The sequence below is a fragment of the Cottoperca gobio genome, chromosome 22, assembly GCF_900634415.1.
Source record: "Cottoperca gobio chromosome 22, fCotGob3.1, whole genome shotgun sequence".
Lineage (NCBI taxonomy): Eukaryota > Metazoa > Chordata > Actinopteri > Perciformes > Bovichtidae > Cottoperca > Cottoperca gobio.
The window spans coordinates 9,355,695-9,416,642 of record NC_041376.1 but is presented as its reverse complement, the minus strand read 5'-3'; the positions used below and the strand labels follow the sequence as shown (position 1 = coordinate 9,416,642).

The window sequence follows — 60,948 nt, the reverse complement described above, 5'->3', positions numbered from 1 at the left end:
CTGTGATACACCAGTGATTGTTAAATAAAGTAATTTGTCCATCCCTCGCTGGCAGATATGCACATACACATACTGTATATACTCACACAATATGCGCTGAGTCATTCTTCACATGCAGTCAAATTGACTGGGATTGTAAATCAGGTTCACTAAAATGTATTAGTTTACAGAACAATGCAGAAGGTTTTGATATTAACTCGTTTAAGACAAGAAGTGCAATTAGAGCAGAGCGTTGGTGTGATGCACAATAACAGGTTCTATTACCGAGGGGACTGCAAGCACTAACAATGTACGCAAGTGTAAGAAACTAAAGGAGGTGTGCGAATGCTGCAACAGCACAGACTGTTGATGAGAAAACATAAGCCTTATAAACAAGGACATTCCTTGGAGACACACACACACACACACACACACTTTACTATGTAATGAAAAATATGAATGATCATGCATAAGCAGGTAATTTTCCTTTACAGTCTTGTTTTTCCAGGTTCAGGAGTATTGAGGCACTTTGTCTATCTGAAATTCCAGTGTTTGTATTAGACTTGTACATAATAAAGGCTTTAAACAACAACAACAAGCAAGTAAAATGTATTGTTAACAACAATAATTGACACAAAACAAGGCCATTCCACTAAAGCTGGCCTTGCTACTATTGCAACTCTATGGCTAAAAATGTCTGATAAAACATGATGCTTAGAAACCACCACAACAATTATTCTTAGCACAGCATGCAACTGCACACATGTTGGTTTTGCAGTAGTGAGCATCTTATCAGGCAGTTATAACATTGTTAACACCTTAACATATTGATTTGATTGAAACTAAAATGTAAACAATGACCCAAAATAATTAGTCATGCAATCGAGAGTAATTCAAGGGCACATATCAGCCAGCTTTGCAATTCCACTAGTTGTTTAATGCCTTACTGCAGCTCATTTAATGATCCAGATAGCTGATCTCATGTATTATGTAGTGGAGCTCCACTCCCTCCCTCCCCTGCTCAGACCTACATAGCTGGATGTCTGCCAGGGTACCTGAAGCGCTTACTGTTCGGTGCTCTACCGCCTCTGTACTTCATTCTTCTTTGTCTCATGGAGCCGAAATGTAGTTCTCTGGGCGTCTTGCTTTGTTTAACTTTCCCGTAGTTTATCTGATCAATATTATGCTTGACATTTTCATTTTGTAATGAGCATCCTCAAGACTGAGCTGATGCTCTTCATGATAATCAATAGTAAAGAGTACAGAGGTCACAGAGCCGAGATAATGTCCATGAGAGAGATGTTTTAAAAATAACTATGAGGAAAAGAGTGCAGCCAGGAAAGGCCTATATGTTGAGCGATATGCATTTATTGTCGAGGACTCACAAGCATTCATAAACCTCACATTGTAACCTCTCTTCTGGCATTGTACTTACTTAATTTTATAAAAATTCTAATGTTGCAGGGAGTACTCCCTGCCCTGATGAACAAAATTGGAAGAATTCAAAGTCAGATGAGTTGTCATTGGTGTGTGAGTGCTGCCCTCTATTGGCTACTGTGCATTATTGCAAACTTCAAATACAACATAACTTGATGATCTTACGTTTCAAAGTATGATCACAACTAGAGAGGAATAATGTAGAGTTTATGGTTTAAAAATGCATCGTAGTAAAAGTTTAAACCTATAAAATGTACAGTTTCATGAATTATAATTATGGTATAAAATTCATCTGGACTATTTTGAAATATGTCCAACACAAGTTTTATTGAGAAAACACAATATATGTATTTACTAAATTGTATCAATTATAATAATAATAATAATAATAATAATAATAATAATAATAATAATAATAATAATAATAATAATAATAATAAAATTATATTATAAGTAGGGCTCTGGTAGAAAACAATACTGCAAACCACTAGGTGGTGCTGATAGATAGTTAAGAATAAAAGGCTGCTGCCGGTTGAACATCCAGAGGCTATTGCGTAACAACTCCGTAGCTATCTGATTGATATTTTTTAATTTTCTTACACAAAATGTAAGTCTTACATTGTCCTGTCTTTACAGCAACTTCATGTTCATACCTTGCCAAGTAACATACTTTTGTTATTGCCACTTCAAGCCCAATATCAAAAAACACAAATTTGCCTCAAGGGGCTTTAAACAAATTCATGATGCAGTGCAATCAATATTATACAGGAAAAGGTAACATCCTTCCCTATATTCTTGTGTTTCTGTTCCTTATTCTGTCCTTCAAGCTGAGTCAAACTAAAAACACAATGTATATGTGGAATATAATCAGGAATATGTAGTTTCATTTTGACAACAAAAAAAATACCAGCACTGTAAATGTAGATGCAGGCCTCTTTCACTTTGAACAACCATCCCTGGCCATATTGTAGTCGTATCCTCAAATGAATCCAGCAGGGCGGATGCCCCCCGACACATGGCCCTTACATCACACTTTTCTCCTTCATGTGTGGAATGCTATAAATGTGAGAGGGGAGGGGAGTGACCGCATGCATTGTGTTCAGTTCAAATCCAATTTGCTTTGAAGACTGTAACTCAAGACCCCCCTCACATTTACAAAGTGGCATTGGCTGATGGAATTCCCCTCCTCCATACGATAGGTTGAAATAGATGGTTATAGCGGAGGGCTGGGCCGCCATCTCTCCACCCACATTTTCACCATTTTTTATTGTTGTCAAAGAAACTGTGATATCAAGATAGTTAACGTCCTACTCTACCGTAATAGTATCCATTGTTTCCTTTGTGGGTGGCATACATATATGTATATCCGACGAGGAGACATACAAGATGTATGCCAACAAGGAAGACTCAATTTCTCTTTTCATGTAAAACCCATAGACTGTATATAAAGAGTGTATGATAAAAAGAAACCCGGCACGGATATGGAGACAAGACATACCACGCATGCTCACAACAAAAACGCCCGCCAAGTTCTCTAGACGCCTTTTGAAACGAGAAATGTAGTATTCTTTTTAATTATGTATGTTTTAATAGGGTAGGCTACTAATAGCTAAAACATCACCCATTTCGCTTATTTAAAAACAAATGTATGTGCTACAGCGATAGAAATGTGTGGCACTCTCGCCGACTCCTAGCTAAAAAATACGACGTCCTGTGTTCCTTGGCCGTTTGGACCATCCATGGTTAGGACGGAAGAGAAAGTGGTCAAGCAGTGAATATCTATCTCGTCGGGATTTTGTACTCTTTGTTGGATGTGTGCTGTGGATGACAACCGTCCAGCCCGTCGCAACAACAGCAGCAGCAGCGGCGCGGCAGCAGTGTATTTATCATCGCAGCAACCGAGGGGAGTGAAGTGAACCGGAGGAAGGAGAGAGAAAGGATTTACGGACACCGACCGAGCATGGCTACCCAAACGACAGCATCATGCACTGGATCCACTCTGTTGCAGCCAATCAGCGAAATTATCAATCTCCCTGTTGACCAGGTATGTTTTTGGATGGAGAAAATATCATTACATGAGCCGTTTTAGTTTATGATACATTTTTTTAACACCACATCCATCGTAGTTAGCTAGCATGAGTGCATATAACGTTAGCAGAGGCTGATGATGCGCAGCGCTATTCTCCCCAAAACGTTAGTTTAGCCTTTATACATTGCGGATTCACGGAAAACGAGTGCACAAAATCACTGTTGGTGATTCACTAGCACCATTAGCTAGCCCCCATGTCAAGCTACAATACAGCTAATGCCTTTTGTCTTTTCCCATCGATGCCCAGAGCCTAATCGAGTGTTTCTCAAACTGGGGTCCGAAAACCCCCGGAGAGCCTTTGATCTGCCTGCCATCGGATCACCACTATAATCTGGATTAACTAGTTAAATCTCACCTCACATTTACTTTTAGTGAGACCTAGAATGGTGTGTATGTAGGCCGCAATGAACAATCTGCTATATTGTAACAGTTTTTTCACAGCTAAGAAACGGACAACACAAATCTAAAATGAAATCAGACGTTGGATTTGGCATGATACTAATATGGTTAATATGGTCCTTCAGTTCAGAGCCACCTGAAGGAAGCACTATTTGAAAGAAGCCATGCCGTTCATATGTTATTATGAGGCAAAGCCTACATTTTAGAAGACTACAGATGTAGGAATTGCAGTTTGTGTAGTTTTTACATTTGCAAACCTAAACCAGGTCAAACCGAGTTAAAAACCAATGTGTGGTTCAGGGTTACAGATTATTTTGCTGTTCATCAAGGCTCATCTCCTTACAGAGGGCACCACACCTTCTATGTCAGTCTGTTCACATTCTGAAGCATTGCAGAAATGAGTTGGGTAACCACTGAGAGATTAGTCTGGTTCTATGGGATTAAATTAGCTAGTGATAGTTTTCTCAAAAGGAATCCATTGCAAATATGTGGGCACATGTTTGCATTGCAAATACTTGCACTTTCACATTCATAGGCACCACACCTACACTATCACACAGATATGATTGCAAATTATATTTCCATATCAATGATTTCATAGCTCCTCAGAGTCTATGGTGATGTGTGGGTGCGTCCAGTCATGTCGGCAGGGATCAGGTCATGTTAGACAGGCTTCTGTGGAAAAATAACAATTTGAAGTGCTACTGTAGCTTGTGTGAGGACATTTAGAAATATCCATGTTAACTACAGTGGTTTCCTCCCATGTTGTTTTAATATGGTGGAGTCTTACATTTTCCTCCTCAGTTATTACCCTGATACATACTGTGTTAGCCACATTGTAACAAATCTTGTTTTGTACTCAAAATGCATTGCGATCTGGAACCAAACTTTATTTATATGTTCCACTGGCATGTCCCTTAATTGCCAACATCCCTATCATTCCTTGTCTAGAGCAACATTGGATTTTGTTTTCTCACAAATAGACTTATTTTTTCTTCTTATGCTGGCATCGTTCTGCTCTGTTTTTTCTTCTTATATCTTATATCTTTCCTTATCAGCATGAGGTCACGTACAGATGAGCCTATTTCCTTCTATTGCTAAGCACTCTTAACATGCAAGCCTCATGACTCACTCTTCTTTTCCCACTGGCCCCCGGCAAAGCCTTGTTGTACACACCAGAGATCATAAAGGTGCGTTCGGTGGGATGTTTGTGTTCTGTAACTGATAGTTAAAGTTTGCACGTTAAAAAAAATAAATAAATCATATGTGTGACGAGATGACATTTATTGCAATGTAATGTTAAAAAATCATGAGTTTTAATAATTTTCCAATGTAAATGTGAGCTCATGTGAACTTGGCTGCTTTATCAGCACACAATGTAAACAGTGACCAACCGCCTAACTCCTCGTCTTGTTGTTGACCATACAACAAACCCGTCCAATCAACTTTAATCTTTCATTCCTACCTGCATGTGCAGACGGGAATGTTTGATTATGTCTCTCCACCCTAAAGCGCTCCAGGCTGTGTTAGGAATGTTGCTCTGTGAAGACTCACTGTTTAAAGTGATCTGTTCTGCATCATAAACCCATTCTCTGAATTTTGAAAGGAGTCCAAATGTGTCCTTCACTATGCCTCTCTAATAAGAGAAACAACAAGTATACTGTGAATCAATAACACTTGTACAGTGTCCTCTACTTTTTGTATTTGTATTATAATAAATAAGTATTAGAATTATCAGAATGATCATAGCTTATTATTTGTAGCAGGTTGAACATGAACCTTATTAAAAGTACTCACTAAAAAGGACATGCAGCCAAAGCTTATGAAAGATCAATCTTGTGTTTTCATTAAGCTGCTGTGTTTCTAGAGCTTTCTATCTCAGCATGATGGCAGCTAACAGCATTAGCATTAGCTACCCTATAGTTTTACATCACTGAGATCGCTAACGGTTTAGTCATTCGCTACATTGCTAATTCTGATCATTTGCTTGACCCTGGGGCCACAATTATCAATCATCAACAGCATTTCTTTTTACACTTTATATAGTTTATTTCACGAGGCCTATGTCTTGCCATTTGTTTTCATGCCCTGTAACTTTGTAGTCAGGAAGTCGAGCAATGAGCATGCAGGAAATGCATCCACTGTGCCTTGAAGTTTCTCTCTTGGCTATGCTTAGTTGTTTCTCTTTATTTGAATAATACCAACTGAGTAAGACATAATGGTACAAATGGGACATATAATCATGGGCCACACTGCTTTGTTGGACAGGTGTCACACTTGTGACAATGTGGTTTGTGAGCTCACTGCCAACTGGGTGCCCTACTGTGCCAGGGGCCACTGTCAACACCATCAATACAAATCAATACAAGCACTCGGATACAGTGCGATCTGTGTGGCCCACCGACATTGACACTCATTTGAATGAAGCTGCTATAGCGTGGCACCTTTACTACTGTATGTTTTGAGCACTGTATGCATCCCATGGGGAGACACAGGCATGTGTACTGGCCTGTGCCAGAGCTATAATAGGAGCTTTGAAATTTGAACTGACATTCTGTTTCTCCCTCTCTCTCCTCCTCCTCCTCCCTTTCTTTCTCTCTTTATCACACACAGCTTGTCCCTTCTCAGTAACATGCTGTTACTACTTTGATTAAGTCCTCCTGCATTTGTGTGCTCCCACACAAACACTATGTTCACCCACTCTAGTTCAAGAGTTCTGGTAAAAACAAAAAGGTGATTTATAGGCTCAAATTACACCTCCTGATCCCAAGCTGTGTCTGCCCCAGATTTGGTTGTATTGAGTAGTTTTTATCTGCTTGTCATAGTGGAGTGAAGGCCATATACAGTATGAAGTGCTGCTCTTTGTCTTAAAGACATTGACCTGGCAGTGTTCATCAAGAACATCTTTGACATTTTAATGCATCTCATCTGTTCAGGAATGGGATTTCTCTTTAAGATCACCAAGTGGCACACATAGTCTTGTACCGCTGTTTTTGTTTTTTTTAAACTGCAGATGCTTGGTACTGATCTATCTCAATCCATTTAGGACTTAGCATAGCATTATTACACATTCACACAATCAAGCAGAGCTGCCTTGCAGATTAGCTTGGCATTTTCCGGGTTCAGCTTGTGACTGAATCAGGTGGTCCAATATCACGGGTGGAACATTTGCTGTCAATGATGCATGTTAATGTCACACCGCCATCATTTGTGCTTGTGCAGCAAGCCAGCTTTGATTTCAGGTCCAGTTTTGTTTCCACCGAAAATAATGCGTCCAACAGGCCATGGCATCATAAAGCTTAATATTGAGTTTCAGACTGAAAGCGGTTGACTCACACAGCCTCGTGCCTTTAAGGTCATCTAGTGTCGGCTGGTTCCAAACATTGTGCCGTTTGCGACCCTCTGAAATGTAAGACTTCCTGCCAGAAACCGGCGTGCTTTATTTATTTAATCGTAATAAGGTTTGAAGACTACGTTAAGAACATTTTTCAACATCAGCATTCAGCTATTTTATTTATTATTGCTCTTGAAAGGTTTATTTCCTCTGAGAAGGGACTTTTGTAACTCATTAGGTTGTAGCATCAGCTGTTCAGTGCTGCTACAGCTGCAGCTGTTTCAATATGCAGCAGCTGGGCTCCTGATGAACCCCTCCTCTGCCTTTTTCACACATATACAATGGACCATAACAACTTGCGGTTTGTTTGTGTAGCTCTTCATTGTCTAATAGTGACTGATGCATGCCCTTCTACGTATATTGTCTATTGAGATGGTACACCGTTTGTTTAAACTATCGAATGCTCTAGTCTAGATAAAGATGGGTTCGCTTGATGGTTTACTGAGGTTTGCAGCCAGGAGGTCTCTCAGTTGCTGGGCAGTGTGCAAATGTCAACCTGCACTGTGTTGGTTGTGTTTGCTAGACAATCTGCATCCCTATAAAGTGACATTAATGATGTTTTAACCTTAAAACATAGCATTTATTTCTTTCACATACTTATAAATGGTAAATATTTATTATTTGGATCAGTAGAGATTTTTGGATGATGTAATGTTTTCAGTGTCAGCAATGACCTTTATAAAAAACCAACAACAAAAAACCAACTACAACATGTCAGCTGATTATTGTTGACAAGAGTGAGGTGGTACTTTAGAGGAAACTGGCTTCATTTGACAAATGCATGTCTACCTGTTGACTCTGAGAAATGATGTCCGGAGGCTGACATGACACATTGCTCCTGCTCGTCTTCCATGATTTAAAAGACGAAACTAAATAAAACATTAAACAGCAGAACTTCTATTGAGGAATTTGACTTCAGAATTCTGGGTTTTGTAGCTTATGCAACATTTCAATGTACCAACAACGTCCGAAATAAAGATGCAGCTTTATAGGTACCAGCTGGCAGCGTACAGGCGGAGCTGCCGTGTGTCCTGTGGTCACAAAAGGCTTGCTGTACAATTGGTCTTCTGTTTATGTGACATATTGGATCGCAGTTTGTCACAGTCAACGGCCACATCTTTTATCATGATAACAAGCCCCCTTTTGTTGTTGCTGCTGCATTTTCCGCCAGGCTATTGTACTGTAGGCCTCTGAGCCCACACAGTGCAGAGGGTTTGACTCCCTGCTTTCCTTTTATCCACTGACAATTCCCTGCTATCGGCGACGCACGTCTAACACTGTAACATACCGAATGGCTCGGTTAAAATGAGTTTAACTGAAGTTTGAAATAAGCAGAGAAAACGCGTGATGGCGACTGGGCCCCTTACTGTCAACATCAAGATGCTAATATCTCTGGATCTTTGTAAAAACAATCAGAATATTTATCTCATTAGTGCTAATGTTAACGTTTTCCTTCAATGCCTGGATATTTTAAAGTAGTGGTAAGCTTTGCCTGAAGAATCCCAACTTGGCTTCCCTTTAAGCTGCTGAATGAGTCCCCAAAGCCCCTGGCTCGGGACCGCTGGTCTTACTTCTAAGCCCTCAGGTCTCGTCAGAGTTTCTCTACCTCCCCTTTGTCTTTAATTGTTCCTCTTTGGGGAGTCTTATGCCTCCAATTGATTTCTTTCCCCTCGGCTCTCTTTAATGGACCGCTGCTGGCTGCTGCCGTTATTATGGTACACAATCTACGCAAGCATGTGTGATTCCTCCTGGGGAATATGGAAAGACTTCGATGTGTTGTTAACATTACTGGGTGGTTGACAACAGGCAACACAGTAATGGTTGCAAACATGCAGATCTTCATAAAGGTGGCTTAGACTTTATGATCATGTGTTTAATGAGGCTTTTCTGTGTGGCATTTAATCCAGAGAAAGAGACAAATTGAGCGTAGAAGAAGAAGAAGAAGAAGAGCCAGTGATGCTGTCAGACCTATCCACATGTTTTATATTTCTCTTGGATGAAGAGAAATATTCTGAATTGACTGATTATGGTTCATTACATAATATTAGAGTGGATAAGTTTGTTCCAGTGACCCCTTAAAGCTTCTGATCTTGTTTTATTTGTATTTATTTTTACAAAGTCCTTACGTCACATCCTTTGTTCTGCTAAGCTTCTGGGACTCAATGCAATCTCTTAATCATTTCTTTCATTGGTCATTCTTTTCCAGGTATATTTTCTAATCTTTCCTGTCTAAACACTCGGGTCGTGTCTAGAAGGTAACCCTGCTGCTGCCTGACGACCTATGCTAACCTAAACCATTCGAGGTCAATGCCCTATCTCAACCATTTCGCTTCGTAAATCTTGGGTTACCTTCTAGACACGACCAAAAACACCGCAATATTCATAACATTTGAGTAAAAAGGTTTTTGCTTACTCTCCTCTTGTCCTTGCTCTGTATTGTTAGGGTTAAAGCATGATGATGGATGCCATGGGTGTGGGTTCATTTCCTACAAGCAGTAAACACAGTCATGGTATTGCAAAGCCATTATACTAAAAGCATCAATAAAATATTAAACGAGGCCTGTTTTATGTTATTAACATTATGGAAGAAGAATATTGGTTTCTGTATGATCTGCAGTGCTTGGATCGAACAAAACACATAGGCGTCATACTGTAGATATAGACAGGCAGGGAAATCTGTGCCTCTGTCATTCCGCTTCCTTCTGAAATGCTCTGCGTCGCCTCAAAAGTGGATGTCCACATGACTCAGCTTACTAACTCATTAGTGGTGCTGGTAATGGTGTGGTGTTATGAGGGTGGATTTGGTTTCTGTGCTAAAAAAGCCTGCAATCTCGGCTTAGAGTACCAGTTTAATGTTTGCATGGCACAGCACATAGTTTGCATAGAGAACATATTTTCAGGAATCATTTTAGCATTTCCATATTAGAGGCCGAGCAATATCTGATGTTGTAGATAAACGCTAACATGTAAGCCCGGCCTTGAAGATTTGCCTCTGGGTGTAATAGAGCCGTCACAGTTCATATGCATGTATTCTTACTATGATAGTTGTTAGGCATTTTTACAATCTCAAATCTTTTAGCTTTTATGTTCAATTTCAGGGCAGGCCACCAGTGTGTGTTGTCAGGTAAATTAATCCTGATTTGTATTAATCCACACTGGAAAGACTATCACATGTATTTGTCCTACCTCAATCAATATGTATTATGACACTACGAATATGTTTCTGCACTACTATGTATTTTCTGCACAATTATGTATTTTATGCACTGAATGTATTACAAACATAATAGGGGCACTTCCCCTTTAAGAGTAACAGGTCAACAAACCATCACTTCCTGACTGCTGACGGAGGAGCGTGTAGGCGCCAAACTGGGACCAATGAGGAGAAGGTCAATGCCTACTCCATGTATTAGATGCGATTTTTCAAATGTTTGGGCACACTTGGAGCGGGACCGTCAGACAGTTAACTGGGGTTTTTAGAGCGTTCAGTCTGTGGAAACGGCGAAGTGAAAAGTGTCCTCAGCTGAGAATATTTTCTTTGTTTGACTTATCACGTTAAATAAATATATCGATTGCACCAGGAGATTGCTGTTTTGATTCGACATTCAAGCTCCGAGTTCTTCAGCTTTTTCCTACCCTTTAGTGTCTATGCGAACTTGGGACTGAGGCCTATAATTTCTCTACTAAACTCTTATGTGAAACAGCTGCTCCTTTCTGGTTCAGTCAATGTGCTTGGCCAGGAGTCCAATGGGATGAAGGAGATGCATCCAATATAAATGAGAGGACATGAATATTTATTAGTGTGACATTGCACTGTCACTTGTAATTCCATTGAGGTAAGTCAGTAAAGGCTGATTCACCTTCACAGGAACAGATAGACTCTGTCACCTTACTTTTCTGTAGCTCTACGCTCCAATAAATAGTCAATCTATTATTGATCATCCCTAACTACAAGTTGCGCTGTCATCTGAAAAGTTCGGCCACTAAATGCGGAATTGATTCACGATGTTTACTCCTCAGGGCCTTCTGCCATTGATTCCCTTGAACCTGTTCACCTGTGCCACAAAATGCTATATAATCCGTGCTTAAAGGGGTATACCACTCAATTTAATGTTTTAAGATCATCAAAAAATGCAGGGCAAGTTTACCTATTGCACCTTTTTCAACAGAGAGAATGTATGGTGGTTTACATAAGACAACACAACATTTAAAAACCACACAAATAAAAGGGAAAATAAATTAAAATAGAAAAAGGGGCATATTTTGGAGCGTTCTGAGTGAAGACTTGATCAGATGCCTATTTAAAAACAGAACTGATTAAAGTCAAGATGGTTGAGATGGTAAAAATCAGGAGTATGCTTATTTGGCAGGGTATTGTCACCACTCTACTGTCGATCCCAGCTGCTGTGTTGCTGTTAATTCTGTCTGTATTAAACATGCTTATTAAATATGATTCTTTTCAAAATACAATGCTGCTGATTGTGTCCAGTCAATAAGGTTTCAGCAGTTTCCGTCACCAGTGTGTGCAGCACTGCTACTTCAGCTATGTTAAATATAGAAATAATAGCGATTCCGCTCTGTAGGTGTGTGCGCACGTGTGTGTGTGTGTGTGTGTGTGTGTCAGGTGCAAAGCCCCGCCCTTCGCAAAACGGAGCGAAGGAGAGAATGTGAATGCGCAAAGTAGACGGTACAAACTGAAACTGAAAGAGCACCTGTCGATGTGAAAAGTGAGTTGTGAATTAAAAAAAATTTGAGAAAAAAAGAAACACCTTGAATTTCAGGGGGGTCGCGGGGCTCCGTTGGCAGGGCGCAGCGCCCCTCCAAGACAATGGTAGGGGAAACACTGGCGAGACAGATCTAAAACGTACTCTCCATGATTTGGAACAAGCATCCACAAACAACTGCATCTTGTAATATGATATTACCCCCCATGGCGTTACCTTCTTTCCCCCAGCTGTATATGACATGCATACAATGAGACGCAGCTTCAGACGAAACATCTTCCTCTGGCTGGTGGGGAAGTCGATGCTGTCACTGGTGACATATCTGAGCTGTACCATAGTGGAACAACCGCTGGACATTCACCCAGCCAGCAAATGTCAGTTGCTTAACATGCTTATGTAACATTAGCATAGCATTTACAGTCTTTTGTAACATCACAGCAAAACCTGCCTTTTGTGCTTTCTTCAGTTCTGATTTTGAGGGAATCTTTACTGTGAATTGTAAAGATCTACTCTTACAATTACTTGAAGTACATTACAGTACTTGACTGCAGATTCTTGCCAGAGTGCAAAGTCATTTGTGTAGATCTGCTGTTTTTAAAGGTTGTTTCCTCACTCTTAGCACACCATTGAGGACTTTTGCATATTCTGTGTTGTATCATAGCAACTGACTGCTTTTAAAAAAAAATCCAGGCACTGGTTGCCAATGCTGGGAATATTCTGAGTTTCTTGTCTGGAATCAAAGCCATTTCCCCTCTACACACAAACTACTGTTTTAAACAACACTGATCCAAACTTGTTTGTCTTGCATGTTGAGGACGGGCGTCTTCAGATATTGTGTTTTTGTCAAAGTATCTTCTTGTGTCTCATGACTTGCACGTTTTCTCTAAAAGGGACAAGCAGGCAGTTGTTTGAGAGCTACTAATGTGCTGCTCTGCCAAATCTGTCGAGCTCTTGTGGATGAAAATGAATGAACTATAATATTTCCCAAGGGGGCTCAGTATTCATTAATGATGCTTTATATTTTTGTTGAGAGTTCTTGCCTCTCGGTTTCAGACTACAGAGCGACAGGAATGAAGCCCACTAGAACGGGGACAAATTGTTCTGTAATGATTGACTTTATATTTTTATGTAAGAAGTTGAAAGTAGGCAGTTTGACTTCTTCACCCTACACTTCTCCCACCAATTCCTTTTATAGACTATGTTGTTTTTCAATTGTCCTCAACATTTTAGAGAGTGTACAGCTGAAGTTCCTCATTTACGAGATGTGCTAGTTGGGGCTATTGGCTACAAGCCGTGTAGTGGGGATACAATAAGAGAAGATCACCTGTGGTTTTTGAGATCGCAACAATTCTTTATTTGAGGCTGAACACTTCCATGTTGAGGGGCTTTAGCTGTGGCCCCATGTCCAAACAACATGAGGGTGGTGGTTAAAGATTGGTTAAAGGCTGTCTTGAATTTTGCTTGGAGTCCAGGCTGGCTGGGTGAGCCGAACATGTAACAGTAGCTCAGTAATTATGCCCTTGACCAAGAATTTGAGCCAAACCTTTTTTTTTTTTGCTGCATTGGCCTATCGCACCACATCCACGACCTACCGTCACAGCATAGAAAGTCCACCATGTAACTATTTTAAAGAATGGATACTTACGACATGTCTTGCATTTCTGGCTAAATTGTTTTGGTTTATTGGTGTGGTTTTGTTTTCCTGGCCAAATGTGGATGTGACATGTTGAGATACAGGAAAACATTTAAACAGAACAGTCAGATTTGTACTCCCTAACATACTGTAAGAAGCAACAGCTTCTTTTTAGACTCTATACCCAGTAATGTTTAAACGCCCTGTCACACAGTGCCGTATGGCAGAGACGTATGCTGGCGCATATGAAAATTAGCATATACAATGTATATAAACGTATACAGAGCCGGTGTATACGTTGTTTAACGCTGAGGACGTGAAACGTTTTTTTGAGCATGTTCAAAAACGTTTCACGGCCTCAGCGTTCAACAACGTACACCAGCGTATTGCCGATATTCCATATACACCGGCATAGTTTCCGCCATACGCCTAAGGAATACGCTAGGAATGCGCTATGCATCTGTTGGGCATTCGTCGAATACGTTGGCCATTCACTCTGATACGTTTGGTATAAGTACTTGATACGCTATCAATAGGCTCTGTATACGTTCATATATGTTGTATATGCCCATTCCAGGACACACAAGACCTGCATGGGTAGATATTATCTACCCATCAGTGTCCAGTGACCCTCTTTCACACTTGCATTGACTTTTTGTTGTCATTCTTTTTCACTGATGTCTGAAAACCAAAGAAAACAGCAGCTGTATCCACTGAGAAAATAAGGATTGGCTTCAAATTTGGCCAAATTTCCTAAGAATACCTGCAAATGTATCTCTCTCCCTGTGTCTCTCTGTGCAAGTAAGTCATATTATAAATCTGTAAGGCTGGCAGTTGTTTGCTAAGAGTTATGTGCATATCAAAAGAAGCTATCAAACAGTGCTCCTTTCTTATATTTTTCTGCATTCGCATTATTCAGCACCGTGGAAGAGACATGCAGAATGAAAGTATCTAAGCGAAGACGTAATCAGTCAGCCGTTATTTAATCAATGTATTAGTTTGTCTGCTGCACTTTGTCATTGCGGAACAGACTGCATCTTTCATTTGGACCTACTGCAGACTATTGCTTTATAATATTTTGGTTTTGTCTGTCTCCCTGTGATGATGCCAGTGTATCTATTGTGTAGCTGGCAGGTGTTCGCTAGGAGTTGCACGTATCAAAATGGGTAATTCTGCAAGGCCCACACATGACTTTCTATCTATTTTTGCACTCGCACGGTAACACACTGTATGCACATATGCTTGAGTGCATAAAGCCAAGGTCACTCATCACTGTGTAAATGAATCCAGCTGTGATAACAACATTATTTTGTCGTTGCACTTTCCCATCGGGCACCAGGACGACGGCTCAGAGCACGGATGACGTTTCTGACTAAGAGCAGCCCTGTGATCTTTAGCTTGAGTCGGGTTCATTTGTTTTAAGAAAGGAGACACGCATCGTGAGCGTGGTTCTGGCCCAGTGCTGCTGGCTACCTTGCGGGGAACGACTGATTGTTTGGCTATTAATAGCCAGCCTGCCCATAGAGCCAGACTGGGATCTGTGGATCAGCTCAGAGAGGAGAGTGCCACACTGCAGGCTTAAACACTGCGTGTGTGTGCATCAGTGCATTCCTTTTGTGCTGCTCCTATCGGTGTGGCACTTCTCTCATGAGTTCTATAATCACCACAGTCACATATTTAGCCTTTTGTGAATGTAGTCAATCTATGGCGGCCTCTGCGTAAACAATCCAACCAACCCATCATTTGATTTTCTTATTAAACATGGACATGGTTATATACCTAAAACTCTTGTTCCACAGCTTTGTGCAGTAGACTTGTGACTTGATTTGAGGTGTGTTGTGGTGTGTGTGTGTCTGTCTGTGTGTCTGTTTGTCAGTCAGAGGGGGCATCGGCAGTGGCACGAAACAAGTCCGAGCTTTGTTGTATCGGTGCTAAGAACGAGAATACTGTTGTTCCCATAATGTCTAATTGTTGAGTACTAGCACACAAGTCGGTTTGTTTCTTGGAGCCATGACCAATAGTTCCACATTTATTGGCCAAGACTAAAGTAGTCCTGACATTGCCCCTGTCTTTGTCTGGCGGCAGATTGTGTGTGTGTGTGTGTGTGTGTGTGTGTGTGTGTGTGTGTGTGTGTGTGTGTGTGTGTGTGTGTGTGTGTGTGTGTGTGTGTGTGTGTGTGTGTGTGTGTGTGTGTGTGTGTGTGTGTGTGTGTGTGTGTGTGTGTGTGTGTGTACACGCACATGTGTTTGTTTGCGAGTGTGTGTGTTTGCATATGGGAGAACGCTGGCAGACATTCAGCTGCTCCCGTTTCTCTCCAGCCAAGGATGGGCTTGAATGGCAGAGGATGGAGCGCCATTATGTACCTGTTGGCATTTATCGCTACATCCTTCGATCCGCATGTTTGATTGAAGTCTAAAGTTATTGCTTCATGAGCGATGCAAGTAATAGTTGGTCCTTGTATAATATTCTGCTCTTTCCCCTACATCTTGCAGCCTATATCTGACTCTCTCTGAATCTTTCTCGCTCTCTACTCCATCCACACCTTTTCTAACATTTGCAAACACTCTTATTATCAGCTGTTTTTAATCCCCTTGCGGGAATTAGACATCACCGCTCTCTCCAGCGCTCACCTCACATGAAACCTGCTGACAACCAGGTGTTTCTGTATCGGGACTGTATATGTGTAGTCTACCGTATATGCTCCACACAGCCACTTTTTTTCTTCTTTCGTAGAACACAGACTGTGACACGAGTTGAGTTTAACTTCAAGACTTCAGACTCCCTCCCTCCATGCCTTGAATCTGCATGAGTCATTGTGGACTACAGCTGATGGAAATGAAATGAGACTGTGCAGAGCAGGACTGGAGCGTCACATGGGTTGTGCGGGGGGGAGTGGGAGGGAAGAAGAGGTAGTGACTTAATGACATGGAAAAAAGGGTTTTATGCTAATGACGGTCTAAATTTATCTCCCACTTTGTGCAGACACACGCACACAGATGCAGCCTGCCACACATGCATACACAGGCACCCACCAGTCGCCTGTGAGTGAAGCTTGGAGAGGGAGCCCCATACTGCTCTGTGCAAATGAGTAACAATTTTAATCCCTGGGTGCTAAACATGGATGCACAATGAGAGAAGAGAGGAGTTCTAGATGTGAAAAGTGATATTACCCCAGTTGTGTGGGTGTATCTATGTGTAGGTGTGCGTGTGCGCGCTCATTGAAGGAGTGGATACATTACCCATACAAAGGGCTCTCCCATGGGAAAGGTATCCGGCACCTACAGAGAGCAGGTCAGACTCAACAAGCCGGTTTTATTGAGATGTTTATACTTCTCAGTGCCCCATGGGAAATGCATGCACTGCATGTTCCCAATGCCTCTGATAACACACAGAATCACACAGACAACTAAAGGTTAGTGTCATGCAGGTTAGTCAGATTGGATGAGGATCCTAAGATTTGTATGACTTGACCCCTTTTTAGATTATTGGATAACCTTTTCTTCTTCATAGGCTTTACATATAGATTTCCACACGAATGCTACACAACTGTAATACTCTTTGCATGCATGTCCCCTGAAGGTTGTTCATTGTTAGCCCCACAAGCAGCATGGCTCTATGGATGGCAATGTCGGTCAGTCAGTCGTACAACCATTATGGTCCAGACTAAAAAATATCGTGACAACTATTGGGCGGATTGCAGTGACGTGTGCTACAGACGTTTGAAGTATATTCGACCCTTTTAGCCTCCGTTGTACTTTTGTGTTTAGTGCTAATTTGTAAATGTCGGCTTGCTAATTAGCAAAAGCTGGCAAGCTAACACTAAATTAAGACGATGAACGTGGTTAACATTAAACCTGCTAAACATCAGCGTGTTAGCATTTTCATTGTGAGCAGCATTGTGAGTTATCATGCTGACGTTAGCATTTAGCTCACCGCCCAGCTGTGCCTACGTACAGCCTCCCATAGCTGGGCTGTAGCTTCTTGGTCTTGTTTTTTTATGGAAAAGGAAAGGGGGAAGCTATGCCCAGAGGAAACATGACTCGTCATCCATCTGTTCCCGCCTGCGCCATCACTCACTTCCTTTCTTCCTGACCTGGCTGCAGCTGCTCTCCAGCATGACATCTTCTGCTGATAAGTTAGATTTTAACGCGAGCAGGGAGAGAAGGAGAAAAAGTTTTTCTATAAAGTGTCCTTTAAACTTAGTAGTGAAAGCACTTCTCTTTAGTGCTTAATTCAGGACAAACAGATGTAGAGGACAAGAATGGGTGGTGGAAGTTAAACAGAGAGATGAATTAAAAATGGGAATGTGGTGTGAGAATAACATGAACACGAGCAGGCCTCTAGCCTTGAGGACCTTCGTGTTACTCTGTACACAGACGGTGAGACATGCACACTGTGTTTTAGTCAACAATGAGCTTCAGGAAGCTGGCTTATCTCCGCCTTCCACCGCATCCACAATGACTTCCTCCCTCCTCTTCAGCTTCTTCCCCTCTGCCAGTCTGTGTGTCAGTCTATAATGTAGCTTCTTAAAGCTGAGCCGAGCTGAGCCCTGTGCCACGGCTGCCAGGAGGAACTGCCTGACAGCTTATTGCCCTTAAGCGCTAATCGCTCACAGGCGCCTGCCACCCATCAAAAACATCTGCATGTTGTCTGTCTCGCTTCCTGTGTCTCACCGATCCATACGTACTGTAATGATATGGGCTTGCTCTGCTAAGACACTTTCGTCTGGTATTGAGATGAAGCGATGATGCAGAAAAGGAAGGGAGGAAAGAGCTCTTGTTGTAGCTTAAAGGTGTATCCTCACTAAATCAGTTTGGAGTGGTTTATTTGAGCTTTTTTTGGAGTAAATATTGGGCCAGTGGGGGTTGTTAATACAGGTGGAAAAGAATCGTCTCTATCCTCTGCTAAGCAAACTTTGATGGAGTTTGTTAGACGTGAAAGTGGCACGTTACCAAATCTCGCCTAAAATTCATTCAGCTTTTTTGGTCATCCCACCCCTCCCACTAAGTTAGCCCTTTTTCCACTCTATTTAGTCTTTTTTTTCCCCCGTTGACATATTTCAGTGGGTTTACTGCAGTGCATTTATCCAAAATTGTGGCTTTTTTTTTTTCTGTGGCTCTTTTGAATCCAGTACAAACTGTTCTGCAGCACAGATTTTCTGCCTTGGATTGTGAAACAGAAAGAGCGCTGTACCCCAAGGGTAAGGTTGACTTCAGATTTAATCAATAATGGAGAGGAGATCCATGTATTATGAATGAAGAAACAATGCACCCTGGCACAGGAGTGTGTATTGCAAAATGTTTACTCAGTAAACTACTATCCCAACACCGGCGACAGTTTGAGGGAAAACACATTTAGCCTTTTGTCTTTTGCAACAAATCCTGTCAATATCAAGAATGATATTGTGTATTTAAACTTTAAGATCAGAGCATGCACCCATGAGGCAACAACTGTTGCTACAAATCCCACAATTCTTTGCATTTATGTCAAAGATCAAGATCTCAGCAAGGATGCTCTGGTGTCAGTTCCCACGGTGTAAAATCACATCTGTGTGTGTGGATAGCAGCAAGTCGACCTGCGTGTGGTCTCATTATATAACTGCTCCTCAGGCCAAGGAAACAGTTGTGTTTACTGTGACAGGTGATTTCTCTGCTGGCATTCATTTCCAATGTCCATCTGCTATATCAGAGCATTTTGTGGATCTGGTGAATTTAGATCCATTCAAACACACGGAAGTGTTGCTTCTGCATCTCAGTGGCTGAGATGGGCATTAAGTAAGGGGTGATGTACTTGGTGTTCAAGCAGAAAAATACAAAGCTACTTACTAAAAAATATATAATTTGTCACAAAATATTTATTTTAAAATGATTTTATTATAGCTTACGCTAAATACTATAGCCCACTCACTGTGTTCGTAGTACTACGTACACAGCAACAGTCTGTTGTTCAGACCAGTCTGCTATAAAGAAGTGAAATACTTTAAGATGCCGCAATTGTACCAATACCAATCTGATTGGAGAGTCTAACAAAACTATGTAATAAATATTGTAATATATGTATATGTTATAATATAATCTACTTTAAAATAAAAATAAAATAAATGATCCCTCTAAGCGGAGGTGAAGTGACTCTGAGTGGGTGGTGAGTTACTGCAAGGTGGGAATTTAGTTTGTTAATAACATTTTTAGTAATCATGAGTACCTCCAGAGGTTTTAATATTAAAGTACAAAACCATAGGATTGAAAATGTTAACGCATGCAAATAGAAATGAAAATGGATATTTAGCAAACTGTCGCTCTTCATGATATGTTAGTACGAACAGTGAATGTGCTCATGTATGTGTGCTTACCTGGAGCTATAAGTATGTTCACATGTATATTGAAATCGTGTGGTTTTTTTTTTTACAGTGATCCGGAACAAAATAAGATGCTAAAGTACTCCTTTGAAGTTGTTTCACAGTTCATTAATCCTCAGAGTGTTTGCTCTGGTTTGTCAGTGAGTGGATGAACCAGCCAGTAATCAACAGGTCCAATTACAAGCCTGCACAAGGACACAACAGCGGGCCTTTTCACAGTTGGACAAAACCAATTTCCACGCCGACAAAGATGGCTCTTTGAAAAGCATTCTTAGCTTATCAACGAACTCAGATCCGGTACTTTAATATTGAGAGGTCTATGTTTGAAAGATCTGCATCAAAATCATTAATTAATTAATCAATCGATCAATCAATAAATGAATTAATCAAGCTGTTCAGTGGAGAGCTGCTCTACAGGTTTTATATGAAGCCACTTACCGTGTTGTAGTTTTAGTCTATTTTACTCTATAGTTATTATTTATACTTCATAATCAAAATGTTGCAACTGTAAAAAGAAAGTAAACTCCTACAGTCTTATTCTTCACATTACATGAAAAGCTTAGGAATAGATGATTCACATTTGATAAATTGCTTAGTCAGCTTTTGCCACACAGTCGTCTTTCATGGATTCACCCACAGCTCGACTCTGCTTTCGCCTTGAACAATACAGTTACTCTTACACACCCTTCCAGTCTCCCACATAAAATTCCTTCCTTACAAAGCAATGTGTTGATAACCAGGGAGGGGCTGGTTTTGCACTCTGTTAACTTTTAGCCTTTTGCAAAGACAGAAGTTGAAGTTCCTCGAGTTCAAGTTTATAAGCTCTATTTGTTTTGTTTAAAGAATATACTATGTAAGATATGTTTGTCTTTGGTTTGTTGATGTCTTTGCTGTGCACATGGGAAAGCTTCTTTCACACCTGTTAACCATCTCACTATTTGACATTGCCGGCTACTTTTTGCCTCTGTGGCTCACATTGATAAATCGGTGACTATAATGAGTGTGGGATGTTTGCTGGTTTGCAAATGAGCCAGTCATTCATTCTCTGTGCGAGCGCACATGCTGGCAAGTCAGCTTTTCATTCAACCAACTAGCAATGTCCTCTTCACTAAGAGAGCAGCTTGAAGTAATCAAAGCGTGAAATGACATCCAAAGCTGTGGATTGGGTAAGTGCTGTTTGAAAAAGAGGCTGGCATCAGAAGGGGGTAGCCAGAGGAGGTCTATGTGACATGTTGTCATTACCAGGGCACCGTATTTTATTTTTTAGCACTTTCGATTTAAAGGAAGACGGGGCGATATTTACAGTTGGACCAGGGTCTAACTTTGCCAGATTTGTTACTCTAGAGATTGCCCAAAGTGAGTCGGCACACACAAGAGGAGGAGAAAATCAATGTGGACTAAAACTAGGCCTGCTTACTGTATTATTCATGGTTGAATGACGGGAATAGCCGCCAGTCTGAATAAACACTAACATTTATTGACACACAGGTGGGTTGGGTTGTTTGTCTTTCTTCAGCCAAATAGATGACTGGTAGATTGCCTTTAGATACCATAAAAACACAATCTGTAGCTAAAATGACACACCTTGATGGCAAACATTGGCCAGTGATGACTTAGATGTTGTTTGCTCTTAGTTTGCTTTTGGTTTAGCTCGTGACAGTAGCATCAGGACGTTCTCACAGCCTTTTGTTTTAGGTTCTCCTGCTGGATTATTTGTTAAGGATTCTCATTTTTACTCCCAATTGGGTTCCTCCCTTAAACAATACCAGGCGTGATGATGATAATGGAACAAAAGAGACCGGCTCCTGTCATTACAGGCTCCTGTGTTATGTGTGTGTGTGTGTGTGTGCGTTCACGTATACAAAACCCCCTAATATTCGCTTCCATATGCTATTTGATATGATTTAGGCTAATGCTGCAGATGATTTGCCGCTACATCTGTTAGTCGTGTAGACTAAAGGACCTACATACTTAAGGCAATATCCTTCCTCTCTCTCTCTCTCTCTCTCATTAATCATGCAGGATCCATAGATAATGGATGGTGCTCATGGTGTCTGTAGCCTTTCACTGCTTACTGGCCAGACGGATCTGTTAACATGACCTATATAAATGGGCGGGCCATTGTGCCTTGGGACATGCATCACTGAGCGTGACATCAGACGAACATGAAGGGTGCTTTGTGGATGAGTGTTCATTTCCCCTTTAACTGTACTTAGTGTAATGTTTTTGTTTAATTAGTCCTGTGTTGGCTATGCATTTCCGGCTTCCTTCTTTAGTGCCAAATCAGCCCTTTAAATACTAGTAACTTAGAAAGGGTTTAAAAACAAATGTGCACGCTTCACAGTCACTCACCATGTTTGACCACAAATGTGAGCTGATGTCATTGCATACTCGTATTGGTCTAGTGTGTGTTATGTCTGTGTGTGTGTAAAATTTGCATTTTAAAGAGAGGGCTGACTCAGGGCATCGAGAAATAAAGCTGGAAGCTTTTAGTGTGTGTGTGTGTGTGTGTGTGTGTGTGTGTGTGTGTGTGTGTGTGTGTGTGTGTGTGTGTGTGTGTGTGTGTGTGTGTGTGTGTGTGTGTGTGTGTGTGTGTGTGTGTGTGTGTGTGTGTGTGTGTGTGTGTGTGTGTGTGTGTGTGTGTGTGTGTGTGTGTGTGTGTGTGTGTGTGTGTGGTATGATGATGTGAGTGATTAATAGACCAGCCTCACAGGACACAGATCCCTAATAGCAAGACACATCCAACATTATCCCTGAGTCATCACTGTTTATGGGCTGGAAGGACATATGCAGACGTGTACACAAACACAACACTGTGTATTACCTACAGTAACGATGTCAGTGAGTGATAATTGAACACGACTGTCTACAGAGAGAGGTAGGCCATGATGGTAATCCAAAAGCCTTAAGATAATCAAATTTACAGGATAACAAGATCCAGTCAGATCAATAGGACATGATATATATGCGCTTCTCTTTTATCTTGCATGAGTGGAGATAAAGAATAGTCTTATTTTTGTTTTGCTTTAGGATGTTTCCTAACTGAGTGAAATGACCCGGAAGTATCTAAGTGGCAGCCATGAGTTTGTCGCTATTGTCATTTTTTTATGTGTTTATAAATAAAGCTGCTTAAAAAAAACCCTGTGTCGCATAGTTTGAGTGCAGTCGGATTGTCTTAGTACCGCGGTTGTCTCTTCTTAAGTCCTTATTAAGTCTGCTTTACATCTTTCCTCGACCTCATGACGTTTTTTCCACTCAGGTCAAAGAAAAGTGGTGAGGAAAAGATATAAAGGACGTAATTTTTTTGACTATTTGGCCTCAGCCAAAGTGTTAATCAAACAGAGAGGTTTCCATTGTCCTCCCCTCGATGGATCCAGTCAATCTCACCATTGTCTGGAGTAAAGCCTCTTTGCTGTGCCATTTGGAGACATTAGGAGATGAAACAAGGTCTCAACCCGGCTTTATAGGACCTGTCGGACACAGTTTATACAAATGTAACACAATAATACATACGGTAATAAAAAAGATTGATAATAATGCAATGGTATTGTTGCAAACCATAACAATCGTATAGATGGCCGTCTTAGTACCAACAGACTTTACCTGAACAAGTATCGTTTGTTTGTTTGTTAGAGTTAACATAAATTGATCAAAGCAATGTTGTATACAACGTGTTATGGCGTATGAGTGCAACATGTTTGCCTTATTAGTACAGTTACTGTCGATGGAATAAAAACAATTTAAAAAGGGATTTCTTGTGATCTTAAAAGCAACGACCTTGAGAAAGAAATATGTAGATGTGAAACAAGTTAGCTTGCTAACTAGCTAGTTAGACACTAGTTGGTTACAACGAATACATGCCTGTTTTACATTGCAGTGTTTCCCTTACCATTGTCTTGTTAAGGTGTTTTTTTTTTTTCCTTTCTGGATTTCTATTTTTTTTATATTCACAACTCACTTTTCACATTGAACAGGTGATCTTCTATTAAATAAAGTCAACATTTATGTTATTTATCAAATTCATGTGCACAGTGTCAGTGTTTGCAGCATTATTTTTCACATTCACTCCTCCGCTGTTTTGCGAAGGGCGGGGCTACAGCCCTACAGTCAGAGACAGAGCGGAGGAAAGGAGACGAGGGAACTACAAATAAAACCTCACCTCACCCCCACAGAAGTAAACCTAGGGCAACCATGCATTGTATGTACATTTGTAACCTGTGTCACTCTGGATCATTACTGTATGTTTGTGGAATTTATATTTTATTAGCAATGTAATTCTCAGTGATTTATATTCACACTTTGGGGGATTATTAAGAAATAATTTTTGGGATAGAGACGTTTTATGCTACTTTCAAGCAACGTCAGCGCCGCTGCTCCTCACGGAGAATGACTTAAAGTTACCATAGATCGCCCTCAGTCGCCGTTCTAATCTGTCAAAATGACGGACGGCCTTCAGATTTTTCCGTTATTCTTTTAAAAAAGAATGAATGACCTAAAATATTCGGTTAACGTGACCTCTGTTTCACGGTGCACCATATGTAGCGTCGCTCTTCTTTAGACCCGTGTGGTTCCCTCTCTCTGATCACATTGTGTTTCTTTATCTGTCTTAAAATTGCTCTAATCCCAGAACTCGGCATGGCACGAGCCATCAGTCTTTTTGGATTCATCTGTAACCTTATTTTGTGTCCCTGTGTGCAGGTTAACTTTGTGGCATGTCAGCTGTTTGCTCTGCTGATGGCTGTGTGGTTTCGGATCTACCTCCACCCCAGTAAGACCAGTCCCTTCATCAGACATGTGGTGGCCACGCTGCTGGGCTTCTACTTGGCTCTCTTCTGCTTTGGCTGGTGAGTAACTCCTCTGTTTATCCCGCAGCTCTTTTTCTTATCGTTGTCTTTTTACACTCTGCTCCTTCCTTCCTCCTGTAATATTATTTTAGTGGGATCCTTTTCCTGCGGACTGTGGCCATGTACCAATTTCATGCTATTGTAAATACATTACAATGCTGCGGGATTGTTTGAGAGGATGTTGTTAATCTCATGGTTCGGGTATTGGTTTATAAAGTGTCATGTAATGTTATGTAATAAAAGGGAAATGTTATATTATGAAGTGCAATGAAGTGTCAACTGCTTCAGTTATTGATTTCATAAAAAATTTCCAGCATGTGAATGTACTTGTAAATAGTTATGCCAAACATTTGGCTGCTTCCACCTTCACAAATATGTTAGTATACTGAATATTTTTGAGTTTTGAAGTGTTTGTCAGATATAAAGAGCAATTTCAAGACGTAAAACCACATTGTACTCTTGTATATCATAATTGCCATTTTCTTTACAGTTTCGTGTTTATTCATTTTTTTAAATGGGTAGATAATTGATAATGAAAACAATCTTCTTCTTTTTTTACATGTAGGTGTACCCTTTTTAGTTTGAGCAAAAGCGAGCGACACACCCCCTTGGCAAAACACAACAGATTTTGTGCACTGTATAAAGGTCGCTGATATATAATCATCAAACGAAAGGCTAAATCTGAAGAGACTGAATAGTAAATGCCATAATTGCTCTCAATTTGGTCTTCCAGAATGGACTAATGTCGACGAAACCCCCCCCCCCCCCCCCCTCCCCCGTCTTGCTAGCATTAGCTAACATGCTATATGTGTGACCTCTGTGCTTTACATGTGTAGGACCAACAGCTGGTGAGAGCTCCTGTTGATTGGATTTAGATGCTAAACTGACTTCACATTGTGTAACGTGCGAATGATTAGGCAGCGAACTGCACTGTGAGTTGCAGTGAATATTGCATATTCATAATGTCACAATAAATCCTTTTCTTTTTTTTCTTTTTCTTTCTTTTTTTTTCTCCCTTTTTTTAATTAAATGGTTTGATTAATATGTTCAGTAAAACATTTTTAAATTGAAACAGAATTATGACTTCACAAATTGGGGAATTGTGTCATTTAATGTGAATTTAATGAACTGCTTAATACTGCTATAAATTTCAGTGTTAATTATTCATTAACCAGTAATCACTTACACAGTCTGAAATGGCTCACAGACATTATTCATACATTTTTATCTACATTTGGTTTAATCATCTGTGGAGATGGGATATATACAGTACTGAACAACATGAAGTCATAGTCGTAATATAGTTTTAAGTAGGGCAACAATGATTATTTTCATAATCGATTTATGTTTATTTATGCGTTTCATTCATTGTCAAAGGATCACTACATTGAGTTTGCTGTTTCTTCCTCGCCCTACACCCTTTTCCTCGTTCCCTACTTGTCTGCCACCCTCCTCCCTCTCCCCTCTCTTTTGTGCCGCCCTCTCTCTGCCCTGCCTCTCGTCATTCTCCCTGACCCCGTCCTCATTCACTCCATCCCCACCAAGCAAATGGGTCGATCAGGCAGTAACGGATATCCAATTATAAAGCTATTGCCCTGTAATAGACAACCCACTGTACCTCTGGCAGAGTACCTCTCAAAGTGTGTGTGTGTGTGTGTGTGTGTGTGTGTGTGTGCGTGTGCGTGTGCGTGCGTGCGTGTTATTGAACCGCAAACCTCTGAAACATTAGCCAGACATCCTGCTAGTGGAAAAATGCTAACCTAGGTGAAATGTTACCTGGTCATTGTATAAAAGGAGGTGAGGTTTTGTTTCATCACCTCGCCGGCAGACGGTTTGTGTACATTATGCAACTGACACTGAGCTGCGGTTGGTTCATGTTGTTTGTTGTGGCTGGGAGCGGTGCTGTAGTAGAAACTAATTCCTGAACCAGAAGCAAGCCATAAGCATTTGTTTCCTTTCACGTGTTTGATTTAAAAGAATCTTCGCTGCGATATGTTATGCTGCCAATTTTGTGTAGTTTAAAGGTAAATGTTTACAATGCCTTTTATCCTTACCCCATTATTATGAATCTGCATTTAACTTGAGATACAAGATAGCAGTGGAGATGTCAATATTACCCATCTGCTCATCCATAGGGTAAATTATGTTACTGAAAGATCGTAGACTAGTTTCTGCAATCAGAACGTGTCACCAGATGTACAAGTATAAAGAATAAGGAACTGAAAAAGACGACACAAGTATTCACTGAGCTGTGAATGGGGGCTTGTTTATTTGACAACAAAACAAGTAGTGTGAAAAGATTCTTTGCATCATAAATAAAAGGGACACAGTGTTCTTCTTGTACAGACAAAACCCAAGCCCATTACAACAAATCCCATGCGTTTAAATGTCAGAGTAACAAATTGCGGAACCATAAAAATTATTATTTAAGCAGTTCAGGACCTTTTGTGATGGACCTGCTAACTTGATATCTTATCTTCTTGAAAAATACCATTCATCTTAACATCCTGTTTGTCCAAATGGAAACAATCAGTGAGTGTGTCTCTGTGATATCCTGCCAAAGAGATTTATGTACCACCGCAATCGAAAGTGCACAAGCTACTTTAAATGTCTATAAGCAGGTATATACTGTTTCTTGTGCTTGGCGGCGCAGTGCTCCAAGCGAAGTATCTTATCTCGGACACCTATTAGAGGAATAAAAGCGTTCTTATCGCTTCAATTTCTGATTTTACAATACCAAACCGTGTAATGATGCAGAGGTTGAAATGAGAGATTCGAGAAGACCGATGTAATTACGTGATAAACTTCTCAAGCCGAGTAAGGTCACGGTAACTTCGAGCCATGCACATGATGTTAATTGTTTATAGGATCCCAAACAGATTCTGCAAGTGCAGCTTGCTTGTGTGAAATGCATGAATGCATCTATGCACACACTTGCATATGCACCCTTTACACACACACACACACACACACACTATACACACACAATATTTTAAGCTTTCGTTGCACTCTCACTGTTCTTTCTCAGAGGGCACCTGGCTGCAGCCCTAGAGGATCTGCTGCAGAGAGTTGGTTTATTTTAGGACATATTCCCTCCCTGTCAGACGCACAAGCTTGTCTTTGAATGTCACTGGAGAAAACAATTGAGCAGCTGAAACATTTCCCCTGTCATAGGGGACTGAGCTCATTTTAGCTTTTGTAGACATGCTAACAGATCATGTTTGTTTGATACAGGCTAACTAGTCAGAAGTTAACACTGTCTTTTTAGATGTTTGTTTCCTCTCCCTTCATCCCATATCACTGCATTCTTAACTATTTTAATTTGTCGCGCAGTTCTTTTAATTCGCCCAGCTTGTGCTCCCTTGTTCCCCGCCAACCCCTGATGCCCTTGCCCTCTTTGTTGACTCACTACTAACACAGTGTGGCATATCTCCTCTCCTGGAGGGCCTGACGTCTGTAGCATCACACACTGTGCCCTTCAAAGACCCATCTGGTAGCTGTTGAACTGTGTGTTTGTACGTGCGTGCGCCTATGTTTCACAGGAGGGGGAGAGAGGTGGACATAAGTCAGCGATAGATCGACACACGCACATTAATGCTCAAGTCACTGTAATGGTGCGATGTGAGGAATCTTGCAGCTGGAAGGCACGGGAATCGAATAAGAACATAGTGTGATGTTGATCGTCACTGTCCTGCCCCGTGACTGCAGATGACACATCAGTGGTTGCACAGGTCTGGCTTCACATGGCTGATGGTGTGACTGTGGTTTCATAATGCTGTTATTTCCTCATGGCTGTACGGGATGACAAATCAGGATGTGGATAGTAATACAAAGAGCAAATAAAGACTAAGATTGTCAAGTATAAGGCAGGTGTGTGTTAGAAATAATATGTTTTCCCAGTAAAGGACAAACCAAGAAAATGTTAAAAGTGGAATATGAGATCAATAACATAATTCATGTCTCTCCGCAGGTATTCCCTCCATTTCCTGGTGCAGAGTGGTCTGTCCTACAGTATCATGGTCTTCGCTGGTTTGGAGCACATGCATAAGTAAGTGCACAAATGAAATGCAAAATTTGATTTAATAATCGACAAGGTTATTTGGCCTCGTGGTTCCTCATCCCACAGAACTGTAGAACTCCTCATCTTTTCCCTCATTTATAAACCTTGAAAGGGCAAATGGAAGCATGACAAAGACATTTGCCAAAGCCAGTAAACCAAAATCTCGTCATAAATTTTAAATGATATGAATGTAAATGCCGAGCTAGCTATGGACCGATCTTGTATTGTGCGTCATCATTCATGTTTATTTGAGGCATTCCAGCCTGGGCCACAATGACTATGATTCTTCCCTCTGTGACCATGCCTCATCCACACACACACACACACACACACACACACACACACACACACACACACACACACATTGCCCAAAATGTTGTTGTTTTGTATACCAGAATTCAAGGTTATAAGTGCAGGTGTGAACAGTAGATGTTCCGTCTGGGGAGAGCACTTAAAATAGATGGTAACAAAATATCAATCACAAGAGCGACCGCCCTCTGAAAGAAAGGACTCAAAACCCAATGGCCGTGACCTAACTCACAGGAAGGAGCGTTTTTAATTCAAAAGTCATCTCGCATTACTACGGGAAGGTTATCCCTCGACAAACAGCGCTAGTGTGCTTCTAGCCTTGGGTTCTGTGCTTTTGTGTATGGGGATAGATAAGCTGCTCCCTCTTTACTGTAGCTCGTATGAAAAAAAACAAAAAACTCTGGCTGTCGCCCAAGCCAAACCAACACACCTCCATCGCACTCGGAGATAAAGTTCACTAAGCCACCCCCCCCCCTCTTTCGGATGAAGGTGCAGCTCAGGACCAGAAAGGAACCACAGAGGCAGGACGCTCTGACATGTTTGTGCTAGAAGAGGCCGGTGAACCTATCACCTCAGGTGAAATATCAATGCAGCAGGTTGGGATTTTTGTGGTGCCGTGTGCTTTTGGCATCGCGGTGTCTAACCCAAGGCCTCTGCTCTTTGATCTACACTTGAGTTGGTAAACACGGCAAATATTTCAAGACGTTATATGCATATGTGTTCGTATATACAGGAATGTGAGTTACCTTTTACACTATACAGTTTTATTTTCCTGATTTTTTTTTTTATTGTCTGTCTTTTGTTTATTTGAATGTTCACTTTAAAAGAAAAAGAGGGAACCACCACTGTAAGCCCGAGATATAAACTGTCTAAATGTTGGTCTACTCTCTCAATAAAAGTAGAATTGTCAAATTCATCTAGACGTAGAAGTAGGCCTATGGTGAAACTCTCACCTTGCCCTACCACCTTCTCAGGAATATTATGTGTCCCTTTTTTAATCCTGCATTTGTTCCTCGTGTCCTTTTCTTTCAAAACTAATCTTGATAATTAGATTGTCGCTTTCTCTCTTCCTCTGTTTTCTTTTTTGTTGTTGTCCCTTTTCTTAGTACTTTATCGCTCATCTCCCAGTAAGCCATCCCTTCTCTTTATGTATGTACACACTGTAACATTTGCTGATGATAATACTGCTGAGAAGAGAAAGAATGAATCGGTGCAATGCTGAATATGTACACTTAGTAACACCGTCTACTGTGAAACTTGCTCGCTGCACGTTAAGAACATGTCCTGAACAGCAGCACTGTGGCAGGACTTGTGTTCTCTATTTGTTGTATTCCCACTCAGATACCCGGCCCTTGGGGGGGTAAGTGTAGAGTGAGTGCAGTGTGACAGCTTTATGGAGTTGCTAAAAGCTCTTTTTTTTTTTGTTGGACTGTGGGAAGGGCTGTGAATGTGAACTCAGCTTAGTGTGGTTCTAAACTGACCACTTTGTTCAGCAGCGAGGCATCAAATTTCATGCTATTCTACTCTTGTGCAGCTCTGGATCTCTTGCCTCTCCCCTAGAAGTGCGGCCGAACTAAAAGTTTGGTATAGTTTAGCTTTGTGCGGTGAGAGAGTACCCTGCAGAAAATCAGTAAACAGATTCCTGTAACATAATACAAAATAATCTCACCCCGCTTGATGCACATGAACACGCCTCCCCATCCGCAGACGGAATGTACAATTGTGGCGAGCTGCACTTTAGCCGTTCTCCGGTTTGGATTCGCTGCCACTCTCTTTGACAGTTTGTCTGTTGGATGCGGTGAGCAGACAGGGAATGTTCTAGAGGCGCTTACCTACTGAACACAGGACTGCCTGCTGGTTGACAGCAAGGAGAGCGAGAACTGTAAAATCGTTTCATATGGTGTTACCAAAGAAGAAGGCTGTGACAGTAATGCCCTTTTTTTTCATTTAATACCATAACGCAATTCTAATAACTCATCAGACAAGACGTGCGATCAAGCTTGATGTAAATGAAGTCTATAAAGTGATCATTGTAGCTCTGGTGCTTTATTTTCTTAAAGGAGGATTTCTATTGGTTGACGCAAATTTACAGAATGGCAGGTTGGTATTTTCCTAGGTCAGTTGTTTTCGCACCGCCTCGCCAAAAGTCTACTGGTTGTAACCAGTTTCGTCAAAGAGTTTGTTTAAAAAGAGGTCAAACTGAACAATAATTCACAAGAAATAAAGCAGAAAAAACAAACACAATTATGTGTAGTGGAAATGAGTTATTAATTCTCTTTCTTCTTTCCTATCCTGTTAATCATCTTGTGACCTCTTGTTTGGGCGCTGACCTACAGTTTGGTAACCAAAGTTAAAGCAAACAGTGCTATAGTATCCACGTATGTCTGTTTGTTACCTGAGGGAGTGGGGGTGGACTGAATTTGACCGGAGGAGGGAAGTGCAATGCTGACAGTTGAGATGTCTCCGCCTAGATATTTACCCAGCATCCCAGGCCCACTCCCAACCTAGCGAGTCAAGAACACTACATCAGCAGGGCAAACACTTTGCAGCCCAGAAGCACTGAACTTTAGCAAGGCGGGGTTGTCTACCTACTCATGAACTTACGGATACACTCAGGAGGGTCCCGGGTTAAGGGTGAAATGAGAAAATTGTCTTCTATCCGTAACATAAGCACGGACCATTCAATTGGAATTTTAGTTTTGGTGTGAAGGCGTGACTGTGAACCTGACGGGGATAAGTACGCAAATTACCAATTCACAGTCACATGCTGAACAGATGGAAATTTCCTCTGAATCTGTGTATGCATTAGTGTGAGCATTAAGTGTGCCTCGAGGCATTTAAGGAGAGGTCTTGGAGTCTTCAGACATTTATTTATAGCCAGGTTTTTTTCTTAAATTTTCCTTGCTCCATGAGCAGTGCGTATCCATACCTGCGGCTCCTGTGTGGCTGCTCGTCTACGCGTTGACCTGCCGACCGCTGTCCCACAGTGGGAGTCCGGCCTACTTTTAGTCCCGGGCTCCATCCGATGCCTAGAGTGGAAATGAAACACCCCCCTCTGAGCTGTGAATTACACAAACACAAATCAGAGGAGGATAAAGACAGGATCCCTGGTGGGCCTGCTGCAAATATAGCTGCTGCAGCACATATTGCTCATATCCTCTCATAACTGCAGCTGCGTGCTTCTAGTAGAGAAAGCTGATCTTGGTGAAATAGCGTCGTTGCTAAGGATTGACAATGTTCAGTAGTACGTCATATAGTCTGGTGTTGAGCATATTTGTGTTAAAGCTAGTAAAATATCTGCCAGATGTATAATGTATGTTGTTTTTAATGCAAAACTCTTTTTTACCTTATCTTGACCTGATGGTTTGCAGCAGGTTATTGTCATTTGCTTCAAGAAAATGGCAACCGTGTTGAAAGCAAGTGTAACAGGACAACATGTCTTACTTTATAGGCAGGACTTTAGTTCAGTGTTTCTTTGTACAGTGTATAATACAGCAGAGAATAACTTGTGTAGTCCAGTGACTAGTACCGTAAATACGATTTGATAGGGAATTTGTGAAAGTCAACTTCCGTGGACTTTTGTTGAAGGGTTGGGCCGATTGGCTGACAAGTCATCGACCACTGAGCCGTGATTTTAAAAGCACGACAAATTGTACGTTGCATGCCAAGTGTGGGTTGAGTACAAACACAGAACTCTCAGAGCACGTAACAGGATTGTATTATAATGATCTCCTCTTCACATCTCTGCCTTCTCTGAGGGTTATGTGATTGGTAGTAGTGTGAGTGGTCTATTTTGTTTTGTTTCTATAAATGCTTGGCAGCAGAGATCAGATGATGTCTTGGCTGCGACTTGGACTGCTGCTGCAGATACAGTAGGATCTCAGAATCAAGAAGTCCCGCTGTGTCTTATCAGCAATGCAGCTTCGCTCTAGCTAGCGTGTTGTATTCCTTAACAGAGCAGCACAATCCTCTTATTATTGACAGCAGAGGAATGCTAGCTAGCTAGTTCTGACTTGGGCTGACTCTGCAACAGCTTTGTACAACAGGCTTTAGTGCTGCTCTGTCTTTGCTCTTCTGTTGAAAGCTTGTGTTGTCCTCTGTCTTCAACCACTGACCCTGACACATTATTGGAGCCTCCTCTCCTCTTTTGTCCATTTTTTGACCCCCCCTTCCTGTCCCATTCATAGCTCTGTCCTGGTGCAGAGGCCACTGTCTTTTGTACTTTACTGGGGGGGGGGGGGGGAGTCCTTGTTCTGCCACAGATATGAGAACAAAGGGATGGAGTTAAACTGAGGTTAAACGTTCACAATATGTGCATTAAGATGCCCTGCCTGAAAAGAATGTTGAGAATGTTAGAAAATATGCATTTCATAAATGTTTTTGGCTTTTGAACGCAACATTTCTGTATTTCTGCAACAAAGCAAATCCCCTACATAGTGCTGTGTGATTACTTAATTCTCTAATCTCTCTTCTTCCTTTTCTTGCACAGATACTGCTTCATCGTGACACTTGGTTATCTGATATTATGTCAGATCACGCGAGTCTACGTGTTTGACTATGGCATGTACTCTGCAGACTTTACAGGGTAAGACCACAGAGCTCTTTATAATCGTTTTGGTTCTTAATGAAAATCCTCCATTGGTCTTGATTTTAAATGCTATATGGAATACAAAGCAAAAACAAAAACAGAAGTTACCGGTAAGAGTCGGGGGAATATATTTAGATATGACTCAACCAGTCTGAGCCAGACCGCAACAAGAGCGTGTCATACTGCTGTGTCCGCAGGAGGACGTCGATAGCGACGTGGTTGGTTCCCACTCCTCCAGACTGTCTGACAATTCAAGCAGACAACCTGCACACCCTGCATGGTGGGGGTTGTTAGTTGCTAAGCAACCCAATGCAAACCTATACTGCCTCTGCGAGGGCAGAGATTTCACTCTTTCAACTACCTTGTCTGCAATCCCTTCGTCTTTATGGAAAATGTCAAATTCACGTTTTCCTAAAAGTCAGCGTGAACCTTAAAAGCCAAATGTGGTTTGTTGCACAGGGAAATATCTGGCATGATGCTTGTTTTTGACTCTGTTGATTAACATGATTCTGCCACCAGCTGTGTTCATATATGAAATGAGTCAAGAACCTGTACTTGCTGATGAACAGAAAGAGTGTGCTTATCTAAAAGCAGGTTAAAGCATATGAGAGCACTGTACAATGTTATTTGATAGACAATGGCTTTATTAAGTCACGAGAAAGAGGGCTGAGTAGCATAGGACTGCATTATGGCTAAAGAATAGAGAACAGGAAGTTAAATGTATTGTGCAATTATCCTGGAGGAAACTTCCTATTGTGGGTATATAGACATATAAAGCCATTACTTACGTGTTGCCACCAACACTTTCAAATGGGCTAGCAGTTTAGCACGATAACGTCCTGTAAACTAACAATAATAATAATTGTTAATAAAAGTTGAACTAAACACTGTGATGGGTGCTTGTAAGTGGTTTTGAAATTCTCATCATTAACATGGCCTTTTTCCGTTTGATGCTCTTCATCAGGCCCATGATGGTTATAACACAGAAGATTACCAGCCTGGCATTTGAAATACACGATGGTAAGACGAGCATCAAAGTGTCTCTTAAAGCATGTGTGTTTTCAGTTTTTGTGTGTGTGTGTGTGTCGTCTGTGATTTCTTTTCTTTTTTTTGAAAGAAGTGAAAATGGTTCAGTTCTCTTTTGAGTTTCCAAACGGATCACATGGCCACGTTTCCGAGCCAGTAGGCAGTTCTGACAATGGACTAGTGAACCAGACAGCAACACAGTTATGTAATGGAGAAATGGCAAAATGTGCCCCCCATTTCTCTCTCTGCCTCTCTCTCTAACAGCTTAATGGCTGACTTTAAACACCATTTGAACTTGCCTGCAAACTGTTGACATTGGCTATTATAGCTTTAACCCTGCACAATGTAAACAGTGTATGTTGTAAAAAAAAAAAAAAGACAGAAGAAAAAAATAGGGATTGATGCCGGGGTTAAAACAAACGTGTTACGTGTGATCAAGTATCAGAAAGGCTTAGAGATTGAGAGGATGACGAAAGTCACTCAAAGCTTTTTAGTTCCCACTTGGAGACTTCAGTCCCCTCAGGATATTCTAGACTGAACACAATCATCGGTCTTATAGCAGTTTGTGTATTGATGTGTGTGTCGGTGGGTGCATGCATGTGTAGGCAGTGTAGAGTAGTGTTTTCAATTCTGTTCAGGTCACTGATTCTCCTCGCAACTGTGAGTCTAATGAGAAGATAAGACTGTAATACCCTTCCTCAGAGAACCGTCACACCCTGATACCTGCCTGCTGATTATACACACACACACACACACACACACTGCACAGTAGTTTGCCATATATTTGTTTGCCATACAGTAAAATACTTGCGCTCACATTCCAGTAGTTATTAAAGGCAAAGTGAAGCAGCTTCACAATTCATCTTTTTCATTCAGTTTATTTGGTTCAGAGGTTTTAAGTGTGGCCTTGGTACTAAGCAAAGCCTTGCACCATGAGCCATACACTCAACCTGTACATGTACCCCCATGCTGCCAAAGCTGACCATAAGTGTTCAGTCTAATACGTTGCAAAGCTGCAGGTCTTCATAAACAAAAAGCAGACTGATTTTAATTCAAATTTCCCCAGACATTAAGCCCAAATAATAGACTTTTACTAACCTTCTCAATAACGATAGTAACTGCTCTCAGGATGTCTGGCCAAGTGTAATATGACCTTAGAGTATTTATCAGTAAGCAGTCGATGCAATTGCTTAATTTCCTCCGTTTGCTCTGTATGAATGGCCCTGTTTACATTACAGGGCCATTCACACATGTCCTTCCTGGCCTCTGAGCCAATGTGTTGCAATGACGGGTGCCCCTGGCAATGGGTAGGTTTGATTGCAAACCTTGAGAGTCAGCACTTGTCATTACTATGAATGTCATACACTGCTGTTACTATTGAATGAAACAGACTTTTCAGAGCATGCTTCGCAGGTGTACATGTACGTGACTGAAATCTATTTTTATCAAAGTGACATGTTTCTCCTTGCGTCTGTCTGTAGGTTTGACCAAGCGAGAGGGGCAGCTGACTCCCAGTCAGAAATACCTAGCTATCAGGTATGTGACTCAGGTATGTTTTTACTGCCTCAGACAATGGGTTCATTCAATCAAGCTGAATTTAAAAAGTTGACATGGTCCTAAAATAATTAATGAACTCAGTCTGAAAGGAACTACTATATATTTTTTAAATAAAGACGTCATTGCTCTCTGCATAGGATATCACCACACTGCCTCTCTTTCAGGCTCTCTCTCGTGTTGTCAAGCAGTTGTTAGGCACTCGGTATCTAGCAAACCACACATTCACTGCTCTCATGTGAACTGTATTGTAGGAATGCCCTACGCTCTATCTGTCCTGCTTTACAACCGCAGATTCCTTTCCCTCACGGTTACTATTGGAGATGGTAGTACGGCTGAGCTGCAGAAACAACGTATAAAGCAGGATTTGAGTGGGGAGATGAGTTGCTACTGTAAGCTAGCAGGGAGTTAATATGTGATGACCTAGCTGAGCAGAACAGAGATAAGGGACAGAGCACAGAGCAGGACTGACATCTTGACACAATCTTTGCAAAAAAAACTGTTAAGCACAGCTTGGAAATACACATAAAATGCACTTATCATAGGCTGAGCCAGTGTATCACCAAGGTCCCAGATATGAGGCAACAAACCTTTTTGTTTCATAAACCTTCGCTGGGCTACTATGAGTCAGCTGCTTCCTCTGAGATGGCTACTGGGAAGGTGATGAATTAGCAGTCGAAACAAGAGCTCCTGTTCGGGCTGTTAGATCGCTACCTCGCCCTGCAGATAAAAGTCAGCGAGGAAGAGAAAGAGACCACAAAAGCTTCAGAGTCGGTCAAGGCCCTCCCTCTTGTCCTGGACAATTCAATAGAGTAGACCGTACTGGTTTCTCAGCAGTGGACAGGAAGCCATCTCTACATCTGGTATTTTGTCATCCATTTTTTAAAATAAATGTTCTAATCCATTTCCCCACCCCCCCTCTTATATGTCTGCTCTTGTCTCTTCTCTGTTGCCCCTTAAGGCGGATGCCCAGCTTGTTGGAGTACTTGAGCTACAACTGTAACTTCATGGGCATCCTGGCAGGGCCCTCCTGCTCTTACAACGACTACATGGCCTTCATCGAAGGCACGTGCTACCAGCCGCGCCACCAGGAGAACGCCAACGGCAAGGAGAACGGGAAGTACAAGCAGAGCGAACCCTCACCCAAGGTACAAGTGCATGCATCATGTGGCGTCTGCAAACAGCTTAAAAGTAGACTTGCATTTTGTGCTGAGGTGGCTGAAAACATTCAAAAAATGATCCAAATTTTGGTTAATGTTTGGGGAGGAAAAAAGACCCAAACACTAGTGGAGCCGTTCTAAGGTGTGCAGGGTTATTAGAAGGCGCTTGGTTCCTTTTAGAGGAACGGAAACTGAGACAGTATTGACAAACGAATGACGCAAATGTCTAAACCTCAAGGTTATTTGTGTTTGCTTGCTGCATAATGCGTTCATAATTTAATTATGTGATGTGAAATGTGAGTGTGTAACAGAGAGGTACACAGACGTCGCTGAATAGAAAACACTTGAGTTAACCTCGAGTCAACTGACTTCTGAAGTATCAACGTCTCCTAATGTGGTCATTGTTGTTTTGGAATATAATATGATGTAATGGATTTTGAACTGGGCTGCTGTATCCCGCTCTACCTCTCTCACCTCCACTCAGAATGATGTCATCTCCAAGCTGTGTACATGTGCCATCTCGCTGGCCATCTATCTGTCGCTGTGCAAGCTGCTCCCGGTGGAGCACTCCATAGACGATGACTTTGTCAGCTCCACCCCCTTCCATCTTCAGGTCATCTACCTTTACCTGGCCATGCTGGCTCTGAGGCCAAAGTACTACTTTGTCTGGACACTTGGTGAGTTTGATGTGACTTTAGAGAGTGCAAAAAGTATGTGGGTGGCCTTTGTGTATCTCTGTCTTCTTCTGTCAATAATGAACTTAGACTGAACACTTAAACTGATGCCAATTTTATACATAGTTTTACTGCTTGTGTTTCTGTTCACTACTACTGCTCATTTAAGTGTTATGAACTCAATGAACTGTTCTTGGCTCAGAGAATGTTGTATGTCAGTATGTTGTGTTGCAGCATAAAAAACAAAGTCGTATTTAACAGCATCTCTTTACATAACAGTGCCATCTAGTGCTCAGGTGGAAACTGCAGCTCTTCCTTCTTACCAATGACAAATACATGTGATGTCAGATCTCCATCTGTTTCTGTCGTTGCTTCACAAACAAATGTATTCTAAGGAGACGGCGCTGCTGTCATCCTTTTACTGCTGCAGTAACATTTGTACCTTTCTCTTGCAGCTGATGCTATCAACAACGCAGCTGGATTTGGCTTCAATGGATACAACAAAGATGGCTCCACCCGGTGGGACCTAATATCAAACCTCAGAATTCTGGACATTGAGGTTAGGCTCTTTTTATGAGAGGTGTTATATCCACATAAAGTCGTTTTTCAACTAAAGCCTAATGTTGATTTGTTTTGGGTCCAATTTCAGTTTGCCACCAGTTTCAAGATGTTCCTAGACAACTGGAATATCCAGACGGCTCTTTGGCTCAAAAGGTAAAAGCATTCAGGTTGCAATGCTGTACCGTGCTCAGTTTGCGAGAGGGTTGCCGTAATGTACGATGCTTATCTGCACATCTCAAGTCTAGCATTTAGATTTTTAATCATACTTGACTGAAACACGTACACACTTATCAAAAATAATTCAGTTCATTTATTTATCATTTTTTATTCTCTGAAATCATATCATTCATTACAGTTTTGTATGATTACATAATAACATAGGAATAAATACATCATAAATAGATAATACATGAAATAGTAAAAGAAAATAAGGTTAATAATTAAAATAAATAACCAATTGGGTTTGCAGCAAATAATTATATTCTAATTCCAAAAACAAACCGATGACTTATATTGCAGTCCATAATGTGATCACATTTGATGACAACTACTATACTTTAGTCTCTTTTCTTCAAAGGTAAGCCGGTGGCTTTCTTTTAGTTCGACTTGAATTGTTTTTACCAAATGTGTGTCCTGTATGTCTTCTCCCCAGGGTGTGCTATGAGCGCTGTCACATCAACCCCATGGCTGCCACCTTCCTGCTGTCGGCCATGTGGCACGGGGTGTACCCCGGGTACTACCTGACCTTCCTCACTGGCATTGCCATGACCATGGCCGCACGTGCAGTGAGTACACATACAATACCCATTGTTGGAGTTTTTCCTAGCCAGATTCAGCCAGATAGATAACTCTGGAGTGGTACATTATGCTCTTGCAGTTTAGGAATCAACCACATTGAGAGTCATTATAGACTTTTTGTCTAAGAGCTCTTTAGATTTACCACTGCTACTTAGCAGAACCACAAACACAGAACAAATACCCTTTATGGAGAGTATGGGGATAATAAAGTATCCTAGTATACCACTATACCTCATGTTCAAGTGTGAGGCCATTACCACTAATCTGTGCTAAGCCAGACCTCTTTCCTCTAGTCTTGTGAAAGAAGGAGACAAGAGGATATTTATGTAGAGACAGTGGAGTGACGCTACAGGGGAGATAATCTACTCGGAAAGGGTTGATTAACTGAAACGCCCGCACAGTAAATTTGTTGTGCAGGTGAGTTCCTGCATGGACTTTATTCTTCTTTGTCTAAAGGAGGACTGACCCAGTTACACTATGAAACTACTGGCCACTGCCCACACAGACATGCTCAGAGATAGATTTCTCTGAAGAGTTATGAGATGGAAAAAGACACAGAGAAAGAGGGGAGGGGGGAGATGAGCAGATTATAGGCAGAACTAGGCAGTAATGCCTGCTGTCATTAAAGAGTTCAGGAACTAGGCCAATTGGTTAAATTCAAGTTTAGTCAGTTGTACAGTAAAATGAGTGGGATGCAATTTAACGTTTACAGATTCGTTCACTTGAGAATAATGTTGGGAAGTTTAACTCACGGGATGTTTTTCTTCTCTTCCAGGTAAGGCACAACATCAGACCACACTTCCTAGTCTCTGACTCGTACAAGCGCATCTATGATGTCATCACGTGGGCGTGGACTCAGGTTGCCATCAGTTACACAGTGGCACCATTTGTCCTACTCGCTGTGGGGCGCTCACTCAAATTCTACAGGTTTGTGCATTTGATTGAATAGTGTGTTGGTGTTGATCCAATATTGTTAAATAAATGTTAAAGTAAGTTTGCTTTTTGATTGTTATATTATGCATGTAAATGAAGTTACCGGCCATATCACTTCTCTTTCATTAGCCGGCTTCCCTCTTGTTAGGGTGCAACAGTTAATTAGCCACTCATCCCTAACTATGACTAATTATGATGCGTATTATAGCGTTGTCAATTGCACCACCTTTCTCAAAGCTATTATGCTAGTGTACAGCTGTTTATAGAGTAACAACATATTTAGCAGATATAATGTTTAACATGATCACCATTGTAGTTTAGTGTGTTAGCATGCTAATGTTTGCTAATTAGCACTTAACACAAAAATGGCGACCTCATGGTGGCACTAGAGGAAAAGTCAGGGGATCACCAAAGTCTTTAGGATTCATCCTCTGGGGATCATGAATGTCTGCACAAAATGTTCGGGCGATTTCATCCAACGGCTGTTACGATGTTCTTCTCCAACTAGTACTTATGATAAACTGTGTTGAGATCATTTTTGGGATGTCTCTGCAGGTCCTGGTACTACTGCTTACATCTCCTCTGCCTCCTGGTGGTACTGGCCCTCCCTGTCAAATCGAGACGCCGGCAGGCCAAAGAGCAGCAGGACGGCCTACAGGACAACCAGACAGACCACAACAGCACAGACAACAACTGCAACCAGAAAGACAAAGCCACATGAGGCTCAGGACAGTGACGCTCAGTCCCTCTTCAGCAGCAGAAACCCTGAGAGGAACTAGAAACCACTGAGAGCTGGAGTGTGGCGAGTCTGTTTACCTGACAAAGAACCAAATATCGGACGCTCTGAGAATCCTAACAGACAGAAAAACACAAGTCAATGTTCTGTCAAAACTTCCCGTAGCAAGGATGACAGCAATCACAGTTTCTGACATGGATGAGAGACCAGGATGTAAACTAATGAGAGATAGTGGTTACTTTACATTACATTAGTGGAAATGAAGACTTCCAAGCTGCCTTAAACCCTCTATGTACTCTGCTGGTGAAAATAACAGTTGGATGGCACGCTGCATGAACCTAAATGCAGCTTCACCATTGTGGTGTCAGGTTATACAAACAGATTAGATGTGCAGTATGTGGAGGGTTTTTGTCATTGTCTGGATGCAAGCCTCTGTTAGGTGGAAACAGAAAATGTGTTCATGTAAAAGAAACATAACCTTTATCATCAGCTGCCAACTTCAAACAGGCCTTAGGATCCTCAAAACATTGTTTGATTTAAAAAAAAAAATCTTTATTGGAGAAGAATTCACATTGTACGTGTTTTGTATTTAGATGTTTGTGGCAACACTCTTCAACTCCATTCTCAATGTTTTTTTTTTTTTTTTTTTTTTTGGGATGAATTGACTGACATAGAGAGTCCCAAAGTGGAATTCAGATCTCGTCCGTCTCCAGCAGTGGAAAGTCTAAAAGAGGCACTCAAGAGTTACTAAATGGATTTCTGTTTGTTTTTATAATTTTCATATCTGCTGCTTTTTTGGCAAACTTGACTCATCAGATAAATGTGTGTGCGTGTGTGTGTGTTGATCTTTACCCTTTTGTGATTTCAATATTTTCTTTAAGGATTTCTGACCTTGTTTCAGGGGTGTGGTTTATACTTTCTTTTTTCATGTGATCATATTTTTCATACAACAGATTTACTCTGTGTTCACATGTCTTGCCTCTGTAACACAAGTATCCAAAACTATTTAATTAATGTAAGTCCTAAATAATAAAATTGTATCATTTGGGAAACTCAGTGGATTGTTAACATCACCGTTGAACACTTGCAAGGTTTAATTAATTGTCTTAAATCCTACAAATATAACAAATCTAGTCGGATTACCACATCCATTGAAGACTTATTTAATTACCTAAATGTTTTGTAGCCATAATTATTACAAGCCAATTCAATACATTTAATAATAAAAAAAAAAAAAAGGTTTCCAAATTGATGCACAGTACATAAAAGCACATATTGTGTTCAGGCTGCAAACTATGTAAGTGCAATTGACATTTGTCTGAGGAAATCTGATACGGTTATTTATGTATGTGACATAATAATATTGTACAACATTTCAAAGACAGACCAGCTGTTGTGGTAAATGTTCTTATTTCATATTGTGTGCACTTATGTTAGAATAGGAGATGTTTCAGGGTGCATTTACTGTAGGGTAAAAGAGACACACTGGTTCCTCACGTTGTTTTGGTTCACGGCTCACCTTAAGCCTTTTTGAAATCCTATTTACTCTTTATAACATGCAGCAGTTTAAACAGCCACCCCTGTGATACATTTTGTATCATTATACATTTTTATGGATTTAGTTGAGGAATTGTGGTGCAGAGGAGGCAACCTGAAAGGCACCTCACTGTTGTTTAGACATTCACAAGACACATTTTTACATATCTGTTAGCAGGAAACGTTTTGAGAATTTCAAGCCCACAATATCCTGAAGTCGTACTTTTTTTTTTTTCATCTAATTGTCAGTAATTTGAGTTGGTTTGGTGCATTTGCGTTATGTAAAATTATAACAAAGCAGCAGAGGTGAGCTTTTTCATTTATTTTAAAGATTTTCTAACATTTGCATATTCCTGCCATAACTGTGTGTGTACCAGTATTCATGTGATCCGTACATGTTGATGTGGTCTCATGTAAACTATATTTGTAGCCTGGGCCCTGCGTAGGCGAGCGTGGCCCACCTAAGGGAAAGGGATGTCATTCTACAAACATAGCGATTATTGCACTGCATGGCCACCCAAACCAGCAGATCAATGCAAACGGCTCCATATGTCCAAAGTGCCAAATCATGAATGGCGCGTTTTTGTTTTTGTGTGTATGTGAGCATGCGTGCCTGCGCGTGCGTTTGTGTGTGCAAATGTGTTCATGTAGTATGTGCGTTTGTGCGCCTGTGTAACATAACGGTTATTTTTGTGTCAGAAGGAAATTTATTGAAAGATTTGTATAACAGTACATTAAAATTCTGATTTATGTGGCAAAATAAAGAGAAATTATTTTTAAACACTAAAACTCAAAATATATGTCTATTTTTCTTGTCTGATAATGGAGATTAACTTGAGCAGTAACACTGATGTTACAATGTTAGCATTTGGTCCAGGGCATGCTCAACAACACACTATGTCCCTGAATTGTTGTTGCTTTTTACGATGACGTTTTACACTGCAGGTATATTGACTTGTCTTAGCAGGAAAAGCACAGGTGAAACTAATTCCATTAACAATGGTTCTACTCCATCAAGTGTCCCAGTAAGTCATTACAGTCAGTCAACATGCACAACACCAAAGACCTGGAATTAGCTCTCCCGAATTTCACACAGTCGTTATTAATTTGTTAATCACACCTTCGCTTTTCCTGCTATGATTATATCGCTTCAAGCTGCTGAAATGTTACAATACAAAATATATTTTAAAGAAATTTAACAAAGTCACTGCAATGCTGTTTACCTATGATGCTGAAATGTTCAATGGGTATTTAAAGGGGTCATGTCACAATATACTGTCCTGTATGGCACCACTGGAAATTGGTGCGATAGGATTTTTTCACACAGGACATATTTGACGTTCACTATAGGAAAAGTACAGGTGTAAATGATCATCATTAATGTAATCGGTAACACCTGTGCTTTTCCTGCGATTACAAGTCAAAATGTGTGCTGTGAAAAAGGCCTATGTTGCTCAAGTGTTATGATGAAACTTGATGAAATTTGTTTAACGTTATTCAAAAATATTTTAAATGTTATGTGTTTTACACCACTACCACAATGACATCCCAGTACAATAAGGTCAAATTACTTAGTGTCAAACACAAATCAACTTTTATCAAGGTGTATGTCATTCATGTCTGTATGCAGTTGTCTGACATGCCCAAAGAATGGGCACTCACACTAGAAACCTTTTTTTTTTTGGATATGCCCTCCCTTGGTTAGCACCTTATATTGTAAAAGAAAACAGTAGAGGTGTGTGTGTGTGTGTGTGTGTGTGTGTGTGTGTGTGTGTGTGTGTGTGTGTGTGTATAAGAGTGAGTGATGGGAGCAAGTATTCAGATAATTTTCTATTAAAACTGACTTAAATAAAATTACAGAGGTTTTATCAGCTAAACTACTCAAACATATACTCAAACATATTGATTATGCAGAAAAATTACTCATGGGAGTGTTGTATTATTAAATAATTTGTATATCATATTATTAGATTATTGTCACTGATGCATTCACTTGTAAGCAGCATTTTAATGTTGTAGCTGGTTGAGCTGAAACACATTTACTATTTTATATTGCATACTGTTGGGTATTTTCATGTACTGGAAAACAATTAATAGTATTTGATATGCTCATTATAGATTTTTGTTTTATGTGTATCTTCAAAAATAGTAAACTACAATATAGTATATCCTACTACAATTGAGCCTGACAGTTAAAACATTTAAAATGTTTAGTAATGAACTCCAACTGCCAACAGTAATCCTGTTAGGACGGGGTCCTTATACAAAACAAAATGTGATGAAAGTGTAATGGGGTGGGGAGTTCCTTTTTTCAATCTTTAAAAATATATTTAAATATACAAATATTGCAGACATGTACTCAACATAATGGTACAGAGAATTTTTTTTTTAATCCAAATTTGATAAAAACACGCAAACTCCCTTTTTTTATATATATATATATATATATATATATATATATATATATATATATATATATATATATATATATATATATATATATATATATATATATATATATATATATATATTATAGGTTAGACACTTCTTTATATCTCCCAATGTTTTCATGTTGTGTCCGCCTTAGGTGGAGCAACAGCAGACTTCTGAGTATCATAAATCCTTAATGTTGCTTCAGACGAACAGACCGCTCCATACCAAGCCTGGCATACTCATCTGAGACATAACTTTTGATTTCTACAAAAGTCAGGACACATTTTCAACTTTTATTGGTTCTTTTTTTTTGGGTTGTTGCATAAAAGAACTGCCGTGCCTCGACCTTCCTCCTGGAAATGGGTTGAAAGTAATAAATATTCCCAGTGTTTGGTAAAGATCCTGCCCGACTGAAACGCTGCTTCAGAAATTTGTTCTCAGTAAACCATCGGGATATTGTGGAGATTTGCAACAGTGTTGATATTTTCCAGCTTCTCTAATGTCAAGATTTGCTGAATCTTGTCATTGTCTTCTTTGACCGTTAACAAAATATATTTGGGGTTTGGACTGTCGATCACACAATCCCAGCATTTTTAAGATGTGATATTGTGAAGTGCATTGTTCTCAGTTTCTCTAATATTAATCGATTTTAATTGAGTAAATAATTGACGGATTAATGGATGATCGAAGAAAATAATTGTTAGTTGCAGCCCTACTGTGAAAGAGAAAGCTCTGAGAATCAATCACATGGTGTAGCATGGAAATATAAATGAATCCAATATCAGGGAACAAGACTCATCATCTCCTGTATCTCTGCAAACACCTTCAAAGAATTAGAAAGGACTGTAAATGCAGTCAGTCTCGGTCAATGGCTCAAATTCATTTTTTTTGACTGTGATGATTTGTTTGAAAGTGAAAAAGTTGTGTGTTTCGGTTGAGGGGGTTAACATATTTGGACCTAATGGTGTATGGGGGCGGGCCCCTCAGAGAGTTTATTCTTGGATGGCCAGATCCAGTTTTCAGCACTAGGAGAGAAAAAAAAAAGTGTCACTGGTCCACTGAGCAGGTTCCTGCACTGCTCTGACATCTGGTGCCCTGTCTGTGCCAGGATGCCCCCGCCGCACTCAGGAGTGTGTTCCTGGCGCTGCACCTGAATCCTCTGTTTTTTTACACACACCCACACATACATACACACAAACTATTGCCTATAAACACACTTACACACACACACACACATGCACAAATTGTGGGAAAATGCATTCACGCTGTAACTGAAACAAGCAGGCAAACAAACACTATTTGCCACTACAAGCATTTGCGATTGAACATATGCATGCCACACACACACACACACACACACACACATACACACACACACACACACACACACACACACACACACACACACACACACACACACCTAGCTCTCACACCAGTGCAAGAGCATATGTCACCCCCAACCCCTCTGAGAATCAGTGTAATTAATCAGACCCTCAGATGCAGGCTGCATTCAACACACACACACACACACACACACACACACACACACACACACACACACACACCCACACAGTGCAGGAGGCAGAACACAGCAGAGAAATTGTTGTCAGATAAAATTGTAGTGTTTAGAAGTGATGGTTCATTGCAATCACTGTGTGTGCCAGTATTTGTAAAACAAATCTGCAAATCCTGATGCACTTTATGCTTCTACTTTTTATGACACCGCTTATGAAGATTCAACTAGTTCTCTCCCCTTCATCCTCTCTTCCTCTCTGTTTTGTTGTTCTGACATTCATCAGCCAAACAATCCCCCTCTCAAAGCTGTGACTGGAGCCAGGCACTTCTCGGACACTTCAAAACTTTTTATTTTTTCCCTTCACTAATCGCACTCTGAATGAATACGTAGCCAGGCAATTCAGTCTTAATTAGAGAGACTCTTATCCCAAGTACTGAAACATTAAGATGACACTCTCTTCATTCAGGATTACTTTAATTGGCACAATTATTGTAATTTGGTTGCAATTATGGGCCGGGATAAAAGTGCTGTTCCAAAGCTCATGCGGGTGATTCCCTTTATGTGGAATCCTTTAATAAGCTCTTAAATATCTGGCTGCCAAAAAAAAAATAGAAAAAGGCGAGATCCTATTCTTTTCTTATAATGAATACTTTTGAACTTTTCCTGCCCTCAAATGAAAAGTCTTTATTCTTTGCAACGTAGCCTATTGTTCATGTGAATTCCCGTCGTATTCGTGACACTTTCTGTCATCTAGATGCACGGCAGATGCTCAGAAAAACACAACAATTTTTTTCACACACACAATCTCTGTGTCCTTTTCTGAGTAAACCCATTGTCCCCGTGCTAAAACCCTCCTGGAAGCGATTCAGTAAAATATGAAGTAAAACTGGTAATGCCATAGCTCATTGCACTGCTATTTGCCAAGATTTCTGAAAACGTGTGTGAATTTGTAAATGCTGGTGTGAAACCACCTATGTCTCAATAGAGTTCTTCGGGCTCATCACTGATAGGACATCGGCATTGATTCTACACACCAGTGGGCAGACAGACCCCCTGACTGACAAGTGGATAGATAAAGACGGAGACAAAAAAAAGTGTGGTAGGTGTGAGATAAAGATGGAAAACGGGGAGAGGGTTGGCATTAGATAAGAAAGGGCATTAAGAGAGTGAGAGTGAGAAGAAAAGAGAGTCTCTGGAGGTAAAATGAGGTAAAAGAATCAAAGTGTGTGAATGCTGCAGAGGATCAGACCAGATACCAGCAGGATTACTGCTAGACGAGTTTGCCATCGGGGTGTTCGTGTCTCAGGTATATTCTATGCCTCAGGTGATGCTGCTGCACCAAGTGAGATAGTCCAGGTGGTGGACACACACACAGATTCATGCACATGTCCCCTGGGTCCCACATAGCTGTTTATACAGTGAAACTGGTCGCGTGCGTGTGCGTGTCGCGTGCGTGTGCGTGTCGCACCTGCTTGCATTGTCGTTCCTCCATCCCTCAGGTGTTTATCTGTGATGACTCGGACATAAATCGTCCACAGCTCAACCCCCCCCCCCCCCCCCCCCCGCCCCGCGCTGTGCTGCTCGAAATGTTAAAAAAAAAAAAAAACTTTGCAGCCACGGCCAGTGTGTACAAGGTGACACAGGAGGAGGTGTTTGTGCGCAAGGTGAGGTTTTTGATTGTGTACGTGTGGAGGCTACCACGTGGGGATGGAAAGAACGTCATGCAGCATTCTTTGTTCGAAAATCCTCAAAGCCCTTTTCATTTCTGCCTGTAAGCCGAGGTTGAAGGATTAGTCTAATTGGTCTGAAACAAGAGAACTGCTCTGTTCCCTTTTTGTGCAAAGCATAAAGAATCATTTCAAATGCAAAAGCCTCTACTACACCTCTGACTGGCCTCTGCTCTTTAGTCATAGAGTCGTCCATCAGTGACGACAAGGTTGGATTAACATTTAAATGTGACACTGAGATGGGAGGAAAGGAAGGCTGAGAAGCAGACATCTGCCTGATACTCTGGTATTTCTGTGGTGTTGAGCATTATCACTGATCTCTCTCGCTCTCTGCCGTCTCTTTGTGCCGGAACTGCTGGAAGGTGGGGGGTTGATTATAAATAGCAGCGCAGGGTTGCAAGAGGGTCAGCACTGACCTTTAAGTGGACAACGAGATTTCCCACTCAGTTGCCGCAGGAGCCACGGGCACACTTGATAGTTACACGTATGAACACACACACACAATTGACCCTTAACTGACGTTAACATCCTGACCCTTCAGAAGTCAATGGAAGTCAGGCTCTTTTTAAGGTGTGTGTGTGTTTTAAATACAACACTCAAATGGCAAAGAACGACTAGGCAAGGCCCAAAGTCTACTTAAAGATTGCTATATTGGGAATTTCCTTTTCTTTCCCATCTTTGCTTTTAATTTAGCATGTGTTCATGCTACCATCGGCTGTATCGCTCAAGGATTTAGTAATCAGATTTGTCTGCTGAGGTCTCTTGAGCAATGTGCTTCAGAAAGTTCCTAATAATCAGGGGAGGCACTAACTCAATGCTACAAACTTGGACACAAATTGGAGTAGAGAGAAGCTTACGTAATCAGTTTTACCACAGTATACCACGTACTCTCGGTCTATCTCTTTCTCTCCCATGCTTTTGTTGACATTTTCCTATCACTGTCTCTCATCTTATTTCTGATGCACACATCACAGTGAAGGTAATCAGAGGATTACTGGTTCAGCCTGAGAATCCAAACCATATTTGTCACATTCATCATTCACTGTGTGGATTTTAGCTGCATAACAGACTTATTCCAGATGTATTCTGATCCTATCTACTGCAGAAGAGCACATTTGTCTTCACTTTTGCAGTCCACCCCACTTAACTCTGCATCATACGGCCTATCAACTGACCATTACAGCTATCAAGCAACCACATGCGCTGATATGAACTCCGTGGTCCAATTAGTGTCACAATGAACGCACTTTGCAATAGCCTAAAGATTCTCCAAACTCTCTTCTGCCGCATAAACCACCAAGCTGAGGTTGAGTTTTTTACTATTTGTCAAGAATGAGGCCTTAGTTAAGTTCAGTTAAGGTTCTTGGGGTCTGGAACAAGGAGGCTCCGTTTCGGCTCTACACATGAGTTTAATCAACATTTCGGGGAACCACCGAGTCCTGAGCCTGTCTCAAAAGAGACTCGCTCCCAAGCAGCTCGGTTTTTATCAGCCTGATGTGTTTCCCATTAGCCTGCTTGTCTCTGTGGTTTGCTTTGGGATGCACAGGTCCAGCTTAGTACAAGAGAGTTTCAATTATTGGACTAAACTTTGCCACGAATGTATATGGAAAGCAGACGCTGCCACAAGTTGTCAGTTGGCACTGTCGAGACAAGAAAGAGAGAAAGTTAGAGTCAGAGAGGCAAGCAGAGATGGAGGGTGTCCACATTACTTGAAGCATTTGATTCAAATCAAAGAAATATGTCTGGATTTTAAGGAGACAAAGAACATGGCGTCATCCAAAGTGAAAACATATTTCTGCTCTCCCCCTTTGCCTTTGGGGTGGTGGAGGCTTTGGCAGCTTCCACCGTAACAATAACCTCTCAGCATTGATGCTGCGAGTCCACGCGCCAGCTTGCGGGTCTGTCCGCCTGTCCACTGTTTTCCCAGAGTAGGCCTCGCTGGGTTCATCCACACGCTTGGCAGACACTGTGCCAGCGCGTCTGACCAGGAGAGGAATGTGTCGAACCCGGGCCTGGTTAACTTCTTCACCCACACACTATTGTACTGGTCACACAGTGTCTGACATTGAAACTCTTGAGCTTCTCAAACACAATGTGCACAGGCATTTGTCTGTTCTGCAGGCATCTCTCTCTGTCTTTGGGCCCCTTTATGGAAATGTTTGGCAGCAAGACCACCTCTTTGTGGCGTGTGTGCGCATTTCGTCCATAAGCATAGAGGGCAGCTGTAAAGCAAAGTCAAGTGGCACATTCATACTTTCAGCACCCAAATAGCGGATGGAAGGGATAGAGAGTTGAATTCTGCTCATTCCCGTCAGCTGCAGCGAGTGGGAGGTTGAGAGGAGAAGAAAGGCTATGCTCCAGTCAGCTTTGAGACCTATTAGCATTTGGATAAGCTCAGAAAGCTCCCAGTGGCCCCGCCACACAGAGAGTGGTTGGGCCTAAGCGCCTGCACTACTGCAGCTATAAGCTGGGTCCTGTCAATGGACCCATTGTGCAGGAACGGCTGCCGGGGTGCCCGACGGCCTTTATCTCACTCGTCCTCGGTCTGCTTGAAAGTAGCACGCCGGTTTCCTTGGCCATCCAACCCGAGCATCCATCTTGTCATTTGGCAACTGATTGCCGATAAGAATGGCTTTGTTCATTTTGCCTGTATCGTCTGTTCACTGTGAGGATGACTAAGTCTGAAGTGATTTGTGTCAATAGCTTAATGCCAGCAACTCATCATTAGTTAACTGCAAAGGATGTCATTTGAAGTGGTTAAACCTCATTGACAAACGGCTGTTGTCATTTAATCGGTACTGTTTGTTCTGTAACACCATGCAGTTAAGCATGTTGGCCAGAACCACGCTAATGGATCATCATCTGTCGGCATTTCTATTTCTTCCTACATTTTTGCATTTCTATAATTCTCCTTAACAACCTTATTGATGGCGTATGGTTGGTGCCCTCTGATCTTTACCAATGGTCTTACAGGGCCAGCCTTTAAGTGTGAGCTCCACTTTGTGTCTGATCAGCTGTTCCTGCAGAACGTCATGAATGGACTGCTTACCTTGTCGCTCTTCACCTTTTTTCTTTCCTTCTGTCTGAGTGTAACTCAGTGATGGATGTCCTTCATTTGTTCTTCTCACCAGCTCCCGGTTGTCTTTGGAAGACGCAGCTGTTTGTGCTTCTGCATGTTGTACGACAGCAGGCCAGAGCAAACACTTAGGTCAGCAAAATATGTGCACTTGAAGCTAGCTTATTGAATGTATTTGGGAAATGTACATGAAGGATTTATTTGTATGTAGTCTTGGTTTTCCAAAGGCAACTGACTGTGATAATAAAGCAAGATTAATGAGTTTTTGAATGATTTAGGCTATAACAAATGTATGAATAAAGAATCTGAAGCAGCCAAAGTGTCTGATATAACTAGATAAGTCTGAGTTTGAGTTTCATTTTTATTTTCCATTCTCAGTTTTGTCACAGTACGACCAAACCATTGATTCATGTTAGATAGTCCTATAAAAAGACTCAAGATTCCTTTTAGAAAATCTTTGAAGGGTGTAGCAGAAGGAAGTGCCCTGTGTGTATGTGGGTGTGTGTGTGTGTGTGTGTGTCTGTGTGTATGTTTGTGTGTGAGTCACTGGCTCCTGTTGGTCTGTGTCTACAGACCCACAAATAAACAGCAGTAAGCCAGCTGGAAATGGGGAAAAAGCACAGGCTTCTCTCAGTCTATACGGGTTAATACAGTTCATGGGAAAAGGAACCAAACACCCACACATACTGTACATGTGTTTGTACATGTGTTTTCACATGCGCACACAAACACACACTCCCCCCTTTATCTGTGCATTCGAATTTCCTCATCGTCCCTGCCCAGGTGTATGCGGTGGACATTACACAATTGTTTTTTTGTCTTTGTTGTTTGAATCACCGCTGGTGTCGTTCACTAGTTACTGCTTACGTGTGTGCGTATGCAGGTAACATCTGTGCCTTCAGAGACCCACTCATGCACCCCAGCAGAGGTCAAATGAGCGGGGGGGGGGGGGGATCATCTGTGTGCCAACATGGAGCTTCCTTGACCTCCTGGGTCTTGGTAAAGATTCTATTGGAAGAAAGACTAAGAGAGCTTTGTCCACTGGAGCCCAGCTGTGCCTCCGTGTCCTCCTTGCTCACAGCCTATTCTCTCTTCTTTCAGTCCATGTGTGTCTGTACTGGCAGTTGGGTGGGGTTGGGGGTGACCCACCTGGGCTGTTCTGCTAAGAAGTGAAACTCTGCAGGAGGATTGAATAGGGTCGGGGAGAGATGTATGATTGGAGCAGAGGTTCAAAAGATGTGTGTTCTCAAAAAGAGAAGGACAGGAAGTAAAGGGAGGTCAGCAGTAATGTTAATACTTTGCATACAGTATGAGGGGACATTTGAGGGAATTATGCAGCAGCCATACGAGAGGTTAACTTGACCAGGGGGTGTTTGGGGGTGCAGGGCTTTATCTGATTCAAGTAGATGCTGGAGGAAGGTTGTCAATAATTTAGATTGTACTTCTTGTTCTTATATTTCTTAACCTATCAAAATGCCTTTCTAGAACACCCCCATCTCTGTATTTCTTGCCAGACTTGTACATTTGGTTAGCGACATCCTGTAACCACAAGGTCACAGGTTCGAGCCCTGCAACAGCAGATGTGTCCATCACCAACCATCTGTCCCGTCAAAATGTCCTTGAACAGACGACTGGACCCCTACCTGTTCGCTCACTGTAAGCAGCCTGGATAGGTATATCCGCCATTAAGCCTAAAATGGAAATGAGTGCATTTGTGTTTTGTCTACCATCACTGAGGTATGAGAGCCTCACTGGATTGGGCAGATGGAAAACACTTCGGCCACTTTAACTGGATTAGTTTATCTGATTGTTTGCAGTTATTTGCTAACCGTGTGCTGTGTTGAACCCTCGCCAGATGCTGACCTCACACCGACTTAGCTAGCGTGCTGCAGCGATGGTACTAATCATCTAATCAAGTCACAGAAAGTCCAAACTGTGTGCTCGCCATCAAAAACATCAGGCCCAGGGAAAAACCCAACTAATCAGGCCATGTTTTCTGCAGAGCATACCAGCACACCAGCACACTGTGTGATGTATGAGGAGGAGGGTGATTTGGGGTTGAACTGGAAGGAGGGAAGGTTAAGTAGGATGCAGGGAGAGAAAAGTATCCTCTGAGAAAATGATGAAAGCTTCAGATGAGAAATGGAGGCAGAGATGAGAAAAATGTCGGCTCCCCGCTGGAGTCTCCCTATTCATCTGATAAGAACGGCACATTCTGGTGATGAATGGCCGGTGTCATAAGTCACTCCGAGTTTCATTTTTTCATGTCTGAATGATGGGATTAACGAGATGTAATGATTGCTCTGGGTTGTTTTTGTTTGCTTTCCTTGTAGCCTCGGCCACATGTTACATCGTCCTTGATCAAACTGATATCTTTTTTAACCTTGTGCAGCTGAAATTGGATTTCCCACCACAACATCAGTATTCATGTTCAGCAGGGTCTAAAAATGTACTTTTTCTTCCAGCCACTCAATTTCTTTTTTGTCTGCCACTTCTGAAATCTACGTAGAGTGCTTCAGAATTGTAAACACTGACTTAGTGGTTCCAGACAGTAGAAATATGGAATATATCATGTAACCTTAATCCCTGAATATTTTTAATTTAGGAATTGCTTTATAAAAACAATATTTCCTAATACAAGGAAACCTGCAATGGTGGCAGGTGACATGACATTTTTACCTGCCACAGCCAACATTTACCCTGCATTTGGCAGGTGGAAGGTACTAATTCCCTTATGTTCAGTATTCATCCTTTCAGACATGCTGTTGCCACCTTTAAACTACTGGTTTAAGATTCAGTTTATCTTCTATGCTGCCAGAGTTTGTGCAGTTTAAAAATGGTTTTAATCTGACATTCTTGATATAATACAATGTTGTTGTTTTTCTGCAGTTTGGAAAAGGAAAAGCTATATCACACAGTAATGGAACAATCTCCAAACACGGTGTTTACTTCGAGTCTGTGACAACAAACATGTTAACTGTAGCAGCGCATCATGACGCGCTTCCGTCTGCTGCTTGCTAAATTACCCTGATTGTCATCTTCTCAGGTTTCCTCCTCTGCTGAGAAAAGATAACATCCCTCACTCTATCTGTCCTCAAACATCCCCCCTTTCACTATCTTGCCTTCTCTAAATCCAGTTATCTCTCTGCTCTCATGATGATGATGACCATTGCATATCTCTTCAATCATACCAGTACTGCTTGCTATTTCCTCTTTTCTTTTTTTGTCACTGTGATGTTTTTTGAGCTAGCAGTCAGAATTAAGTGTAAACTGACAATTTGACATATTTGTGTCACCTGCCAATAATACTGTATGGTTTCCCACAGTAGAGCAACTTGTTTTCTTCCGTTATCTCCAATTTATACTGAGTTTTGAAGATCCTAAGTTCCAACAACCAAGAAGCCATGTTCAAGTCAAGATGAATATTTCTAAATATTCTTTATTTTGAGCGTATCTAGGGAAGCATCCCTACATAAACCCTGCTAAAAAAACCTTCTCTTTTGTTTTTTTCTCTGAAGAATCTCCAAGAACATCCCCACCACTAAGGACGTGGAACCGCTGCTGGAGATCGATGGAGACATCCGTAGCTTCGAGGTCTTCCTGTCCTCCAGGACGCCCGTACTCGCTGCCAGAGATGTGGAGATGTTCCTGCCTTGCACCGTCAACCTGGACCCCAAACTCAGGGAGATCATAGCAGGTTCGTACACACTCAGTATTTGTACAGATGGGTGAATTATAATCTTAAGGAAAAACCAGCATAAAATGTCTTAGTAAGGTGTTGGGCCTCCATGTGCCGCCAGAGCAGCTACAGTGCACCTTGGCATAGATTTCACTCTATTCCAAAACATATTCCCTCATTTGGTGCTTTGATGTTGCTGGAGAGTGTTGTCTAACATGTCAAAATGTGTTTTCTTTTCTTTTCAACAGAAATCTGGTTTAAAGCCTCAGAAACAACAAATAAGTTGGACCTCGAGTTAAGACCTTGTGTCATAAAAGCCACATGATTGACATCATTTGTACACTAATGAAACCAGTGATTTATCTTATTAAAGCCATTTCTATTTACAATTAGCTTTACTTTTCATTTATCCTTTCAGATTGACCTTTACTTAGTCTAATGAGCATATAATTGTTAAGCTTATAATCTGTAACACACCCGCTTCACATGTAAATCAAGAGGGGCCCATTGAGACAGCTGCTGTTCAAAACTGAAGCATGCCATTCTTCTGAAAAACTGAATGTATTTACGTAATTGTCGCACTTAATACAAATCTTAGCATGCGGTGAAAACAGATAGATACGTTTGAGTAAAGAACTCAATTATTTTCTCCAAGTTTCTTTGGGTTAGCTCAAGATGACATTGTTCTCACGCTTTTAATTTGTCACAATGACAAGGAGTGTGCATATGTGTGTTTGTTTGTGTGTGTGTGTGTGTGTCAGCGAGAACGAGGTTACTTGTACAGTTTGTCTGAAGTACACAAAAGTGTTGAGTATACAATAGCACGGAGAAACAGAGAATTGTCCTCTATGTGATGTGTTGAATGTAGTGCCAGCTCATTTGGCAGTGACATTACTCATAACATTGCAGAAGGGTCTGCTCTAAAATCGCCCACTGCAGGGGCTCTTAGAAGCCCATAGCCTGCTTCTCATTTCCAAACAATCAAATGTCGAGCAGGTTTCCACTACAGCACTGTGAGATCAGGACAATATTTTCAATCGCTGTCACCAATCTGCCTGCACTGCTGCACCAAGTTTCACAGTTTGCCGTTATAGTGACGTAATAGTGCATCGGTATTAAACTGTGAGCCAGAGCGGCGCTGTACTTTTGCTACCGTGCGTCAGCGGCCATTGAGCCCGTACGGGAGTGTCACTGACGTCGAGTGTGAAGCTGCTGCATCATAGTGTTATGAGACCACAGAAAAACACATACACACACAAAGTCTGTTCCATTGAGCTGAAGTTGAGTCATGAAGGGCGCAGCTGACCAAGCTCTACAACCAGACATCCAGTCTGTAAGCACAGGTCTCCTGTCCTAAAAGGGTTCAGGTGTTGATATGTATCCAGGAAACATGTGTTTGTGTGCGTGCGTGGGTGTTCTCACCTCCACACGTGTTCCCGGGAAGCGGAAGCTGACCAAGTCTCCTACCCAGTCATCCCGTGGCCAGTCGATACTTGGTGCCCGGTGTCATGTGGCCAGCCAGTGGGCAGTGCTGTCAGTGATACCCACCCATAAGCCTGACTCACATCATAAGGCCCCCATTGTGTTTGCAGGCTGGATTGGGTCTCGCTCAGTGTGTCATTCAGCAGCCACTTGTATAACCAGGAGACATTCTGGTGCCTGCTTCTCTTTCTGGTTCTTGCCAGCCACACATAGCCACTCTGTTCTGTCTCTGGGCTTATTTAACTTTAATTTGGGAGTTTTCTTTTTACCAAAGCTGCCTCTCCTCAGCGCCTACTCGACTCCTCTCGAAGTCAAATTGATTTATGTGAGAACAATTGTGGCAAAGTACTTATAAAAGGTTCTTGGTGACTATGAGTTCACATGGTCTGCTTTGTTTGTTTTACATGGGCTTTATTTATTTGTCAGGGACAGCAAGGGCCTCCATGTGCCAGAGTCATCACGTGGCTGGCATATCATTTGGAAAAGACAGAATATCAGCCCACCTGCTGGTTTGTGAATAAACGGAGTAATAGAAATCAAAGTGAGAATGGAATTCGCAGTTGAAGTTCGTTGCAATCGTAACATCTGCGCTCGTTTTCTCTCCAGCATTTAGTCCTTTGATCGTCTTCTATTTTAGATAAGTGGAACATGTTCGGGAGCAACGTTCCTGTTGTATTCTCCACAGCGCTTTAAGAATCTTTCTGTCGTGTACGTCGATTGTTTGATATGTTTTTTTCCCCTGTGGATTCACAACAGTCTAAACTCTCTTGAGTTGATGAAATAAAGCTAAATTATTGATGCGTGGGTGGATCTGAAGGGTCTTTATAGTCATAGCCAAGACATGATCATTAGCATCGCAGATAAACACTTCCTTCTCTCTCCCTCTCTTGTTCTTTTTTTTTTCTCTCCCCCGGCTCTGTCCTCTCTTAGATGTGCGTGCAGCCAGGGAGCAGATGCACATTGGAGGAGTGACCTATCCCACGCTGCCCCTGCAAGAAGCAGTGCCCCGTCCGCAGTCAGGTTATGGCCAGCACTCCGCCGCGTGCTCCCCGGCGGGCTCCTTCGTCGGATCCCTGCCTCCTCCTCAGCCTCACAGTGCCTACTTCAGTGGGATGACCGGCCCTCAGCACCCCTTCTACAACCGGGTGAGACCGGAAAAGGACTTCTGTGTAGATAATCTGTCCTCTACCTACTACTTAGAGTCAACCAGGTGTCAATGGTAGTAATGCAGAAAAGCCCAAGTGAGAAAATTATCTTGTTGATAATCTAAAAAATAAAGAAGGTGAATCAATTTGGCATCACTAACCACTATCTAACAGTGACAGAAGGAACAGTTCCTGCAGTCTGAGTGACACCAGCTGATCCCCTCAACCACAAACCACCACACCGTTCTTAAAAAGCTGCTTTCTGAATTTAGCTGCTCAGCATTTGCACGTTATCGTAATGTAGCACTGCACTGACCCACTTGGCAGATACACCTGAATAAATTGTGCAGTAAACAGGTCTTTGAATGTACCATATGACCATGGTTTTTAATTAACCTGCACCTCACTTTCCTGAGAGAGAGAGAGAGTTAGCAATATTATCTTTCCGTACAGCCTTTTTGTTTATGCGTGCCTGACCTCCCTCATATGATTTTTTCATTTTATTAATTTTGTTTTTTACCTCCTCTCCTTACTCCTTCCTTTTCCCTCATAGCCTTATTTCCCCCATCATGTGTATCACCTGCCACGGCCTTACTCCCACCATGTCCCCTCATCCTCGCGTCCCTCCATTAAACATCCCGGTCAACTTAAGGACAACACCAATGGACTTGTAAGTAAAGAAGTAGTGCTAGATCCATCTGCCGTGTGCCTCCTATGTCACACTGCATCATTACAGCTGCAGATATGCTAGTTGTATTAGTGTTTTATATTATTCCACAACATTGTTTCTAGGATTTAAGTGTCAAAAAAATCAATCCTGGTGATTTTCTTTATAACAGTTACTCAATGTTTCCTAACGGTACCAGTGAAAAGAGATCTTGTTTCATTTTTATTAATTATATAATAACATTAATAACATTAATATACTATGTTCAATATGCTTTTGGGTCTATTGTGTCGACCTACAGCACTTCCTCTTCTCTCAACTACCACTTTCCTCCTTCCCCTTGTCTCCCTTTCCTTCAGTGTGATGTCATATGTTTTACCTTTCCATTTCACCTCCTGATGATTTTATTATCACCCTGTTTTCCCTGCCCCCCTGTGCCCAAACACTGCCCTGCTCCTAACGCTGATGGTATCCTCTCCCTTTGTGAGCCCAGAGCAATGCAGTGAAGGGGTTATAATAAACTCAACCTTCACCAGCCTTTCTCTCTGTACAACCCTCGTCTCCATTCTGTTCCCAATGTCAGGATGTTATTGCAGAGGATGCCAGAGAAGGCCTTCCCTCTGAACCTACCACGGTAACATGTAGTTACAGTTGTGGAGCTCTACGGATATGCAAATATGCAACCAGTCCTTCCATTATCTGCATGTTGACAAACCTCATTTGTTGTGTTGAATGCGTAAAATGCACGCCTATATGTTTGACTGACTATTTTTGTTGCTGTGGTTTTCACAAAAGCCGAGAGAACAAATATAGACTGTCGCACTAGCTTGAGAAAGCGTACATTAAAAACAGCACCCTGTGAGACTATGACCGCCCGCTAACCATCAAGAGAGGTGTTTCTTGTCACAAGCTTCAGCATATGTAAATATAACATGCAGAATGAAGTTCACTCTGATGTTGGCACAGTAGCTGTTCCCATTCTCTTACAAATGCACATAAAAGTGTTGTTAACCCACTTCAGCAATGCATGCACTGACGAGAAGTGAATCTCTTCACCCAGATATTCACACGTTTTACGAGAGAGCAGCCACTATTAGAACAATTTGATGATAACACTACTCGGGAGATTTCTGCTCCACAAAGCCACTTATCAGGGCGCTGCCAGCAAGCATTTAAAGGAGTTGTTTGAAAGATTTAAATATAGATTACTCTGTAATGTTCCTCTCGTTCTTCGTCTGTATCTTTGTGCCTTTTTACATTGCTTCTTCAATCCTCCTCCTTTGCTTAAAACCTTTCTTGCCGTCTTAAAAGGAATATGACACCCTTTTCTGTTCCTCATATCTTCCCTTACGCTTTTGTTTCCTTTCCTACTAAGTATAAATTTCCTCAGTTTCATCCCATTCTAGCTTTTCCATGTACATTAGCCCATCTCATCCCTTTTTTTTGGTTCACACTTGATCTCTTTGTGTAGTGTTCAGATGTGCAAATCTGTGAATGTGGACGTGTGTGCACACTCGCTCATTTCTTTGGATATGTAAGCGGGCCTAGCCCAGTGTAATTGCTTAGCTGATATAAGTGTGAGTATGGATTCCTCAGGCTGCCTGGATTATCATCAGAGCAACGGTTGGGGCTGGCAACACACACAGACACACACACACACACACACACACACACACACACACACACACACACACACGTACACACGTACTGACAATGAGCCCAGTGCTGGTAGAGCTTATCTCCTTACCAAGACGCTTCCTCCCTCACAGAGCTCTGTTTCCTCTTCCCCGTCCTTCTGCCCAGCCCTGAGCTCAGCCCAGCTGTAATTACAGTCTTATCACACACACACACTGGGAGGGTTCACACAAAAACACGCACATGCAGATACACCCGTAGACATTTACGCTTTTCGCTCACGTTCTTAGAACACACGCTTCGCAGTCTGAAACGAGGAGTCGTATTCAAGGCCTTCCCTGAATTAAAACTTCTGCTTTTTCTGCGCCGACTGAGAGATGTCTCATTTTCTTTTCTGGGTCTTTCTCTAGGTCTCTGTCTCTCGCCAGCAATCCTTTCTGTCTGCAAAAGTCTGCTGACTCCAGTGAAAACAAAATCTCCTTGTGATATTATTCTCCTTTTCAATAGCCTCTTCTTCTCTAGTCTGACTGCGTGTGGCTACTGTAAAGAAGTCTCCTCTCCTGCTGGGAGACAGATAAATGTGTGTCCGCTCTGTTGTCAATGTCTCTCCTGTCCCCTGATGATGAATTCAACATGTGTGCTTGTCGGTCTGTCTTTCTGCCTCCCTCCCTTCTTCATAGGTACAATCCCGGCTTCACAATGTTCTAAATGTCTGCGTGTACTTTTGTCTGACGATGTCTCCGTCTGCTTCTTTTTGTCTCCTTATCAAGCATTTAAAGTCGCTGCCTTACAAATTAAA

The 60,948-nt window shown here is 41.5% G+C and overlaps 2 protein-coding genes across 4 annotated transcripts in view; both read left to right on the top strand.

Annotated features, from left to right (window-relative positions):
• The first annotated feature begins 2,909 nt into the window (after positions 1–2,909).
• mboat2a (membrane bound O-acyltransferase domain containing 2a) lies at positions 2,910–43,578 on the top strand. The gene is made up of 13 exons (XM_029460559.1): positions 2,910–3,460; positions 24,709–24,854; positions 28,825–28,902; positions 33,713–33,808; positions 34,776–34,831; positions 36,319–36,373; positions 37,353–37,539; positions 38,036–38,228; positions 38,681–38,784; positions 38,875–38,939; positions 39,439–39,571; positions 40,360–40,511; positions 41,073–43,578. Exons 1-13 carry the CDS (start codon positions 3,377–3,379, stop codon positions 41,236–41,238), a joined length of 1,515 nt encoding a protein of 504 aa, XP_029316419.1. The 5' UTR covers positions 2,910–3,376; the 3' UTR covers positions 41,239–43,578.
• An 11,478-nt stretch (positions 43,579–55,056) lies between these two features.
• kidins220a (kinase D-interacting substrate 220a) overlaps positions 55,057–60,948 on the top strand; it is an 11,762-nt gene continuing 5,870 nt past the window's right edge. Inside the window, exons 1-4 of one of the 3 annotated variants that reach the window (XM_029460363.1) lie at positions 55,057–55,238; positions 57,633–57,847; positions 58,401–58,517; positions 59,098–59,148. In XM_029460363.1, the coding sequence (XP_029316223.1) occupies positions 55,184–55,238; positions 57,633–57,847; positions 58,401–58,517; positions 59,098–59,148 (438 nt within the window). In that variant the 5' untranslated portion in view covers positions 55,057–55,183. The remainder of the gene's footprint in view (positions 55,239–57,632; positions 57,848–58,400; positions 58,518–59,097; positions 59,149–60,948) is intronic. The other 2 variants (XM_029460364.1, XM_029460365.1) reach the window with 2 other exon arrangements.

What these genes read in the sequence shown, in the direction of transcription:
- mboat2a (XM_029460559.1), top strand. Translation starts at nt 3,377, where the DNA reads ATGGCTACCCAAACGACAGCATCATGCACTGGATCCACTCTGTTGCAG. An exon ending in GGTTTGGAGCACATGCATAA is followed by an intron (nt 28,903 to 33,712) that starts GTAAGTGCACAA and finishes TTTCTTGCACAG; the next exon opens with ATACTGCTTCATCGTGACAC. An exon ending in AGAGCGAACCCTCACCCAAG is followed by an intron (nt 37,540 to 38,035) that starts GTACAAGTGCAT and finishes ACCTCCACTCAG; the next exon opens with AATGATGTCATCTCCAAGCT.